A 69721-nucleotide genomic window follows, 5' to 3' on the forward strand; every position below is an offset into this window, starting at 1 on the left:
ATCATAATTGGAGCCTTTCCAGCCTTTTCTACATGAATTCTGTTTCAGAAAATGTGAGTCCTTTCATAAGTTCCTAACTTTAAAGACTCACAACCAAGTCCTACCTTCATGAAACCAGTAATATAAAATATAAAAGAGCTTAAACTCATCATTTATAGAAGCTGAAGCCATATCCATAAAACCCATCTTTGAGTCCTATTTTTTTAGCAGTTTTCTGTACCAGTCACGCAACGCTTTGTTAAAAATAATTTTGCTCAGAGGAAATCCAACAAGTGGTTCTTGAATAAACGGGAACTGTGTCTGTGCCTGTGCCTGTCTGTGGAGCTACGTGAATGCAACCAGGGCAGGGTGTGTCCTGTCCCTGCCCCCAACATGTGCAAAGAACGCATTTTACACAGAGCGCTGACAAAAGGTAAGGTGACACTCCATAACAATCATTTACCTCAGAGCGCTCCCACAACCAGTCGTTAAATGGGAAGCAGCATTCTTGGCCTGTTTGTGTGTGTACGTGTACCTGGGGGGGATGGTGGCAGGTAAATGGGTGGGGTCAGTGTTTGAACCACGGCAGTTTACCTACTCCTTATCTACAGAGAAAAGACTGCAGTAGATTTTCCCTTTATACATTTGTTGACCATATTGTCTTTTAGACGCTGGCAATGTCGACTGAAAAAAAGTGTAACAATACTGGCCTCTAAGAGGACTGCACGCCATTAATTTTTTTTATAAAATACAAAACACTAACTGGGTTAAACCAAATGAATAAAGATGACGTGAAACTAGCTATTTATGTTTCAGAGGTGAAACTAGTCTGCCACTAAAACCACTCGGTAGAAAATGCAATTATATGTAGGTCGTCCTCACTGATCTGTTAATCATTCCTCAACACTCTCCACTCTAAGCTCATTTACCGAACAGGAGTGAACATTAAAAGTTCAAGCTTAAAACGCTGGCCTTTACACTGTGTGAAGTTGCACCGAGTTTCTGCACAACAACATTCCAGGAATTACTGCCCGAGACTCATCAATGACACTGCGTCTCATCCAGATGCAGGACGAAAATGAGAATAGTGACGAGTCACAGGAACGTTATCAGTTACGTAATAGCACAAAAGAAGTTTCACAGATACTAAATCCTGTTGTTTTACCATTTATTTAAGAAACTTAGTAACAATGTCAACTGTTCTCCCTTCATTTTTTTTTGTTTTGAATAAGTAAAAGCGTGATAAAAGGGCTTTAAAATGACAAAAATAAAACTTGCTGGATGCATGAATTGTGTGTGTATATAAAAAAAAAGCAAATTTATCTCATAAAAATCAATATATTTACAAGCTCTCTGAACAGGTTAATGTGTCTATAGTATAAATGTCATTCATATTAAATTACATTTCTATTGATATTCAAAGATAATCAGTCAAAACCACAGGAAGAAGCACATTAGTCCATTCAAAGCTCTGCATGTCAGTATGAAGCAGGTGTGGACCCGTAACACAGGCACTCATATACATATCACATTTTAATGCCAAGCGGCTCAAATTATAAATAAAAGTTCATCTTTGGTTACCAGAGTCCATCTGGTATGTGTTTTTTTTAGTTTTTTTGTTTACAGTGTTTACACTGTAAAAGCACAACCAGGCCTGGAATCAGAGTCTCTCCTCTCCTTTTCTCACTAACAGGTGCTGCTCTGCGTGGTCCCAACATCTGACACGTATGCTTTGCTCTTCTTGGAATATTTCATGGAACTGAAGGAAACTCTCATTTGCTCCACAGCCCTGCTGCTCCTACACAGCAGAGTGTTCTTCACATGGTTTCTGAAATCCTCAGACACAAAGTAGTAGATGAATGGGTCCAGGCAGCTGTTGAGACTTGCCAAGCACAAAGTAGAGATGTAGACGTTGTAACCATGATTTCCTATACTGTTCTTTTGTAAACCGTAATGCACCAGCAGCATGATGTTACTGGGAATAAAGCACACAAGGAAGGTCACCAGGACGATTCCGATCAACACCACAACTTTGTGTCGGTTCTTTGATGCTGTACTTTCCTCCATGCTTGTCCCCAGAGCCTTCAGCAACATAGCATAGGCTACAATGATCACTATGCAAGGGATTAGGAACACAACTGTTCCCATCATGATAAAGTAGATGAATGGCAACCTGATAGACTCGAATGGAATTTCTAGGTCCTTTATGACAGTCACATCATGACATGTGGTTACATTGGGGTCTTTTAGCTTGGTCGTGTGGTCATACAGGTACAGAGGAGTGGTGGTGACCCAGATAAAAGCCCAGATAGCTACAGAGACACCAATGGCAATTTTATTATTCTTCCTCTGCTGAGAGAGCGGGTGAGCCACAACCCAGTACCTCTGCACGCTCAGGCAGGTGATGAACAGAATAGAGCAATACATGTTCCCGTAGAAGAAGCTCACTAGGACTTTGCAGAGAGGCTCTCCATAGATCCAGTTGTTGCCGTTTATGTGGTAGTGTATTTTTAATGGAATCCAAATGACAAAGAGCAGGTCAGCCAGAGCCAGGTTGGCCATGTATATTGATGAAGGGTGCTTCTTTTTGGTCCTGAAGAGAAAGACCCAGATTGCCATGCCATTGGCCGGAAGTCCAACTGCAAATATGATGATGTAGACGATCGGGAAGAAGACTGTGGTGAGGCTACTCTTAAGCGTAGCTGATACTTCCTCATCCACAACAACTTGGTTTGAATTTTCAGGGTCCTTTTGTCCGATGAACGTCCGGCCTCTCTCTAAAACACATATACAAACGGAAATAAATATTACAGTTTAAATTACTGATTAAACAGCAGACAGAACACCAATGACAGCTTATCATTTAAGTTGTTATTACAGACCCCCCGCCCCAAACTAAATTTGGGTTTAGTTCTGTTGGCTGAGCCAAACAAGTTATTTGAGGCATCACAATGGCCTCAGACAGGAGTCGTTTCATTAGGTACAGGAGTCGTTTCATTAGGTACAGAACCTTTTGGTCTAAAGCATACATGATAATGATAAGGATCTGTTAAATCCGTAAAAACGATCCTGTGTCAAGTATCTTCTTAAGTTTTGAAAAGTAAGCCTTTATTTCCCGAAAGTTTTCTCTTTTGTGAAGTTACTACAATCCCAGTTTAAAAAGAGCTCGGTTAAAATATTTGCTCTTTAGACACCCGTCTTTAGACCGTGACAACAACAACAAAACAAAACATGAGCCGAGCTCGGTATAACAGCACCCTGACATTTCGAGACAGCGCAGGGATTTTGAACTTACGTGATGAGACGGAGCCGCAGCAGAAAATAACCAACAGCCACAGTAACCGTGTTGAACCCATGTTTCTATCACTGAGACTCTCTCGGTGCAAATTCTCCTTTTCTCGACCTCTTAACAGCCAGCTGAGTCTTAAATGTCCGACGACTTCTCCAACATTGAAGGACACACCCCGAGAGTACCTGTTCCTACGCTTGCGTCATGTCCAAACCCGCCCGCCCGGTCCGCCCTCAGGTGCATTTCCTGTTACGGGTTTCTGTGGAGCTCCGTTGATTCAGTGAGAACAAAACACGCAGTAAATAAACATGCCATATAAGTTACAGGCACCTTTACCACACATTATAAAGAATTATTTTATTATCATTTTTAAAATTCCGTTGTCAGTGGTAAATGAAGGGTGGCTGAATTTTATTGATACTGAAGTAGAAACTTATTTCAAATCTGACATTAGTTTTTTGAGTGTTTATCGTTTAGAAAAAAAGAGAAAACATGGCCAGCAAACAGGCCTAAAGTCAAACACGTTAAGTTGACAAATGTTCTGGTTTTTTTTTTTTTTAAATGACATCAGAAACAGCAGTATGCGACATTACGTGATGGCAGAGCTTCAGTTCATCCTTTGTCATTTTTTTTTTTTTTTTTTAATAAATAGGACAGGGGGAATGAATGAGAGAAAGAGGGGGAGAGAAAGAAAGAAAACCAAAGGGGAGAAGAGACGGTGAGAAGGGGGGGGAAGAGAGAGAGAGAGAAAAAAAAAGAACTCCTGGGTCACCTGTATGGAGAAAAAAAACAAACAAACAAAAAAAACAAACAGAGGAGACAGCAAACAACAAAGAGCAACATAATAATAGAGAAAACAAAGCACCATCACAATAAACTAGCTAGTCATAGATATCAATATTTACTAAATAATAAACGATATTGTGCAGCACGCAAGATAGACAGCGCACAGTGTGCTTTGAGGCAGCAGCCAAGAAAGCTTTAGTCCGCGTCTGTGAATACCCATGTGTGCATACCTGTGTGGATCAGCATGCTTGCATTCCAAAGGTTTCTCCATGTAATGATCTGCTAGGGAGTGTGGGGGGGCCACAGCCCCGTCCTCCAGGGTGTGAAGTGGGTATGGAGGAGATCAAAACTCCAGACATCCAGAGGCCCCCAGAACACAAGAGACCATGGAAGACCAACAGAGGGGCAGCCGCGCCACTGTTCCAGTAAGAGCTGAGGAGAGTCCCAGATGAGGGCTCGCCCAGCAGCCGCGGAGCAGAAGTCAGGGGGAGTTGCAGTGACGCGCCCGTGAGCTCCGCCGGCCCCCAGCTGTGCCTGAGTGACCGAGCCCCAGGCCGAGAGGCTGGGGGCACCCCACCTCCAAAGGGGCCCGAGCGAGCCCCAGGCCCCGACAAGCGGCCGCCAAGGAGTGAGCCGGTGTGTACCCGGACGCCCACCCCCAGAATGTTCTGTTGATTGATGCTTTAACTAGTCATTTGGTTTTATTTTCAGAGTTACAGAAACTACAGACCACCGCACAGCAGACAGGAAATATCAACACTGTAAATATATAAATGAACTGTAGGGAAAAGGTGGGTCTTAAGTATGTTTTTGTGTGGCTGAAATTATGATTTTGTGAATACACACTGTTTGTTTTTTGATATCATGCCATCTCTCTTCCTCTTGGTATCTAGCCATGTAAATAATTAGTTAAATTATATGAAAATAAGCGCAAAAGGGGCAAAACATGTAACTGTGTAAGTGATATGATCTGTCTCTCCTGTGTAGGTGTGCCGAGGTGTGCTGTGGTACATTCTGTACAATCCGAGCTTGTAGAAAGAAAGAAAAAAAAATTGTATGAACTCATAGTTCCCTTTGTGAGGGAACTTCAGGAAACCCAACTCTGCTCAAAGGCAAAAATTATAACTGTATATTTAATGCAGGAATTCTCACTGTACTGTAGTAAGTGATCATTATTTGGCAGGTCATGAAAACAAGAAGACCCAAAATGAAGCTCTTTAGTCCTCCAATGAGATATTCAAAGTACATGATTTGTGTATATCTCTCTCGCTCTCATATATATATATATATATATATATATATATATATATATATATATATATATATATATATATATATATATATATATACACACACATACATACATACTGTATATATCTCTATCTGTGTGTATGTTAACCCACCAAAAAGAACAGCGGCGGAAATTTCTGGAACACACAGCTGACTGCGTTTTGAAAATAAGGAACATCTAGCTTGACATTTCTAAGTGTTTACCTGATGATACAGTCAGAGGAAATGTTGATGACCAAACAAAGTGAGTAACAGAAACACTTTTAATGCCACATGCAATGGCATTTATGCAACTGCATACTTGTTTCACAAACTGTCAGAAGCATAATGGAAAACTGATAAAAGCAATATCATTTAATATTATATTACATTTTCCAGTTTTATAAAACATTGTTTTTACTTATTAAATTAATGGCACTGAAATCAGAGAACTTCAATTAATTTAAAGAATTGTGCACAAATGTAACCAGTTCGGTTAGCAATAGTGAGCTGATGGATGACACCTAACAAGTATGCAGTGAGAAAGCACAATTAATTGAGGTGATACTTTTATTGAGAACCTTTTAAATATAGTAAAAAGATTTACCAAAAAACAAACAAAAACTGACTTCATCTTCTTTGATATACGCTAAATGTTATGTAAGCAAGGCAGCAAAGCACTCTAGCACAAGCTGTCAGAGTTGCTCTCAATAAAAATTATGGCACAATTTTGGACACGTTTGTAATGTCTAAAGCAATTGATCACATCCTGGATAAATTAAATTAAAGCAGCTTTAAGAAATGTTACACATTAAACAAGAAAAAAACAAAAAAAACAAATGAAAGCAAAGATTTTACAAAACTTTAAAAATCAGTAACATTAAAAGTCAAACTGACTTGTTCACCTGTAACAAACCAGGAAGTAAAATGATAAAAACAAGTCTTAAAAAAAAATAAATCAAGAATTCACTAACAATCCGTGCTCTGTGTGTTCCCTGACCCTGACGTATACGAGTTGCTTTTTTTGGAGAACTTCAAAGCGCTGAAGGAGACCCTCATCCTCTGCGCTGTCCGCTCACTTCGACACAGGAATGTGTTCTTCACGTGCTCCCTGAAGTCTTCGGAGATGAAATAGTAAACAAAAGGGTCAAAACAGCTGTTGAGACTGGCCAAGCACAGGGTCGTGATGTAAAACCCATACAAGTTGTTGTCCGCCCCTTTAAGCAGGAGGATGTAATGCACCATCAGCATAATGTTACTCGGGGTGAAGCACAATAAAAACATAACAAGGACAGTGACGATCAAGACCACAGCCTTTTTGCGTCTCTTGGCAATGGCAGGATCCTTCATGCTGTTCCTGAGAGCCTTCAGCATGAGAACATAAGATACGATGCACACAATAGTGGGAACGACAAATCCCAGCATTCCCATTGTCAGAAAGTAGCCTGCTGCAATCTTCTTCTGAGAGGGCTTGGTGACATCATGGCAGGTCAGGATTTCGAGTCTTGCTATCTTAACTTCTTGATTATACAGATAGAGAGGGATGCTGATGAGCCAGACCACCACCCAGATAGTGACGGAGACAGAAACAGCTACACGGTTTCTCTTCTGTTGCTGAGACAGCGGGTGAGCCACGGCCCAATAACGCTGAACACTTATACATGCAATAAAGGCAACTGAGCAGTACATGTTGCCGTAGAAAAATGCTACCAGCACTTTGCATAATCCTTCTCCGTAGATCCAGTTGTTGCCATTGAAGTGGTAAGCGATTTTTAAGGGGAGCCAGATGACAAAGAGCAGGTCAGCCAGAGCCAGGTTGGCCATGTAGATCGAAGATGGGTGCTTTTTCTTGGTCCTGAAGAGGAAGACCCAGATTGCCAAGGCATTGGTGGGGAGACCCACCAAAAACACAATTATGTAAATGATTGGGAGAAAGACGGTTGTAAGGCGACCGCTCAGGACGTTTTCGTCATTTGGATTGATCCACAGGCTTCCATTATTCTCTGTACCTGTGAAGCCTCTGGTTTCTGTGAAGTCACAATATGAAAATATATGAAAAGCAGAAGAATAACAGGTTTACGGTGTGTATAGGAACAAATGTCACATCCAGTTCCTTAAGCTTAGGGCACTTTGACCCGTTTGCGTTAGTTTATGAGTCACCTGTATGCATTACAACATCCATTAAACTGTAGCTGTTTCTGACCAATCACACTGATGCAAACAAATGAATGTATCCAAGACTAAAACATCAAGCAATGACATAAGACTTCAGCACTTTAAAAAAAGATCAAATTAATAAATCAAAACATCCAATTATTTTCAAAATGAACAGTTTGCCAGTCACTACGGTATGGTAATAATGGCTAAATCAACAGGTTGAAATATTACCTGGGTGCATCGTCAGGCAAGTTTGTGTAAAACACAAAATCAGGAACAGGTGAATCGATCCTGTAGTCCACGACATGACTGCAAAACTTAGTTTAAAACACAATATTATAGCGAACGCGGTCTATCGGCAGCGACCTTAAACCATGTTTTAACCGCTAGTGCCGGCGAACTAGCTGACAGAGCCCACAGTCAGCTAATTTACATACCAGCGTGATGTCAGGTGACTTTACAAGAGACCTTGCGTAAGACTCAGGCCAGCCCTGTCTGGGCTTGACTTGCGCTTCTAGCCGAAGCTTTATGGCAGTGCTTTTCCAGCTTTGCTGATCAATGTTCAGGGGTATGGCGTGTTATTATTTATTTAAAAATAAATCCGCGGAGAATTTCACGATTTTTGTATGATACTAAAAGCACTGAAAGTTACATTGAAGATTTTACGGACCTAAACAATAGTCAGCGAAAGACAAACACTACCATAAAACCTAGAATGGAACCACAAGAAAATTTAACCGGCGGGTGCGGCTTATGCATCCTCTGCCGCCCCAGACTGTGATGTGAAACGCAGTCTCAGTACATGTTGTTGAAGGATGTCTGAATTCCTAAAATGCATCAGAAGGACAGCCAAGATGGATTTGGATTTAATTGCAACTTGACAATGCAGAGTGTTTGTGGAGAGTGTTACTTAACTGTAATGTAGCGCTACCTGCTGGAGAGAAAGGCACATGGACATTGCTATTTTCTAAGATATAATTACTCATAATGTTAGCTTTGCAAGAGATGGGCAACTTGCACAGGTTGGACCCCACCTCTTGTCCTATGGAATGTATATTGTTTATGTAAATGCATATTTTCTCTCCTGGTGTTTTCTTTCTTGTTTCTTAAAAGGATCTCTCATTGACCATGTGTAGCCATGACCCCAAGATTTAAAACTATTTCTGTTGACATGACCGGTTCACAAAGAAGTGGAAGGTATTCAGTTTATTCTAATCATGAATATAGAGAATTTAAAATCTTCCTGTTAGCTACATGCTCTTATGTCAGCAGCTTTGACAAATTATGACAAATTGCTGATGTTATATTATAACTTTAAAATAACAGTTCAGAATCAATGAAAGTGTGACAGTCAGTCAGGCTAGTAGTTTCTTGTTTGGCTTGTCCTTTTTTGGCTTTTGAGGCTTGTTTGGAAAGAACCCGCTCTGGTAACTGAGGTCTTGATTCTGGACTTTTCTGTTTGACTGGATTTCAGCATTTGTCTTTTGCTGAATCTTCATAAATAAGACGGTGAATGAGTGCTATTGTCATTATTACACTTCAACATATTGGATAGTTGTTTCCGGAACTGCGAGGATCCAAAGTAGTAGAGCAGGGGATCCAGGAGGCAGTTCAGACTTCCCAAACAGAGAAACACCAGATAGAGTGCGTAAGAGCCATCAGGTGCCTCCTGGCTCTTCTCTGTGTTAAGTTGCAGGTAGTGTGCGAGCAGCAGGCAGTTTGTAGGCACGAAACACAGTAAAAATATCAATAGCACAGTCAAAGTCATCACTACTGCTCTTCTTTTCCTGTGTGATGTTTCTGGAACATCATATTGGAGTCTGCTCAGCGAGCAGATGACTCCAGTGTAGGACACCAATGTGATGAGGAGAGGTATTAAGAAGAGGAAGCAGCAGAGAGTGACGAAGTATGTCTTTAACCAGATGATCTTATTTGTGGAGTGGACATCATGGCAGGTGGTGATGTTCAACTTAGTTAGGTTAAAAGTCTGATCAGAGGAAACAAGAGGCACAGAGCCAGCAAAGGATAACAACCACATGGTTATGCAGGCTATGACTGTGGTCCGTGAGCTTCTCCAAGCCAGAGAGTCAATGGGATAAACTACAGCAAGTAGACGGTCCACACTGATGCAAGCTATGAGAAGAACAGAGCAATACATGTTCCAGTAAAAGGCAGCAGTGACCACGCTGCACATGGTCGAGCCAAATTTCCAGTTGTTGCCTTCAAAGTGGTAGGAGATCTTGAAGGGGAGCATCAGTGCAAAGAGCAGATCGGCTAAGGCCAGGTTCAGCATATAAATTGCAGCTGGCGTCTTGGGACGGATCCAACAATTGAAGACCATTATGGCAAAGATGTTAATTGGCACACTGCTAAAGCAGATCAGTGTGTAGAAGCAAGGTAAAAGGATGGTGGACACAGGGCCAGTAAGAAACTCCAGTGCCTCTTCTGAAGTAACTCTTTCTTTTGATGATGGTAGGACAGCAAAACCTGCTTCAGTTGGTGTCTTTGTTTTATTTTTTTGAGTGCCTAAAAGGAGAAAAAAACACTGTCACTGTGATCTAAGATATAGATATGGAAGCAGAAGGAACATTAAATCTCATAATAAAGGAGGAACTCCAAAAACTAAATGGGTAAAACACAGAAACATGAATAAAGCAAACACAGACGACATGGCACAGAAGGAAGAAAGACTGAAGGAGGGATTAAACTAAAGAAACTGAGAGCTATAGAAAATACGCCAAGAATACACAAAACAAATATGCTGAAAATATTAAACAAATCAGAATAGAACATTTAAATCAACAAAACTTTAAATGACCCAGTGCCTTGACAACATTTTACTGAAAAGTTAGTATCTTGGCTGTTATTCTGAAGCGCCACTCTAGCTTGTAACATGAGCCATTACTTTTTTACACTTTTTAGCCTTAGACATTCATGATAGTTATAAGACGTGATCTACAGGCAACTGAAACTCCGGAGGTTGAATGAATGAATTCTTAAAAAATAAACCTGTCGCTAGAATAGACTACTTTCATGTTAATATTTTAAAACATTAGGCACATCCTGAGATTCCTCTCTTTTGTGCACCGACCCCAAATAGGCTGTTGTGGCTGTGTATGATTATTCCACCCTGAAGTACTGGATTGTTAAAAGAAGATTGTTAAAAGAATAGATTGTTTAACTGCCAATGTGTGTTTTTACTTCGACAAATGACATTAAAGAAGAGCAGCATATGCTGTTCACCATCAGCATGAGTACAACCCACATACTCAACTCTGTTGCTCAACCTAAAAATGCATTTTCCTTACAAATTTGGCATTATTTATGTCAGGGGGTTGTGTCATTAACCTTTGGCTCTCGTCCCTCTGTGTCCACTTGCTCTCTCGCCCCGTGTGTTTCCACACCCCTCCTCACCTCTCTGTTTATTTATTGTGTGAGTTTCCCTTTGTTCATCGTCACGTCGTCTGGTCTTCTCATGTCACGATCCAAGTTCCCATGTTCAGGTTTTGTTATGCCCTAGTTTCGTGTTCTATGTCCTTAGCATTTAGTATTTGAGTTCTCCCTGTTTAGTTCTTGTTAGTTTTGTCTTACTGTTTTCCTGCCTTTTGTTTTGTATGTTTCACCAGCCTTATTAAGTGACTCACTTTTTGTTAAGAATTTTTGCTTCCATGCATCTGCAGTTGTGGACCTCGACAGTTTAGGGGGACAGAAAGAGGTTTTCCAACAGAAATAATATTTATTGGCAAGGAGCATAGTTATCATCAAGAAATAATGAACCAACCACACATTTCTTTAGTTTTTCTGCTAAGGTATTATTTTGTGATTGAAATGTGTTGCAGGTAGATTGTCTCTAGATAATTGCATAAATATCTTAAATAAATAAATAAATAAATAAATAAATAAATAAAAAATACTGACTCTGTGTAGGATACTGAGTTTAAAATATTAATAATGACAGGTAACAAAATCTTATTAATATATTAATATTCCCTCTGTATATGAGTAGAGGGCAGAGACTGAACAGTTCAAGACAAAACAGTGTTTTCAAGCTTACCTGAGGTATTTGAGGCAGAAATGCAGCAGAAATTAATGAGAAGGAACAACAAGAAATGTGGTGAAGCCATGTCTGTAGCTCTCTTGTTAGGAAATTATTTGACTTCCTTAAAGGTTTCCGTCTCCTTAAAATGCCAGCTTAAATGAATACACCCTTAAATGACATGTTTGTGCCTGCTGTTTGCGTCATATCTGCCTGTGTGATCTGGTTCAGGTTTCTTCGGAGCTCCATTTACTCAGTGGGAAAAAATTATCGGTAGCCAGATACATTAAGAACACATACTGAAGAACATTTTCCACACTCATGTATGTATCTTATCATGCTGTCAGTGGCAAAAAATAGTGCTTTTATTTTATTCAAACTAACGTGAAACTCTTATTTTCAGTCTCAGTAAATTTGGCATTACTTTCTTCACTTTATTTATCATTTGTTCATGTTTATTTTTTAATAAATGTTTATTTGTGATCTCACTTCTTAAATTAAATAAATTAAGCATTGTCTTTGCCATATTTTAGGTTATGAAAGCAAGGACAGATGATCTAATCCCATTTTTACAAAATGTGAAATGTGAAAAATGTGATCAATATGCGTTTGCGCTGCCAACGGCCTCACAATTTACTACTTCTACGCACTGTGGGCCTGCACAGGTAAGTTTCCTGGCAGGTGACTTTAGGCAATACCATTCAGGGAAATGAAGTGACTGTTGTGTAAAGAAATTAAATCTCGTATGGTTTCCAAATCCTCCTGTGCTGACTTGTCCTTTCCATTTGTCCCTCTTCTTTGTTGCTCTCTCTCTCTCTCTCCTGCAGGGGACTGCAGCGTTTGCTGTAAACTCAAACAGCTTTTATCCAACTGCAATAACACGTCTGAATACTGCTACAATAAAATCTCCATCACGCCACTCGTATTAATCTATTCGCTGACTGAAGTATGTATGTGGGAATGTATGTGAATGTTTGCTGATACTATTCTTATTAGCACTTTAAGTATTTTATATATTTTATTTTTTGATTTTATTGAATTTTATTGTTTTATTTATATTTTGATATTGTTAGGGATGATGCACTGATCGGGAACCATTTTTAATTTCGTTGTACCTGTGACAATGACAATAAAGACATTCTAATTCTGAGTTTCTGCCCTTTAATTTTGCACATCTGGAGGAGCAAAGTTCACCTGTTTGCAATCATGTCATCTCCTTGCTCCTATTTAAAGTTGAGGTAGCTTTGCTGTTGATGGCTGATTGCTGCACTGATCCTGATAGTGAAACTGGTTCCTTTTGTCTGAATCTTTCTTTCTGAGAAGCCATGTAGATCTGAGGGACAATCTGAACAGTGATGATCCAGACGAAAATTCTCTCAGTACCTTTATTTCTCATATTAATGATAATATCATAAAACTGTTTATTTAAGGTAAACCTGTATTTCCTCAACAGTAAAAAAATCCAGACTATCAACACAGTCATGCACAGTCGAGGAGCGTGTGAGGATACATTTCACTGCATGTTGTACTGGTATAACTATGCATGTGACAAATAAAGAATCTTGAATTTTAGGGAGGAGATTTCCAAATAAAACCCTTCCGATTCACCTTCCTTTTACTACCTCCAATGCCAAAATAAAAGACAAGAAAAAGAAAAAAGGACGATGAGCCACGGATGACAGCAGAGAAATATGACGTTATTCTTAAAAATGAATTAAATACAGCTTTAATATTAATGCAAGGTTGCCACCAGCAGAGGGCAATATACAAAAACTTATCAGGAAAGACGTGTCACTGCTTCTCAGTCCTTCCTTGTTTAAAACACAGTAACAAATTTGATGTACCCTGAAACTTCATCTTGTATGTAATTTCTCTCTGACATGTTTTACCCTAAAGAATTTATAATTATAAAACCATGAATGAATATAAAATCAAGTTTCTATATAATTATAAAAACCCGTTCACAGGTGAAACTTGGATGTTGGACAAATGATGTCTTAATAATGCATAAATACACATGTCCCTATAGTACAGCTACAGCACATGGTTTGGCCTTATTGTGCTTAAATCTACAAACCCTTCCCTTAAACTTTTCCTTCTTGTTTTCCTTAAAACCAACAGTGTGTGAAATGCCTGTTGACAACCTTGAGAAAACAGACCCTAAACCTACCTGCTGTACCTGTTGATTTAGTAATATCTTCCTGGATGGCCTGGTTCCAGGTTTTCTTGGAACAGTGAAAACCAATATTGTAAATAAACAAACAGACGATTAATTCAACATGCATTCTGAAGGAAAACTGACACATGCAGCATAATAGACTTGTGAGAAAAAAAAACATAAAAAGCTTCTGTTACTGCACGAACTGGTCTAGATAACTAGGAAGAAATATTCCCATCATAAAAGATAAAAGTAGAATTTACTGAAAACATAAGTAATGCTTATAACCTGGGCAAGACTGCTCCTGAACCACTATGAGTTTTTGGGTTGGTGTTAGAGCCCCTTTGTGTTTCTTTTTTTATTTCTGTGTTTGTTTTATAAACACTAAAAATGGTTGCCCTGGAACAGAATGGTGACTTGCCCGGGGTTTACCTTGCCACTTGGCAGCTGGGATAGGCTGCAAGAAGGAGACGGTATTCACTTTTAGGACTTCCTGAGCTTTTACAGGTCCAATTGACTGCACAAAGTCGCACAGTGGTGAGGCTAGCCTTCAGTGTATCTGATGCTGCATGTGACAAAATGGGTGAGAGTACCACTTGTCCATATTCTTAGTTAACATTCTTGTTTTGATTTAACCATATTTCATGTGTAGTCTGCAATAAACAAACCCTGGATAGTAGATGTTTGCCTATCTTTTGCACTTTTGCAGATTATATAACATCACATCTTGGTTTAAATCAATTTTTGACAAGTTTGTTAAGTTAACATGTTATTTAGTTCAACTGTTAATTCGTCTTGTTTAAACTCACCTTACCTACCTGTGTTCCAGGAACAAAAGGAGGAAGGCTTTACTTCCTGTATTTATACTGTAGCTTACTGGTTAATCTGAGGTCACAGGAAGAGACCAGGAGGAGAAGGGGGAGAATCCTTGTAATTTAATAAAGTTGATTTTAGAGTGTTAGTAGGGAAATTGATTTGTTGTAATATGTATTGACTATACCTTAGAGTTTTATTGCTAGGAAGAGTAGCAGTACAGGTTGGAGTATAGAAGAGTTTGACTTACCTACCTTAATCGATTAGTACAGGGGTGAATGAACTATTTAAACAGATGAACGCAGGTGTTCAGGGAGGAAGGATCAGGTCAGTGTAGCTGTGTGCAGTTTGACCTTAATTTCCGTCGATTTAAGTTCAGTTATGTTTATTTGAACTGAGTTAATTATGGAGTTGAGTTTTTTTATTTATTTGTGTAAATATTGGTCACAAAATGGTGAATAAATCACTTGCTCACTGGACAGTATCTGTCTCCTGCACTTCTTTGGCTGCTTAAGTCAAGTCCTACCACACTGCACTATCATATAAATATTTGAAAAATTCTTTTTTTTTTACATTTTGAGAGCTCGAAATTATGTTTGGGTTTTTTTTCTAGTGCTTTCAACACTATCGCAGACATAAATTTGAAAGACAAGCTGGAGTGCATCTCACCACATGGATCCTGGACTATCTTACCAACCGCCCTCAGTATGTAAGGATCCAGACCGTGGATTACCCTTCTACAAGTCGTGAGCTGTCACGATTTATCTTCTACTCCAGGAGCTGCTTTGCGGCTAAATTGTTAAGTCATTGTTGGATATGCCCTGTTGGCCCTCATACCTATCCTACCTGCCCAGTGGCCTATCACTCTGCTCGGTCTTGGATTACACCGCCTGGCCGCGGTGTTCAACACAGCAATCTAAACACCCTGCGACGGGCTACCGCTAATGACCTAGCTCCTCGGATGGCTTTATTTAATGTTAGGTCTCTTTCAAATAAGGCCTTTCTCTTAAATGACTTTTTCCTTACCACGGGACTGGATGTTCTATTTCTGACGGAGACATGGACTTCTCCGGGTGAGTTTATCCCCTTTTCTGAGCTTCTCCCTCCTGACTGTGCCTTCTTTAGCTCACCAAGGCTCACTGGTAGAGGTGGTGGCCTAGCCTCGGTTTTTAAAAACAAACATGAAGCACGGCTGCTACCCTCCCCAACCTATTCTAGCTTTGAAGCCCAGTTATTGGAATTGACTGGCCCTCGGACTACTCTGTGTGTTGTGGTTTATCGTCCGCCTAAATACCACAAGATGTTTATTTCTGAATTTGCTGACTTCTTGGGATCCATTCTTTTTAAATATGGTTCTGTTATTATTTCTGGTGATTTTAACATTCATGTCTGTTGTATGGATGACAAATTGGCCAACGATTTTCTAGCACTAACTGCTTCTTTTAATCTTACCCAATGGGTGAATGAGCCTACCCATGTTAAGGGCCACACCCTTGATTTGGTTTTTTCATACGATGTGGATATATGTATTAAGGAAATTAGAAACACTGGACTTTCCGACCATTCTCCGGTTATTTTCGATCTTGACCTTGGCAACACCGGATCACGCTTTGAGGCTCCTCTTTGTCCTACGCGTACTGTGAATGCCGATACTCTGTTGAAATTTTCTAATTCTTTTGTGAACTTTTCATTTACTACGTCAGACTGTCTTACCCCACATACACTTGAGAATTTCGCCAATACTCTATTAACTACATGTTCCTCTATCCTTGACATTGTAGCACCGATCAGAATGAAACGCCCCAGAACCTACTCACAATGTTGGTTAAATGATTCTGTTCGTGCCTTACGACGTATGTGTCGACGGGATGAGAGGAGGTGGAGGAAGGATAATCTCCACTTTATGCGTTAGCCGCTCGAAGTTTCAATCAGCTGCCAGAATGGCTAAAGCTGCTTTCCTATCTAAAATTATCACCACCAATGGAAACAACCCTCGAATTTTATTCAAAATTTTCAACTCTGTGGTAAACCCCTGCCCCTCTATGCCTCTGCCATGCTCCCCGGGCCTTTGTGAAAAATTTTCAAGTTATTTTTTGGATAAAGTCGCATCTCTTAAATCTACCCTCCCTTTGGTGACCGACCGTATGCCCACCCCCGATTGTTCCACTACTTTTTGTCAATTTGAACCCGTTTCTCTCTCTACTCTGAAGCATCTAATTGAGAAACTCAATAATACTAATCTTGTACATGATGTTCTTCCATCCCGTATAGTCAAGGATTGTTTTAGTACAATTGGACCTTGTCTTTTGTCCATATTGAACTCCTCCTTGCTGTCCGGCTATGTACCATCAGCTCTTAAACATGCCATAATCCAACCTGTTCTAAAAAAAAGTAATCTCGATCAAAATGATTATGCCAATTATAGGCCGATTTCCAAACTTCCCTTTGTGGCTAAAATTCTTGAGAAGGTAGTTCTGCTTCAACTTCAGACCTACCTGGATGAGAATAACATTAATGATAAATATCAATCGGCCTTTAAACAACACCATAGCACTGAATCAGCACTGCTTCGAGTTTTTAACGACCTTTTACTAATGGCTGACAATGGACGCCCCTCTGTCCTAGTGCTATTGGATCTTTCATCGGCATTTGACATGGTTGACCATAACATACTATTGGCGAGACTAGAGCACACTGTAGGCATCAAGGGCACTGCCTTGGATTGGTTTAAATCTTACCTCTCCGATCGGCTCTCTTCGGTTCACTTGGCTACCTCCTCCTCCTCCGCTGTACCTGTTTGCTGTGGTGTTCCCCAGGGATCTGTGCTAGGCCCTACCCTGTTCTCACTGTATATGCTTCCTTTAAGTGTCATTTTGGAGAAATACCACATTGCCTTTCACTATTATGCCGATGACATCCAGATCTATTTTGAGCTGAATGATGATCTAGCTATGTCCATGAGTAACTTTCGAGAGTGCATGTGTGAGGTCAAGCAATGGCTTCTGGCAAATTTTCTTATCCTTAACGATAAGAAAACTGAAATTATGATCTTTGGCAGTGACGCTCTTCGTGCCAAACTTCATGATGCTTTTGGTTTTCTCACTAGTTCTTTCCCTGACACTGTTAGGAATCTGGGTGTGCTACTTGACAGCTCATTTAAACTTGACAAACAAGTATCTGCTGTCGTCAGATCTAGTTTCTACCAACTTCGCCTTATTTCCAGGGCCAAACATTACATCCTGCACAATGACTTGGAAAAGCTTATCCATGCCTTTGTTACGTCACGACTAGATTACTGTAATTCACTTTATTATGGTCTCCACTCTACCCTTTTACATAGATTACAGACAGTCCAGAATGCCGCTGCACACATTCTAACTAAAACTAGGAAGTTTGCTCACATCACTCCCGTCCTTGCTGATCTGCACTGGTTGCCTGTGAAATTTCGTATTCAATTTAAAATTCTGTTGTTTACTTTTAAAATTACTAATAACACAGGGCCAAGTTATCTTAAGGAACTCTTAAATTCATATCTTCCTACGAGGGCCTTAAGATCTTCCTCACAGTCATTGTTGGTTCAGCCCAGATCTCGCTTGAAGTCTAGAGGTGATCGAGCGTTCGCTCTAGCTGCACCTGAGCTGTGGAACAGTCTCCCGATTGGCATCCAGGCGTCTGATTCTATTCAATCTTTTAAATCACGGCTTAAAACATATCTGTTTGAACTTGCTTTTTCTACCAGTTAAATTCTCGCCTTGCTTCTAGTGTGTTGTTCTAATGTTCTAATGTGTCTGGTTGTTTTGCGTTGTCCTGTGCTGTCAATGTTTTCCATCACTGTGTTTGATGGTTCAGCTTTACAGCTTTACTCTGCTATAGCTCTGTGCTATAGTTTATTCTTATTAGTGTTTTTTTTTACCTGTGAACATAATCTCACACTTATATGACTCTGACGTTATAGTCTTAATTATTTTATTATTTTATTGTTGCGTTGCCTATGTCCTCTATCACTGTGTATGATGGTACAGTTCTCTTTGCTACAGCTGTGTGCTATTGACTGTTCCTATTAGTGGTTTTTACCTGTGAACATAATCCCACACCTATATGATTCTGATGTTTTAGTGTAAATCATTTTATTGTTTTATTGTTTCATGTAAAGCACTTTGGCATGCCCCTGGCTTTTAATGTGCTCTATAAATAAAGATTGTTGTTGTTGTTGTGTGTCTAGTAGAGTAGTTGTGCCTGCAGCAGACACTCCACAGGGAGTGTCTGCTGCAGGCACTACACCACTGAACCTAGGTGTTCACATGACTTGACTGGACACACCCTCTTGACCCAGTGGAGGTAGCCAGTTATAGGGGAATGGTGGTCAAACTGTCATCCCTGCTGGAGAACACCTCCCACCCCCAGACAGATCACCCGGACAGCACTGAGCAGTTCCTTCAGTGACAGGTTGCTGCACTGAGCAGTGAATGTACAGATGTGAAAACACACCACATATGCACAGACTGTGGTCTGTACATATCTTAGTGTGCAGTACACAATACCTGCAGCTAATAACAGCCAACCACTGCATTGTGACACGATCTGTTTTCCTGCTACTAGTAAACCGTATCATTTTATCATATACACAAAAACACATTTAATGTTTATGTACATATATTTAAATTATATTTCTTCTACCCTGTATAGTGTATATTTTCTTCTATTTTTGCAATATATTATTGTTGTTAGGTAAGTTGCATCTATTTATTCCTGTCTACTTTGCTGTTGTAACAACTTCCCCATGTCTTGGGTTAATGAAGGCTATCTTCTATCTCATCTTGTCCCTGATAAATTAGTATCACTGGGTTTGATACTGTTGACTGAGCCAGTTATTTTGAGGCATAACACTGGGGTGTCTTTTCATTTTTATCTGACACGTTTTAGCCTGAAACATTGATCATAATGCTAAAAATCATCCACGGGGAACTGAAACAACAACACTGGGTAAAAAATAACTGTTAAAATATATATCCACAATTCTAAAAGAAAATATAAAAATTATGACCCACTGTAAAATGTAAATAGTATTAGAATTAAATCATTTGCAAATCTCATAAACCCATAGTTTATTCACATTGAACAGATATCAAATGTTTAAAATGAGAAAACGTATCTTTGTAAGAAAAAAAAAGTCATGTTGAGTTTGACAATAATTCAATTTAATTTTATTTATATATCAGTTTTATATTTTCTTTTTTGGCTTCCTTAAAGCCAACTGAAATGTCTGCTAACAGTTCCAGCCTTGAAGAACACACCCTAAACCTACCTGTTTGTACCTGCTGTTTCAGGCTTCCTGCCTGGCCTGGTCCCAGGTTACTTTGGAACACTGTTAATCTAGTGAAAACAACTCTACTCTAAATAAACAAACATACAACCTAAATTCAACATGCACTCTAAAGAGCATTCCAGGAAGTCTTTAGCGAGCATGATTGTTCTAAACTGAAAATCCTGTGTGTGAAGAGAAATAGGTTATGATGCACACAACAGTGGGGATTACAAATCCCAGAGATCCCACAATCAGGAAGCAGACTGGTACAGTTTTTTTTATTAGCGGGCTTGGTGAAGTCATGTGCACAGGCGAGTTTAGATCCATATAGTATCATCCTTAAAAAGAAGTATAGAGATATACAGAGAAAGCAGATGTCAGAGCAATTCCTAATATTTTACTTCCTGATTACAAGGGGTCACGACAGCAGGTAACCCCACATGTGGCGACTAAATTTAAAATTTAAATTTAAAAAACAAAACAAACTTCTGATTAGAAACGGTTTATTATGAATAGTACAGATCCCACATATTTATCTGATCAACCTAAATGGTGGCACTTTAATATTACTGCATTAATATTACTGCAGTTGATGATGATAACCCTTTATTTCAGACATATAAAAGTTCAACCAAAGACATGCAAACATGAAACACATAAAGGTTGAGGGAAACTTAAATACAGGGGAAGAAGACACAAGGGGAATCTAATAAAGAAATGAACTTGGCTAACTTAATGAACTTAAACATAAACATCAAAATAAACTAAAACTTAAACGCTGGGTCAACAGACCCAGGAATGTGACATTCTGTTGATTTACCTTATCCATCATTACCTCCACTTCCCCTCAGCACTGGCATACGCTTGACACAAAGAAAAAAAAAGAAAGGAAAATCGATGTATAAATGTAGATATAATGATAAATATAATTCAGATCAAAATCAGCAAATGGAACTATGAGGGAAGATGTTTGAGGCTTATTTTTTATATGCAGTGGAAAAATCTTGTTTATTTTTACGATATGTCCTAGATTTGGATCAGTTTTTAACATATACCAGTTCAAAGGTTTTTTACTTAATCTGCACTAACTGGTCTAGATAATTAAAAATAAATATTCACATCTTAAAAGATACAAGTAGAATTTATTGAACACATAAAAACACATCTCACCCGGGTAAGCCTGACTGCTCCTGAACCATCATGAGTTCTCCTATTGAGGATTGGTGTCAGTGTCCCTTTTGGCATCTGTGACTGATCATGTGTGTCTATGAAACAAAGATTTAAAGCTGTTTCTGTTGAGATAGCCGTGGAAGGTATTCAGTTCATTCTGATCATGAAGAATGATATGCCCAGAACTCTAAACGCTCCTGCTAGCTACGTGCTCATGTTCACAGCTTCTGAAATTTCATGACAAATCACTGATGTTATTTTATAACTTTAACAGCTAAGAGTCATTTAAAATATCAGCTCAGAGGAGTAGTATTTTCTTATTTTGGCTTCTGAGGCTTGATTGAAAAGAACCCCCTCTGGTGGAGATGTTTTTTCCAGACCTCCTGAATCTCCATGAAGAAGTTGCTGACTGAGTGATATCTCTGCGCTGTGTAATGCTCTTACACTTGACCATGTTGGATAGTCGTTTCTGGCACTGGGAGGATCCAAAGTAGTAGAGCAGGGGATCCAGGAGGCAGTTCAGACTTCCCAAACACAGAAACACCAGATAGAGTGCGTAAGAGCCATCAGGTGCCTCCTGGCTCTTCTCGGTGTTAAACTGCAGGTAGTGTGCAAGCAGCAGACAGTTTGTGGGCATGAAACACAGTAAAAATATCACCAGCACAGTCAATGTCATCACCATTGCTCTTCTTCTCCTCTGTGATGTTCCTGGAACATCATGTTGGACTCTGCTCAATGACCAGATTATCTGAGCGTAGGACACCACTGTGATGAGCAGAGGCAGGAAGAAGAGGACACAGCAGATGGTGAGGAAGTATGTCTTTAACCAGGCGATCTTATCTGTAGAGTGGACATCATGGCAGGTGGTGATGTTCAACTCACTGACGTAAAATGTCTGGTGGATGGTAAAAAGGGGAATCGAGCCAGCGAAGGATAGCATCCACATGATTATGCAGGCTATGACTGCAGCCTGTGGGCTCCTCCAAGTAAGAGATGCTATAGGGTAAGCTACAGCAAGTAGACGGTCCACACTGATGCAAGCTATGAGAAGAACAGAACAATACATGTTCCAGTAAAAGGCAGCAGTGACCACGCTGCACATCGACGGGCCAAATTTCCAGTTGTTGCCTTCAAAGTGGTAGGAGATCTTGAAGGGGAGCATCAGTGCAAAGAGCAGATCAGCTAAGGCCAGGTTCACCATATAGATTGCAGCTGGCTTCTTGGGACGGATCCCCCGAGCAAAGACAATCACGGCACAGAAGTTAATTGGCACACTGATGGAGCAGACCAGCGTGTAGAAGAAAGGTAAAAGGATGATGGACACAGTGCCAGTTAGAAACTTCAGTGCCTCTTCTGAAAGTCCAAAAGATGTTTTATTTGATGAATTATGTGGTGAATTATTATTATCATAGATAAAAACTGCTCCAGATGCTCCATGCGCTCCTGTTTTAAAAACAAAATAGACTTGTCAGTGAATTCTAAAAAACAGAAATCAAAGGTTATTTGCTGGATATAAAACTATGATGGTAACATTTTCTTAGAGTTTACAAATCAGAAACAGACGCAGTTTTAAATCTGTTTGTCCGCTGAATTTACTTTTTAAACAAAAGAATTAAAACACATCCAAAGTCTTCTCTTGTCTAGTTTTGCCCTAAAACTTGCACAAAGCTCAGCGACTGGGATGGTTTGCCAATTAAAGGTCTCTCATCTCAGTTGCAAGCAACTGCAACCAACAAATAAAGCTTATCCATCCATCCATCCATCCATCCATCCAAAATAACATTGATGAGGCTAGTCTTCGGATGCTGCTGTTTGGTCACAACAACTCAGTCTGACCTTTACGTGTGCACAAATTTGACAGACCCAAGAACATTATCTTAAATATATTTTAAAAGGAAATGCATATCACAGTTTCAATTTCTGAACATGGTGAATATAATCTGATGTAAAATTTGTGTATACCTTTCAACACTAATGTTCCTCTTCAGATGTGCAAGCTGCCAGTGCCATAGCCATCAGTGCAAGACTATACATGCAGGCTTTTGAACTAAGGGCTGATAACATGCCTGATGTTTGCTTTCCTTTTTAGTCTGTACCAAGGTCATTATAGTTAACTAAAGATAAACTAAAACTAAACATGGATGTGAAAAAAAAAGCATTTTAAATAATTAAGATGAAATAAAAACTACAAATTTGAACAATTATGTGAAGTTGGAAACTAAAATAAAACTAAAACTAAGGTAAAATATGGATGAAACATCTTTGCTTTCTGACATATGCCCTCCATCCAATAATTATAATTTAAAAAACTATAACAAACACCGAAAGCCATTCAAAATGAACTAAAACTTAACATAAAAAATTGAAACTAAAACAAAAATAATCCCCCTCTCGACACTAACTGACACTAAACAAAACGGGAAATCTTTAAAAAAATCATTAGAAAATATAAAAATATAACTCTTGTCTGGAGAATGCAGTATTTTGTTCTTTTTAAAAAAGATTTTGAAAGCTTGAATCGTCTCACCACAAAACAGTTTTGTCCATTTTAAAATCTAACATTGTTCTTGAAATAGTACACTTTTTTATGTCAGGATTTCTATTGAAAATTATTGCATTCACCAAAACATTTTTTGAATTAGTCTTGTATTTGTTCTAACACAGATAACAATAAGTAATTTATTTGGATTTTATGAGTAGAGACCAACCAATTCAAGACATCACAGTATTTTCAAACTTACCTGAAGTGTTCGCGGCAGAAATACAGCAGAAACAAAACAGAAGTAACAACAACTGTGTTAAAGCCATGTTTGCTTCTCTCTTTCTTTCCTTTTTGGCATCCTTTAATTCAACAGTGTCTTAAATGTCTGTTTTAGAGAACAAGAAGAACAAGAACATGCCCTTAATGTACTTGTTTGTATTTGCTGGCTTTCTGCCTGGCATGATTCCAGGTTTCCTTGGAACTCTTACACAGGGAAAGGAAAATTCCTGGATGTTGGATAAATTGCTTCTCAGTTCTACATGGGGTGGCAAAATATCCTTAGGCAATATACTAACCCCAAGTTGCCTTCCGATGCATTCATTGGAGAAAAACACGTTTTTTTGAGTCAATTTTTACAACATTTACAACAATATTTGTAACTTTTTATATTAAAATCTAAATGTTACGTCTAAATAGAGCTGGGCGATAGAACGATAACGATATGTATTGCGAAATAACTTTTTCTCGATAGAAAAATTTAACTATTGCGATAGGCCTCACCGCTCTTGTTCTCTTAAAAAAAAAAGAATAAAAAGAACAGCCAATCCAAATTAAGTAGTGCAGAGCCGAACCAATCACAACCGCAGCGGCACGTCACGTGACTTGTTACATACAGCACAAGTGCCAAGCCGCACATGTGTATTTGTTTTGGGAAGCAGCCAGCCGCCGTGCCGCCCGGGTAATGGAGGAAATGAGTGTGCCGATTAGAGAAAAATCAACCGAGAGTGTGACCGAAGGTTACCGAAGAGAAAACAGATGATGGCTCCAATGCCGGAGAGATTGTTGAACGGAAGAGCCATAGAAGTTCCGTAGTGTGAAGGTATTTCTGCTATTTCAAGTCAAACAGAGTAGCGCGCACTGTAAATTGTGCCGAAAGCAAGTCTGGAAATACAATAAAGCGGTGCATGCTCAATCTCTGACTGGAAGCGCTAATTCGTCATTCGGCTTTTGTCAGACTAAAGTAACTGTTAAAACTGTTTGAAAAGCTCAGCTATACAACAAGGAGAGATTGAGAATTTCCTTTGAGTTCTCAGTTTATTTGATATTGACAAAAGTTAGTCAATTTTGTCTGTTCTTCTGTAAAACAAGCTAAGATTTATTTTTAGAATTAATATTTTGTTTCTAAGTGGAATTGACAATTTAGTAGTCTGTTTTGTTTGTTCTATTTTGAAACGCTTTAGCGGCTGCCTTTTGTGTAGTTTGCAATATTTGCCATTATTTATCTGAAAAAGTCTCATGTTCCTTAAGTACATCTACCCTGTTGAACTTATTATGGGAAATAAATATTTAAATAAAAACAAGCTGCTGATTATTTCACATTTTACTTGTGAGCAACGGCACATTTAAATCTTACAAATATAGTTATTTGGCTTATATCGTGATATATATCGTTATCGCCTGAAATGAAAAAAAAAAACATATCGTGATATGAAAAAATCTTATATCGCCCAGCTCTACGTCTAAATGTTTAGCTAATATGCACATTTATCCTGCTGGTCAGAGGAAATACCAAAATAAAAGCTTTGTGAAAACCGTGCCTGTAGTGGCGAGGATGTGTGACTGTGGTCCCCTAACGGTTACTTCTAACCGCCATATGTTGCTTCAGTTATTTCCTACGAGCATTTCTGGTAACTTAACTGAAAACATTAGAAGAGCCATTTTGGTGGTCTTTCAGCAGTAGTGCAATTTTAGTGGATGCAGTCTCCACAATCACCAAAGCACTTGGTGAGTTTATTGCAGGGGTGGGCAAACTTTTTGATTCGTGGGCCACATTGAGTTCTAACATTTGACAAAGGGGCCGGAACAGGAGTAGATAGATGGCATGCTTTGAAAACATCACCTCATTGGGGGAAAAATACACATCTTGGGATATGGAGAAAACATGTGCTTTAATTTCCAATGAAAATGAAGAAAAGCATTACAATAAAATCTCTGACTTCGAAATGAGCCTTTAAACACTGAAAATCAAATAAATGAACATTTTATTTTAAAGCACTGAAAGTTCTGTTATCCTTCAGGATATCACATCACTCTCCTCCTAACTCTTTTTTTTTTTTTTTTTTTTTTTCAAAAACGGTAGGAGATGCAGATGTACTTGTCCTGTTCCTTTTATTCAATTTGTTTCCCCGGTGCCAAAAGTCAACAACGACCAGTGCAAGGACGAAACAGTTGCAGCAAGTCAGTCTGTGAAGCGTTATATTTGATCTGCGCGCACTGTTCATTTTAACAACGTGCGCATCACGGAGAGACACACATTTTAATGGGAACAGTGTTGTTGGTCTCCTTTTTTAACCAGCGCATCAAAGTCTGGAGTTAGTTTTGTTGTGGCGATTCTCAGGATTGATCTGAGGTGTAGGTCTGTTAACTTGGATCTGTGGCTGGCTTTGTTGATGTTCATGACGCTGAATGTCTGTTCACACACGAAGGTAGAGCCGAACAAAGCCAACATCATCTGCGCTTTTCGCCTTAGATTTGGAAACGCGGCATCATTGAGTGAAGCATAGAAGTCATTTAGTTTCAGAGAGCTGAATTTCCCTTTTAAGGCAGGGTCGGACTGAAGGTCGATGAGTTCGAGCTGAAGCTCCTCTGGAGCTGTTTCGGGGTCTTGTGACAGAGGAAAGGCCACCAATTGAAGTGACTTGTCAATTTTATCGAAATCCAAAAACCGACGGCAGAATTCTCTGTGCAGTGCATCCAGTGACTCACTGTATTTCTTTACTTTTGCTCCGGCCTCTTTCAGCGTGGCTAGTGTAGGAAAATGAGTGAATGACTTGTTCAAAATCTGCCTGGAGAATAAAGCCAGCTTTAATTTGAAGGCTTTCACGTTTGTGTGCATGTCATGCACAAACTGGTCCTTCCCCTGCAGTTTCACATTGAGCTCATTCAAGTGTGAAAATACATCCGTAGCAAACGCGAAGTCACACATCCAGCTCTTGTTGCTCAGCTCAGGAAATTCATCAGTCTTCCCCTGCCGCTCCAAAAACACGCCAATCTCCTCTTTGAGCTCCCACACTCGTTGAAACACTTTGCCCAAACTCAACCAGCGGACACGGGAGTGATAAAGCAGGTCCTGGTGATCCAGGAACGCAATGAAGGAAGTCCCCGTGCGCGTATGAAGTTGACAAGTTTCACCACAGGATTCACAACATGATTCAGCTGTAACACCGATTTACATAGAGATTCCTGGTGGAGGATGCAGTCGAGGAAAATCACATCCTGGTCAGGGTTTTCATCTTTCACTTTATTCTGGATTCTCCTCAGCAGGCCAACGTTTTTTCCCGTTAAATTTGGAGATCCATCTGTGGTGACGTTAACAAGCTTACTCCAGGGAAGCTTCATGTTTTCGATGGCAGCAGACACTCGTTCAAACAAGTCCTCACCCCGTGTTTGTCCTTTCAGAGACTCCATTGTCAAAAACTCCTCCGTTATTTCAAAGGTTTTGTTGATTCCTCGGATAAAAATGAGGAGCTGAGCAGTGTCTTTGACATCATTGCTTTCATCCATTAAAATAAAATATGTCTTAAATTAAAATAAGTAAACTGTCATGCCAAAAAAAAAGTTAAACACATTTGGACAGTGAAGGAATGTCAGGATTCTTGCTCAGAAAAAGGAGCTGATCAACATGCTCTGAAGTCAGAGCATGTTCCAGTCCACGAAAAAATTATTTGTAACAAAATATCGATTTCTGCTGTCCCTGTATCAATACATTATTAGCAAACAAAATATCACGATACTACACAGTATCGATTTTTTCCCCCACCCCTATGAAATAGTCAATAATTTAAAAAAGTAGAATATAACCGACAGGGGCATGTGATAGGATGTGGTACTGCAAAAGAACAAGAGCAAAGTAAAGAAAGAAAAACCTATTGTGTTTAGTTTTGATAAATTAAAATTAAAATGTATCATTACACTCAGAGGATCAATATGAAATCATAAAATATGCAACTTCTGTATGAAGCACATGACTGATAACTGTTCTGTCCTGAGCTTTTTGTTTCCTATAGCACCCGCTTGACCATAACACCACGCCTAAGGAGGGTAATTGCAAATATTCGAGGGAGGAATATCACCAAAAGTGGGAAAGGTAAGCCCTGATGGGGGTGATAACACCATGAATTTCACTTATGGTCAAATTCTTAAAATTCGACACCAAACATAAAATTTCTCCAAAATTTAGAGACAGAGTGGAGCTCATCTAGATTTGGAGGGTTTGAATCTATAATATTTTGAAATAACACTCAATATAATGTTGACCATGTTGATTATGTTTATACTAGTGTGCAAAGGTTGGCTAATCTGACCAGGGAATGCAATAAACAGGAGTGTCGGAAAAGTTGGTGTTAAAGCCACCTCTGACAGTCCAGACTAGGATGGCGTTGGACATCCTCGGATGGGAACAGGGTTGGTGTGACCAAGGTGTGGTTTGGCTGGTTGTATGTATATTTCAAAATAATACAGCTACCAGTTACCAGGGCATGGAAGAATGACAGACATTATTAAATGAGAAGGAATTTTCTGGGATTGAAGATCCTCTGGGTAAGTGTTTGACCAAAGCATGCATAAAATAAAAGCTATCATTTTGTTATTGATTGGTAGTAGATTGATAATTGGCCACATTCAAAGCTGTATTGACTTGTTGTGGATGCAGTCTACGTCATGTTTAAGAACTCTAATTAACAGATTGAAAACAGCGACATTAAGGGAAGAATATGCAGTGCCGCACAATCAGATGCCAGTGACGGTTGGGCTCAGTGATGAATCAGGTGAGCTGGATTCATGGCTGAATCAAGACATAAATTCCCCTGCTGTGGGCAATAAGGGAAAAACAGTGGGTAAAAAGGGAGTTACAAATGTGAAGTTCATATTAACACACAGGTTTTGTTTCTAGGCAGTTCTGCGGACGCAGGCTCTGGGCGGAGCCAGATCTAATATGATAATTAAATTGATTTCATTCCCTAACACAGGATGACAAGACTGGAGCAACGATACTTGAGAGAAGAATTTCTGATTTTTATATTATGATAGGATGTCACTAACCTTTTCTTTTAATTTTCTCCGATGAATTGACACATGGGAGTGTGTCAAAAAGGGGGGAAGTTGAGTTTTAACATCAAACAATGGTTTTATGAACATTTTTATGACTTTAGTTGTGTTTTTACTAATTTAAGTATGGTAAAACTTCAGCTTATAATGATCCAAAAGTTCCCAGACATTTTTAGAGAACCAATGAGAAGCATATAGCATTATTTTCATGTTTAAGCATTAATGATTGAAATAAACTGAATAGCATTTAGAAGATAAAATGCCTGTGTTCATGAGAAGCTGAGTATCATACTGGAGAGGAAACTGTGGGACGGCAGGCTGAATGAAACACATGATTTTTGTGAAAAAGGTGGCAAATGTTAGAATTAAAAATGGTTAATTTGTTTTTGATTTCTTTTACTAAACTAAGTGGTTATCATTAATTTCAAGGTTCAAGGTTCAAGGTTCTTTATTTGTCACATGCATAGTTATACAAGTATAACACACAGTGAAATGTAGCCTGACACGCTCCTTGACATGTGCAAAAATTGGGGGGGGGGTGTAGAGGAAGAACATTTTATATATATATATATATATATATATATATATATAATGTTCTTCCTCTCATATATATATATATATATATATATATATATATATATATATATATATATATATATATACACTCAACAAAAATATAAACGCAACACCTTTGTTACTGCTCCCATTCCCCATGGGATGGACGTAGAGACCTAAAATTCATTCCAGATACACAATATAACCATCCCTCCCAAACAGTGGTCACAAATCAGTCCAAATGTGTGGTAGTGGGCACATCTGCTATATTGAGATAATCCATCCCACCTCACAGGTGTGCCACATCAGGATGCTGATCTGACATCATGAGTAGTGCACAGGTGTACCTCAGACTGCCCACAACAAAAGGCCACCCTGGAATGTGCAGTTTTTTGCGCTATTGGGGGTCTGGGGACCCAGAACCGGTCAGTATCTGGTGTGACCACCATTTGCCTCATGCAGTGCAACACATCGTCGCATGGAGTCTATCAGATTGTCAATTGTGGCCTGTGGAATGTTGGTCCACTCCACTTCAATGGCTGTGCGAGGTTGTTGGATATTCGTGGGAACTGGTACACGCTGTCGTATACGCCGGTCAAGCACATCCCGAACATGCTCAATGGGTGACGTGTCTGGTGAGTATGCTGGCCATGCAAGAACTGGGACATTCTCAGCTGCCATCTGCCCTGAACAATGTGAACCATGATTCATCCGTGAAGCGCACACCTCTCCAACGTGCCAGACGCCATCGAATGTGAGCATTTGCCCACACAAGTCTGTTACGGCGACGAGCTGGAGTCAGGTCAAGACCCCGATGAGGACGACGGGCATGCAGTTGAGCGTCCCTGAGACGGTTTCTGACAGTTTGTGCAGAAATTGTTTGGTTGTGCAAACCAATTGTTCCAGCAGCTGTCTGGGTGGCTGGTCTCAGACGATCTTGGAGGTGAACCTGCTGGATGTGGAGGTCCTGGGCTGGTGTGGTTACACGAGGTCTGCGGTTGTGAGGCCGGTTGGATGTGCTGCCATATTCTCTGAAACGCCTGTGGAGACGGCTTATGGTTGAGAAATGAACATTCAATGCACGGGCGACAGATCTGGTTGACATTCCTGCTGTCAGCATGCCAGTTGCACGCTCCCTCATTGCTTGTGGCATCTGTGGCATTTTGCTGTGAGACAAAACTGCACATTCCAGGGTGGCCTTTTGTTGTGGGCAGTCTGAGGTACACCTGTGCACTACTCATGATGTCAGATCAGCATCCTGATGTGGCACACCTGTGAGGTGGGATGGATTATCTCAATATAGCAAATGTGCCCACTACCACACATTTGGACTGATTTGTGACCACTGTTTGGGAGGGATGGTTATATTGTGTATCTGGAATGAATTTTAGGTCTCTACGTCCATCCCATGGGGAATGGGAGCAGTAACAAAGGTGTTGCGTTTATATTTTTGTTGAGTGTATATATATATATATATATATATACATACATATAGTATATACACTGGGTGAATGTGCAGTAGTAGCAGCAAGCAGGTGAATTCTGTACATTAATATGAATAGACATCTGACTATTTTACAAGATAGACAATATAAACATATTTAAAATTAAAGGAATTGAAATGTACATTGTGCCTTGGTTTAGAGTGTCTGGAAGAGAGTCCTGTCTCAGTCAATTATAGATGATGTGAGAGGGCGGGTGTGTGTGTTTAGGGCACGGATGGCTTGGGGATAGAAGCTCCTCTTGAGTCTCTCTGTCCTTGCCCGGAAGATGCGGAACCTTCTACCAGATTGCAGAAGTTGGAACAGTTTGTTGCCTGGATGGGACGGGTCCTTCAGTATCTGCGCTGCTCTAGTCCGGCATCTCCTGGTGTAGGTGTCCTGAAGCAGGGGGAGAGCAATCCTGCAGCAGCGTTCTGCTGTACGGATCACTCTCTGGAGAGCTTTTTGGTCCTTCACACAGCTGTTCCTGAACCACGATGTCATGTTCTGTGTGAGGATGCTCTCCACAGCGCCTGTATAGAAAATCCTGAGGATCTTTGGAGAGACCCTGAACTTCCTCAGTTGTCGTAGGTGATACAGGCGCTGCCTAGCCTTTTTGGTCTGGACCTGAATGTGGGCAGCCCATGTCAGGTCTGAGGAGATGTGGACACCAAGATACTTGAAGGACTGCACCCTCTCCACTGGAGCTCCATTGATGATAATGGGCTTGTAGTCTCTGTGCTGACCCCTTCTGAAGTCCACCACCAGCTCCTTGGTCTTGCTGACGTTCAGCTGGAGGTGGTTGTCCTGGCACCACGATGCCAGATTCTTCACTTCATCCATGTAGGCCGCCTCATCGTTGTTGGAGATGGCACCCAACACCACTGTGTCGTCAGCAAACTTCACAATGGTGTTGGAGCCATGGGTGGCCACACAGTCTGAAGTGTAGAGGGAGTAGAGCAGTGGCGAGAGGACACATCCCTGAGGTGCTCCTGTGTTGATGGTGATGCTGTTGGAGAAGCACCTGCCCACCCTCACCACCTGAGTTCTGCCAGTGAGGAAGTCCAACACCCATGCACACAGACGGCTGTTAAGTCCCAGATCCCTCAGCTTTGTGAACAGTCTGCAGGGCACTATTGTGTTAAACGCTGAACTGTAATCAACAAACAGCATTCGCACATAGTTACCCTGTTTCTTGTCCACGTGGCTGAGAGTGGTGTGTAGGACGTGGGCGATGGCATCCTCTGTGGATCTGTTGGATCTGTAGGCGAACTGCAGCGGATCTGTGGTGTCTGGGATGGAGGAGGAGATGATGTTCTTCAGCAGCCTCTCAAACACCTTCATTACTACCGAGGTCAGTGCAACTGGCCGGTAATCGTTCAGGGATGAGGGTTTGCTGTTCTTGGGCACAGGGATGATGGTGGATCTTTTGAAGCATGTGGGGACCACAGACTTCGCCAGGGACTCGTTGTAGATGTAAGTGAACACACCTGCTAGCTGGTCAGCACAGCAGCGCAGCAGACGGCCGGTGATGCCGTCTGGCCCCGCCGCTTTCCTTCTGTTCACTCTCCTCAGTGCCGCTCGGACGTCATGCTCCGCGATGCTGGTCACCGGTCTCTCGCTGATGACGTCACTGTCCTCGGTAGTCAGGCGGTAGATAGCATTAGCCGCCTAGCTAACCTCGAAACGGGCGTAGAACCGATTCAGCTCGTTGGTGAATGCAGAGTCAGCGTTGATCAGCGCAGTGTCCCTGGCTTTGTAGTCCGTAATGGTGCGTAGTCCGTGCCACATACTCCGTGTGTCGCCCTGGTGGAAGCGGGACTCCACACGTTCCCGGTACCGGCGTTTGGCATCTCTCACCGCGCGCCGCACGCCGTATGAGGCCGCTTTGTAGGCGCTCATATCGCCAGTGGCGAGACCCGCGTTGTAGGAGGCGGTCCTGGCGTTTACTGCAGTGCGGATCGATCTGTCCATCCACGGTTTCTGGTTTGGGAATGTGGTGACTCTCGCAGTGGGGATAATCTCCTCCGCTAGCATATTGACGAAGCATACTGCTACTTCCGTAAACTCGTTGATGTCGACTGCGCATGCTCTGAACATGTCCCAGTCTACGTCGTTGAGTGCGTCCTGTAGCGTAGCTTCTGATTGGGCAGTCCACCGTTTTACTTCCCTCTTGGTCACGTCTTCCCTCCGTATGCTTTGTTTATACTGGGGAATGAGGAAGATGGCGTTGTGGTCAGACTTCCCAAAAGCTGGGTGTGAGCATTTGACAGAGTTAACTGGAAATTTCTATTTGCAACTTTACACAAATTTGGTTTTGGATCCTCTTTCATAAACTGGTTAAAAATATTATATAACTCCCCAACAGCTTGTGTCAGAACAAATGACCAGACATCCTCCAGCTTCTGTCTCTTGAGGGGCACCAGGCAGGGATGCCCACTCTCCCCTTCACTGTTTGCAATTTTTATTGAACCACTAGCAGCAGCAATTAGACAGAATTCAGTAATTAAGGGCATAAAATGCAAGAACGTGGAACATAAAATCAGCCTTTATGCGGATGATGTGTTACTCTTTCTCCAGAATTCACAAACCAATATCTCTGGGGTGATTGAATTGATAAACTCTTTTGCAAGAATATCAGATTACTCAATTAACTGGTCAAAATCTACAGTCCTACCGATTAATTGCTCCTTCCATAATTCCTCTTCTACACCACTGCAATCGGGAAATATAAAATATTTAGGTATTAATGTTTCTCCCAAGCTTGCAGATCTAACTAAATTAAACCATATCCCACTTTTAAAGAAGGTAGAAGATGATCTGGCTAGGTGGAAATGTCTACCCATATCACTCATGGGAAGGGTTGCCGTTATAAAAATGATGGTCTTACCAAAAATAAATTATTTATTCTCCGCCACAAGATTGGTTCAGATCTCTAGATTCATGTATGTCCAAATTCCTTTGGAAAAATAAACCCCCACGTATAAGCTTAAAAACACTACAAAAGACCAAGGATAGAGGAGGATTAGAACTACCTAACTTTCAGCACTACTTCTTAGCCAACAGGCTTCAGTTTATCTCAGGATGGCTAAAACATACCCTCTTAGATGAACCTTGGGTAGATGTAGAACAAGCACTTTGCAATAATCTAGAGATCTCAGACCTACCATTTATCAGCTCAAACATCCAACGACATGAATGGTTTAAAAGCATCAACATCAGCTCTTCTCTGACAGCATGATGGGAGTTTCTAAAATTGACGGCGTCTTCATTAATCCCATGCAAACGTACACCTATCTGGAACAACCCTGACATATTACAAAACAATAATATGATAAACTTTTCAGTTTGGAGTGGTAAAGGAATCAAATATTTAGAACATATACTAGAAGGAACAGAATTTATTTCATTTGACGGACTAGTTACACAATATGGGATCAACAAGAAAAGATTTTTAGAATATCAACAAATTAAATCCATAGTAAAAAATAAATTTAAACCGGGTCAAGTTGAACTGCAAACACCACCAAGTGTGGTTCAATTTCTTACTCTTAAAACCCCCAAATTACTATCCAAAATATACAGAATGCTTTCTAAAACAGATGAATCAATATCACTTCCTATTGCAAAATGGGAAGCGGATTTATCAGTTAATGTAGACCTAAACTTCTGGTCTCAGATTTGCTTAAAAACCTTTCATCTAATTAGAAATCCCAGTCTTCAATTAATTCAATACAAAATATTACATAGAGTGCACTATACAGGTCATCGGATGTTCAAGATGGGCTTTACGTCTACCAACAACTGCTCACACTGCCAAACCAATTCACCGGACAATTATATCCACGCTCTTTGGTTCTGTCCACCAGTTCAGAAGTTTTGGCGCGAGATATGTGAAGACTTATCAAAGTGTCTGAAATGTAACATTCCAACTTTCCCCTTAGTGTGTTTGTTGGGCAGCTTAGATAATGTCACTTCAGAAAAGAATATCGCCCATATGGTTTTCACTGCTCTATGCATAGCCTAGAAAACAGTCTTCATGAACTGGAAAAATAAAAATAATCTTAATTCTAACCAATATAGAAATTATCTATTAGATTACATTAGTCTTGATACAGCCTCTGCCACCACATCAGATCAATTGCTCTGGGCTCCTTTGATCAGCTCCATCACCTAGTGGGGGTGGGGGGTCTTAGTTTGGTCCCGCCTTCACTGTTGTGATTGGTGTGGGGGTAGGGACAGGCTTAGGGCGTCAGGGGGTTCCCCGGAGGCATCCTCCTTGGGGGGCTCAACCCGGGGTAGCGGTCATGTCCGGTTAGGGGCTCTGTTGGCTCTCAGGTGACTGTTTCCTCGTGGCTGCGTGCAGCGGGGCTAGGGGAGGGTCTGTGCTGACGGACGTGGGTTACTGACCTGGTAGCCTGGCTGCCCGGGATGGGCGTGAGGTTCTGGGGGCGCTCCGTCTCTGGGCTGGGGCCCTGGCCGGGCCTCGGGGGCTTGAGTCCTGGTTGGTGTGTTGCCGGGGTTGTGGGCGGGTGGGTGCATGGGGGCCCATCCCTGGCGCAGGGTGCCGCCGATGCGTCGAGCCACCTGGGGGGCTCTTCAACTGGTGGGGGAGATTGTCACATCTTGCAGGAGCTTTCCTCTCTTCAGGAACTCCCTCTGCAGGAAGGGGAGATACAGGAGAGGTGGAGGAAGATCTCAGCCTGGGTGTCTATTGTCTTATGTAGTCTGGAAGATGAGTGGATGGTGGGGTGGGTGCAGTTTTCTCTGTGGTGGGGTTGGGTGGACTGTCCCGGGCTTTGTGGGGCCGGGAGGCGCTGCTGCACTGGGCCCCGGTCTGGATGGGCCTGGGCCCCCTTTCCCTGACGGATTGCGGAGTATGGGGTGCCTACTGGGGTCAGTGAGGGAGCTGGCCCCAGGGAGGGGTCACTTGCCCCTCCCTTCCTTCCCTCCCCATCTCCAGCTGCCTCCCTCTTCCCGCTCCACCACAACCACCCACACATGCAGGGCCTTGGAGTAGGGGTATGTCACCAGGGTGCAGAGGAGGCTACCCCCCGCCTCTGTCCCCTTCTGGCTGCCCCTGCCTCAATTTTATCCCACAACTTAGACATTCACATTACTCACACTCTCATTACACATACATATGCCATGATGCCATGATTCTAGCCTACGTCAAAGCGTCATGTGCGCCTTTTACATCCAACACAAAAACTGCAGTCGTGGTGCTTTCGATTGTACTCAGAACTCGGAAATTCTGCCTTCTGAATAGGAAGATGTAGGTAACACCAGACTGCAGATGAGCTGCATACATGGCTGGACTGGGACAGAAAATTGGCCCGGACATTTTGACTAGAGACTGGCCGCCATTATAGCAAAAATCATAAAGCCTTTGAATGAAAATAAACACTGTTGTGACAGTGATGTTCACTGTTTTGATGGTATATATGCATCAATCTATCAATTGTTTGTTGTAAGATTCAGATAATTATTTTTTAAAAGCTAGACATTTTAAATGAGAATAAGAAAGTATTTCTTTGTGCCCCCCTTTCCCTGTTAATGCCCTACCTGCCCCCTGGCAACACTTTGCTAGATCCGCACCTGCACAGTTACCAGCTGTCAGCTACATGAAAAAAGGATCCTGGGGTTATTTGTCTCTCAGAAACAGTTCATAACTTCCCTTCAACTCATTCATGTCACCTAAAAGGTAAACCTGTTTCTCCATCACCTGCTCAGCTCTGATGATCCAGTAAGGACATCTCCTGGTTTCATCTTCATGTTTCCCTCTCACCAGATATCCAAACCATATCATGACCAGCAGCTTTTTTGCAGCTGTGGCTCCAGCAAACATCAGCTGATACTAGAAATTAATGTTAAATAAATTCTAACAATAGCTGATCAAGCTTAAACGTGCTGCTGTTGTTTAACGCGACATCAGCTGGTTTCCTCTTTCTGGCGCAAAGTGGGCGATAAACAAACAAGAGAGCCGATCAGCTGATCATTGATCAGTTTCAGGATTGAAGTAGAAACGGGAGAGGGAGGGGAGAGGATGAAAGGAGAAGAGGCAGCTGTGCAGCAAAGACACAGAATAACTCCAGCTTTGTGTCTTTTTCATTGTAGCTGAATTACGGGACAAACTGTTCCTTTTCACCTCAATAAGAAACGTGTAATATTTTCTCTGAATACCAGACGGGACGGTTGGCAACTCTAATAACTTATGAACAAAATAAAGTGCAACATCAGTAACATCATAGCACCACCCAGCTGTATAGAAACTCCGTCATGCTATCTAGCATGCAGTACGAAAAATCAGCATAACGAAAATAAACTCCGCCTAAACTTGGTTTATATCTGACCCAGAGAGACTGCAGGTCATAACTTCTTACCTGAAGTTCGTTCACACTTGGACCGGCGGCCGCCTCGGGTCTCTTTTCCTTCTGCGTCCCTTTTCCTTCATCCACCTGCTGGCCTCCACCACTTGCTAATGTTACTGAATCTGTGGAAGCCACCACACGAAGTAACGAGTAACGACCCTATCTAAATCCCAGTAACAACTAACGCGTTCCTGATTTTGGCATAATAACTAGTTACCGTGCTCGTTACCACAATAATAACGTAGTTACTGTAACGCGTTACTTAATAACAATGAGCGGGTGGAGGGAGGTTTGGAGTCTTCTCTCTCTGGGGGGGGGGGGGGGGGGGCTAGGAGGAGGAGTTGGCCGTCCAACTGCGGTCTGGAGTGTGGGGCCTCCCTGCTGCTGCGGAGTCGGGGCGGTCCGCCTCTCCCCACCGCAGGGAAAAGGGTAACACCACCTGGGTCTGGGTGCAGTTCCCCCCTCCAGGGGCAAGGGTACCTAGACCCGGTTCGTAGAGTACGCTTGGGGAGTGTGATTGTGTGTACAGTGTCTGTCTATGTCTGTCTCCACGTTGGTTGAGTGTGGAGTAAGTGCATATGAGAGCATGAGGGTGGGAATGGATGTTTGTATCTGTGTGTGCCTGTATGTCTGTGTCTATATGTCAGGTTGGGTATCAGACGCCACCTCTCTGGGGACATCTCAGGCCCTCCAAGGTTTGGAGGCCTATCTCCCCCCACCACCACTTCTCCTGCCAGTGGCAGACTCCCTCAGACATCGGTGCGTTGGTGGTTCTTTGTGTCTGGGGATGGGCATCCAGGTACACACCGGCTCACTCCTTGGCGGCCGCTTATCGGGGCCTGGAGCCTGGGGCTCGCTCGGGCCACTTCGGAGGTGGGGTGCCCCCGGCCTCTCGGCCTGGGGCTCGGTCACTCAGGCACAGCTGGCTGCTGGCAGAACTCACGGACGCGTCACTGCAACCCCCCCTGGCTTCTGCTCCGCGGCTGCTGAGTGAGCCCTCATCTGGGACTCTCCTCAGCTCTTTCTGGGACAGTGGCGCGGCTGCCCCTCTGTTGGTCTTCCTTGGTCTCTTGTGTTCTGGGGGCCTCTGGATGTCTGGAGTTTTGATCTCCTCCATACCTGCTTCATGCCCTGGAGGTCGGGGCTGTGGCCCCCCCACACCCTCTAGCAGATCATTACATGAAGGAACCTTTAAAAAAAAAAAAACAAGCGCGTCCATGCTCACAGGTGTACACACGGGTGATCACACCCACAAACTACACCCTTTTTGGCTCCTACCTCAAAGCACACTGTGTTCTGTTGATCTTATGTGCTGCACAATAATGTTTATATTTAGTATTTACTGTCATATTCCCATATATCATTGTGATGTTGTTTATTCTATTACTCTTGTTCTCTTCTGCTTCTTTTCTTTTTTCTTTCTCAACAGGTGATCCAGGTGATTGATATATGCATTTTTTTTTCTGCCCATTCTGTTGGTTTTTGTCTTTTGCCCTTCTCCCCCGTCCCTCTTCTCAGCTGTTTCTCTTTCCCTCTTTCTTTCTCCCCTTCTTTCCTCCAGTCCAGTCTGTCCCGTATTCAGCAAGTGAAAATAAAATAAACAATAAAAGGTGAATCAAATGGACCATTATGGCAAGGCTGGGATGGTCAATTTGGTAAAGTAAAGGTCATCTCATATATGATCCACCCGTTGAAGGGGGACAGAGGGCCTTAGGGGTAAGAAGAAATGAACCCTGCAACACTGGATTGCAAGGTGTAAGTGATCTCTTTAAAAAGAGATCAAAGGGGGAATTGTGAGATTATTATATTATCTTATGCCACGTTAGACCCCTAATTAAAGATTGTGAAATCATTATGTAGTTTTAATTTGCATTATTCTCCTGACTTAGAAGAGGTGATAACTATTACACTTATTAAACTGATTTGTATTACATTAGACTGCTGATTTATTGTGAATGAATGATATTGTTCTATGATGCATGATACTGCTGAGGTATAAGAAATACTGTTTTCAGAGAGTCATCACCTTATTTGTCTGATTAGAAAAGAACAGAACATACCGCACAGGAAGCCAAGGTCATAACTTAGGCTCACTGAGAGAGAGAAAGAACGTGAATGTTTAGGTTTCATGACTAGGTGGAGGGGGGGCTGAAGCTATAAGAATGTGAGGCACGCTCAGGGATTAGGCGGACACCCTCCCGCGCTCATCTCCCCTCCGGATGGTTTATGCTCATAAAGTGTTGAATTGTATGGAATAAAAGATTGTTGATTGAGCATTTATACACAGAGTCTTGTCCTTCCTTCAGCCCAAAGATCAAAAGAATTGGTAGTTGGTCCAGCAATGCATCTGGACCAACTACATAGACCTACCACCTCCACTGGAATATCATAGTGCTTGGTAGGCTTAATTACTCATGTAAATTAGCTGGCAGAATTTTATATTTCCGTGGTATAATATTGCAGTTGATTCATTTTAAACTTGCATTTTATAATTGTCAAAGTAGTAATTCTGATTCAGTATACATTTTTAACTTCTTACAGCTCTAGCATGAGCAGTGTCACATCAGCACCAACAACATTAATCCCACTCACGTGCCTGCCTAAAATACAAATCTCTAGCTAATCTGTCACAGTTTAATTACCTTGAATTGCCCATCTTTTGTTACAGAACTATGCTTATTGGCATAATATTTGCTGTGTTCTAGGATGGTTACCAAGCAAACCAGGCATCAAATTTCCAACGTTTCAAAATGTTAATTCCCTAAAAACATCTTTTACTGAAGCAACATCTTGTCATGGTCAGGGTGAGTGCAGTGTTTTTCCATAGAGCTGGGGCTCCACCTCAGGCCAGAGTCTCCATTAAGCCATCTCACCTGTCTGCAATCAAGCTACCCATATTTAAGACCAGCATACTCAGAAGTTCTCCACCAGATCTACAGCTAATCAGTGTTAGGCTGCCAAGCTAACTTGTGATTTCCTCAGTATTCTCGCTTATTGTGTTTTCTCTTTTCTTGTAACCTGGCTGGTCATCACGTTGCTTTTTTGAACAATACTCAGCTTGATTTTGGACGCCGGTCTTCCTCCAATCACACAGTCTGGTTACGTTCACTTCCCCGCTGCACTCCACCTGCCTGCCTCCCTGCCACAGCTTCTGGAACAGTACATCTTGGGTTCACTCAGGACTGAAACTTCACCCAAACCTTTGGACTGCGCCCCTTCCACACCGTACTCCACTTGCAACGTGTAAGCCATTAGAAACATTTCCCATCATACTTACCGTTAATCACTGGAACCTAGCAGACTCCCTGTTTACTCTCATTCTAGTGACTCTGCACTTCTCTGCCCGTGCCACAGCCCCTTCTTCCCCCATTGGATCACTTTCATGGACTTTTGAATTTAACATTAGTTCACAAATTACGCTTCTCGTTTCTGGTTTAGTCTCATAGTTCACAGTTCATCGTCGATACCTTAAAACTATTGTCATAGTTCACAGTTTATAGTTGTCACCTTAAAGTCTTGTCTCACTTTGTAAATAAAGCACTGTTTTCACATCTACTTGAGCCTCAGGCTACGTCCACACGTACCCGGGTATTTTTGAAAACGCAGATTTTTCTATGCATTTGCATCTTTCGTCCACACGTAAACGGTGTTTTCGGTCACTGAAAACAGAGATTTTTAAAAACTCCGGCCAGGGTGGATATTTTTGAAAACTCAGTTTTTGCATTTATGTGTGGACGACGAAAACGGAGAAAACGCAGCGTCAAAGGTGTGCGCCTTTTTTGACGTCACACTGTGCGCCACGTTATTGTTTCAGTGAAATGAATTTCTACAATACTGTTACTGTTAATTGTAGTCTCTGCAGTGTTTAAATGCTTACATATACACACACAGTTACTGTCCTTCCACACATACGACTCGGTTCTGCTTCTATGCCCCATCCTTGTTTACTATTTCCCACCGAGGCTTCTATTGGCCAACATTTCTACACGGTTAGGAATATATCGCCACCTGTTGCTTTGGCATGTTCCTAGCAGCGTTTTCCTTCATTTCTGCGTTTACGTGTGGACGGGATTATTTTTTTAAAATAATCCGAAAATCTCCATTTTCAAAAATACCCGTGTACGTGTGTACTTTTAAAAAGTCTGTGTCTGCTCTTTAAGTCCTTGCACCTAGTCTGACCTCTCAGTTGTGACATGTCTATCCTTTCCAAATTTCTAAGAGTTACTGCAAGACTATAATATCTGTGTCAAAATTCAATATAATGACTGACAATACTTTGGATCAGATAGTGTTCAAGATAAAAACTGAAAATCCAAATGATAGAGAAGTGATGCTGAGGCGAAGTCTGTGTTCTAAAAACATAGTGGTTCAAAGACAGCATGTAAGAGAGTCACTGTGGAGGGTGTTCTATCTACAGAAAAACTGCAATAGTGAGTTTGCTGTTCACGGTGCATGGTATGTTTCTTCAGTGCTCCAACAATAATCGAGCTGAAACCATTTACTGCAATTCTTGGACGATTTGGCAGACCCCTGCACATCAGGACTGATCATAGAGGAGAGAACCCTCAGATATGGAAGAACGTGTGAGCAAGCAGGGGTGAAGGCTCGGTCTTAATAGGAAGTTCTGTGCACAACTCGGATCGAGCATTTTAACCGACACTTAAACAGCAACTGCAGCCATATTTATGCACCTGTATTTTATGAATTTGAATAGCTTGGTACCCTACAGGGCAGGGATAGCTCAGTAGGTAGAGTGGTTGCCCCATGATCGGAAGGTCGGGGGTTCGATTCCCCTTAACAGCTACCCTGAGGTACCCCTGAGCAAGGTACCGTCCCTACACACTGCTCCCCGGGCGCCCAATGGCTGCCCACTGCTTCACTGAGTGAATGGGTTAAATGCAGAGAGCAATTTCCCCACGGGGCTCAATAAAGTACAATAATGTACACTCTTCTCAGATTTTCCTTCACTTTTACCAGGAAGAAACCAGGCTCAGGGAGCGGCAGCCATCTGCTGTGACTGGTTTAGTTAATTTACCTCTAACATAAAGCGTTTGTAACTGGTGTTTGTATTGCCATATTATGATGAGAGGAGCCTAATTAACATACTTGTGCAGGCATGGTACCAAACAAGCTATCCTGATTTTTGAGCTTGGGAAAAATCGGGTGATTTGTGAATGAAAAACACATCAGGGCCTTTGAAGAGCCAACCACCACTCACTTTTTTCTGGCTCTGTGATAATTAAAATGTTCATTTGTTTTCAAATACAAATATTTGTATGATCATGTATGTTGAAGTTACAATTATTAATAGTATTGCTGCAATTGAGCCAAGTGACTTGATGACTGACAAAAAAAAGTCATGTATTCTTCTTTTTCTTCCAGGCAGCAGTTTATGTGAAGAGAGTCAGTTGAGGCTTCTTTGCCTTCTTTGGAAAAAGCTTCCCTGCGTCAAACAGAAAGATTCATGTCAGCGAACACCGGGGCCCTGTGCCTGCGTCTGTGAATGGGCAAGAAGACCTCTATTATGAGCATACATTGCAGTTAATGAAATTGCTGGCTTATCACATTCACATGTTTTGTGCGTGGAAAATACGTTTTATTAGTAAATTATAGTCAGGAATATAAAATACATTTTTCACATTCATTTGGATAACGTCAGTCTAATTTGAAAATTTTTATGTTCATCATTACTCACCATTAATCATTGCCATTATTCATTTATTCGACATAAGGCATGATTTTTGCTTTAAATTCATGTATAACAATAGTTTTTCATGTTTTCATGGTAGTAATGTGGAAGTAAAATCCTCACATCAAAAATGAAAAAGAAGTGGCAGTTCCGATGGGATAAAGAGCCAAAATAAAGATGCCTGTATACTAGAGAAAACATGGAGTCAGAACGAGTCAAAAGGGAACATCTGTTTATTTTCTTGCAAGAGAATAACTCACAGGTTTCAATACAACCATGCATTTAATAGGAAAACACCAAGCAAGCCATTTAGATATGACACACTTTAACTGATATTTTCCTTTTTTATCTACATCAAGGCTTTTATTACATATTTGCTGTGATTGTTATGCCCCATACTGCCAGTAGCTGTTGAGCTTGAATAACTATGCTGTAACTCGTCAAAGCTTTTGAGGTTTTCATGCAAATGTAAGAAGGATAAATGTTAGTTATTTATTTTTTAAGACTTTTTGGGTGTCTAGAAATGTCATATATCATTTGATGGTATCCCAACGTCTAGGTTTCAGTATAAGGGTGTGGTTTGATGGTTGTACAAACAAAAACAGCTAAGGAATTGCAAGAGAAGATAACTCTATTTGCTGCTCTTTCTCACAGAAAACACTAAATATCCATTATAAATACTCATTACTTGCAGCCCAGCACAGACGTAAGATTAAGAGCTTACACAAATAGGCAACCTCACTTATGATACTATACTTTTACATATTGACATATCTGTTAGCATTATTTTGATGCTCATATTAATACATTGTGTTATTCCAAATAAATCAATTCATCAAATAAAGAAGCTTGAATTAAATATACAATAATTAATGTAAAGTTTGCACCAGCAGGGGGAAGCATAAAACAAACTATTTGGGCAGATATTTCACTCCATCTCAGTACTTCAAGCTCAATAACAGTTTAATCAATAAACATGCATTCAGAAAGAAAATCATTAAAGAATAGAAAAAATAATTTTACAATGAACTTTAACTTTAAATAAACTTTAAAATTATACATAAGAGTTAATTAAAATGTCAGCACAGTGTGAGAGTTAGTCAGACTAGTAGTTTCTTGTTTCGGTTGTTGAAGATGGAAAGAGTCCACTGATGTGTTTAATTCAGAGTGTTTGGTATTTTGCAGGTTTCTGGGTTTCAGCATTGTTCTTGCGCTTAATCTCCAGGAATCAGTTGTTGAATGAGTGATATCTCTGCTCTTTGACACCTTGTTACACTTCAGCATATTGGATAGTTGTTTCTGGCACTGCGAGGATCCAAAGTAGTAAAGCAGGGGATCCAGGAGGCAGTTCAGACTTCCCAAACACAGAAACACCAGATAGAGTGTGTAAGAGCCATCGGGTGCCTCCTGGCTCTTCTTGGGTTCTTCTTTTAATTGCAGGTAGTGTGCAAGCAGCAGACAGTTTGTAGGCATGAAACACAGTAGAAATATCACCAGCACAGTCAATGTCATCACCATTGCTCTTCTTCTCCTCTGTGATGTTCCTGGAACATCATGTTGGACTCTGCTCAATGACCAGATTATCTGAGCGTAGGACACCACTGTGATGAGCAGAGGCAGGAAGAAAAAAATGCAGCAGATGGTGAGGAAGTATGTCTTTAACCAGGTGATCTTATCTGTGGAGTGGACATCATGGCAGGTGGTGATGTTCAACTCACTGATGTGAAAAGTCTGGTCAGAAGAAACAAGAGGCACAGAGCCAGCGAAAGATAACACCCACATGGTTATGCAGGCTATGACTGTGGTCCGTGAGCTCCTCCAAGACAGAGCATTGATTGGATAAACTACAGCAAGCAGACGGTCCACACTGATGCAAGCTATGAGAAGAACAGAACAATACATGTTCCAGTAAAAGGCAGCAGTGACCACGCGGCACATGGACAGGCCAAATTTCCAGTCATTGCCTTCAAAGTGGTAGGAGATCTTGAAGGGGAGCATCAGTGCAAAGAGAAGATCGGCTAAGGCCAGGTTCAGCATATAGATTGCAGCTGGCTTCTTAGGACGGATCCCCCGAGCAAAAGCCAGCAGAGCACAGATGTTAATTGGCACACTGATGGAGCAGACCAGCGTGTAGAAGGAAGGTAAAAGGATGGTGGACACAGGGCCAGTTAGAAACTTCAGTGCCTCTTCTGAAAGTCCATCTTTTAAAAATGTTTCATTGGATTTATTAACTATGGTCTCATATGTCTGATATGTTAAACCTGCTCCAGATGCTCCGTCCGGTCCTCTAGTATTGTTTGAAGTGCCTAAAACGAAGAGAGAGATTTAAAGAAAAAAATGTGTCACTTTAACATATGTCAACTATGTAGCTTTAATATGGAAATTAAAGCTACATCATTGAGATTATTGGATAAAAGCTCTGTTAACAGAAGGTAAGAATGTTATTATGAAACTAGTGATTTAAGAAGTGAAATGAAATACAGATAATTTACTGGCTGATTTCAGGTGTAAATATCTGAATATTTATTATTATTTTATTTTTGTATTATTATTTATTTTTCCAGGTAAAAATCGAATTTCCAAGAGAGACCTGGCATCATGACAGGAAAAGTTTAAACATTGCAAATTTAACAACTGGTCACAAATGAACGACTTTCATTCTACAACTTATAAACAGGTTGTTAAGTGCGCTCTAAGTTTAACATATGATGAGTTAAAGCTTTCTTATAATTATTGCTTGCAGGAAAGATACACATGGTTAGTGTGTAAATACTTCTTTTTGCCTCTTTTTATATTATTCAATAGTCTTGATTTAGAAAATTGTTTATAAAAACTATGATAGTTGATCTTTATAATTTTTTTCACAGGTTACATGACAAATAGATTAGTTGAAGCTCTGAATCAGTAAAAAATAAACATGCCAAATATTCTGTTTTGAACTTGTTGAACAAGATTTTAATGTTGCATATTTAACAATTAATGAAAATAGAGAGAATTGGGAGAACAAAATGAGAGACTGGCAGATAAAAACAAATTGTTTGTGTTATTTTTTCAATGGTTAACACATGCAGTAAAAAGTAAGTCCATCACAACTAGAAACAGAAAACTCACTTACCAGGAATGTTTGTTTGTTTTTTCTTTATTATTATTGTTATTTTCTTGTTATTTTCTTCTTAAATATAACTGCACACTTTCTATAGGCTCATGTAAAGCTGAGGAACACGAGCCAATGAATTTAATTATGAGTAAATGTGGCTACACTGTTTATCTGTATATGACAATAAAACTTCAACCGTGAAACTATTATTTCTGCTTGATAACTGTCAAAATTAAATTTGTTTTAGAAAAAACTATAATATTATGTAGATTGACAAAATTATAAAATAGTCTGATTTCATCTCTAACATATCCATCAATTGTTTACTAAAAGTGCCTGTGTTAATTTAACATTAAATAACTCAAAGCTTTCTTACCATTGTTGCCTGCAGGAAAGGCACATGCACACAACAGAACCCACAGAAAATGTTTCCGAGGCACTAAAACCGTGGCCATTAGGATAATGGTATTAAATTCAATTAATCTTCGTTCACGTTCCTACTGCTGGATGTTCAAGTAAATGAGCTCTGCCCAAAGTCCAACCAGTCTATTCCAAACGCGCTCCTCCACCAGTCAGAGCAAACTGCACTTAGAGACACTGTCTGCCTTTTCTCATTTCACAATCTCTACATCCTTGATATTCTCAGTGAGACTTCCCTCTTCACGTCCCTCCCTTTTAACAGCAAGAAACCTCTAGCTGAACCAGGCTCAGGGAGGGGCGGCCATTTGCCATGACCCGTAATTTACTCATAAATTATCATTTACTGATAAATTATAATGCACTCATGAATCACAATTTACTCATAAGAGTGAGGCCTTCATTGGAAAGACACACACACACAAACTGCAAAAACACAAAATTAATATCATATCACAGTAAGAGGTTGGGGAAATGGAAATGTTTATTTAAATATTTATTATGCTTACAGTATGAAGTCATACCATCTTCTTGATAGGCCAATTTAAATGCACTTAGCCTTGCTATAGTTAGGACAACTGTAATGTCTCTCTAATATGGGACAAATGAGAGAGGTCAATGAGCAAGGGGTCGTTGTACCAAACAATTCTTTAATTACAGTGCTTTTTCCAATTCTTCATTTAGTATTTCATTGTGACGCAAACAAATTTTGTCTTTTGGTAGTGGTAATGGCTTCCTTTAAATGCTTAATTTAGCAGTTTTGTGATTATTTTACAGTCATCTTGAGTTTCCACTTGGTGAATGTATATATTTTTTTAATTGTCTTTGTGACCAAGAACAGAGTAAAGGTTTCTCTAGCAGGCAACTGTGAGTTAATTATATACATGTAAAATGAATGTCAACCACTTCCTCAATCTGCCAGTGGTATATACCACGAAGGGGCTTGTCCTTCCATGATGGTTCCTCCTCTTCCTCCTTTTTCTTGGGTTTCTGCAGTCCGAGGTAACAGAAATTCTGACCTCTGGCTCATAATTCACCTAATCCTGTCAGTCCCAAGAATTACTTCCTGGAACCATGTCGCACAATCATGTCCCTGCCACTCAAGTTCATGTAACCTGTGCTAATCAGTGTTGGGACTAACGTGTTATTAAGTAACGCGTTACAGTAACTACGTTATTATTGTGGTAACGAGCACGGTAACTAGTTATTATTCCAATATCAGGAACGCGTTAGTTGCTACTGGGATTTAGATAGGGTCGTTACTCGTTACTTCGTGTGGTGGCTATCGCGGAGCTTCCACAGATTCAATAACATTAGTAAGTGGTGGAGGCCAGCAGGTGGAGGAGGGAAAGGGGTCGCAGAAGGAAAAGAGACCCGAGGCGGCCGCCGGTCCAAGTGTAAAATTCAATTCAGGTAAGAAGTTATGACCTGCAGTCTCTCTGGGTCAGATATGAACCAAGTTTAGGTGGAGTTTATTTCCGTTATTCTGACTTTTTCCGTACTGCGTACTAGCTAGCATGACGGAGTTTCTATACAGCTGGGTGGGTGCTATGATGTTAACGATGTTAAACTTTATTTTGTTCATAAGTTATTAGAGTTGCCAACCGTCCCGTCTGGTATTCAGAGAAAATATTACACGTTTCTTATTGAGGTGAAAAGGAACAGTTTGTCCCGTAATTCAGCTACAATGAAAAAGACACAAAGCTGGAGTTATTCTGTGTCTTTGCTGCACAGCTGCCTCTTCTTCTTTCATTCTCCCCCCTCCCTCTCCTGTTTCTACTTCAATCATGAAACTGATCAATGATCAGCTGATCGGCTCTCTTGTTTGTTTATCGCCCACTTTGCGCCAGAAAGAGGAAACCGGCCGATGTCGCGTTAAACAACAGCAGCACGTTTAAGCTTGATCAGCTGTTGTTAGAATGTATTTAATATTAATTTCTACTATCAGCTGATGTTTGCTGGAGCCACAGCTGCAAAAAAGCTGCTGGTCATGATATGGTTTGGTTATCTGGTGAGAGGGAAACATGAAGATGAAACCAGGAGATGTCCTTACTGGATCATCAGAGCTGAACAGGTGATGGAGAAACAGGTTTATCTTTAGGTGACATGAATGAGTTGAAGGGAAGTTATGAACTGTTTCTGAGAGACAAATAACACCAGGATCCTTTTTTAGGTAGCTGACAGCTGGTAACTGTGCAGGTGCGGATATAGCAAAGTGTTTCCAGGGGGGCCAGGTAGGGCATTAATAGGGAGAGGGGGGCACAAAGAAATACTTTTCTTTCTTATTCTCATTTAAAATGTCTAGCTTTTAAAAAATAATTATCTGAATCTTACAACAAACGATTGATAGATTGATGCATATATACCATCAAGACAGTGAACATCACTGTCACAACAGCGTTTGTTGTGAGACTTTATGATTTTTCCTATAATGGTGGGCCGGTCTCTAGTCAAAATGCCCGTGCCAATTTTTTGTCCCAGTCCAGCCCTGTATGCAGCTCATCTGCAGTCTGGTGTTACCTACATTTTCCTATTCAGAAGGCAGAATTTCAGAGTTCTGAGTACAATCGAAAGCACCGCGACTTTCGTTTAGTTTTAGTTTTAGTTTAGTTTCTACATCTATAAATAGTATTGCCACACTGTTGTATATAGCCCCCTCACTCACTCCCATCTCATTAGTGTCTGTGTTCTCTCGTAAATTAATTAACGTCACACTTCGAGTACTTGTGTGTTGTATCTGCCCTTTTAGTCCACTCTGCCTGACAACCGGCATTGACAACAAGACTGGAATGAAACTCAAAGTTGGTTCTGTTCAACTTTTGTTTTCTGAAAACGCTACATCCAGATGAACCAAAGCAACTTTCGGAGATTTACTTACCTGGATGATTGAGCATGCATCAAGACGAAACTCAAAGTGTTGATCTACGTGATGGAGAACTGGTTAAGCACTAATGGAAAATAGGGATGGGTACTGGTATCCGGTGCCATTATGGTTCTGACATAAACGGTAGTAACCAGACCGAAAAGCAGCGCACATTTTGGTGCTTTATTTCGGTGCTTTTTTTTTTTCTGAGATGTCATACACTTTGTATTCTAGCCAATCATTTTACCTTTGCGAGCATAGTAGGCGGGCCCAGGTACGTACGTTCTTTTAGAGCAGAGCTACAGATTAAAAATGCCCAAAGCGAAGGGGTCAAAGTCTGGCTGTACTTCACAGCAAAAGATGCAAACTCAGCAGCCTGCAACAAGTGCTTTAAGGTGATACTGTGCAAAGGAGGTAACACCTCGAATCCAATGAAACACCTGGCGACGTATAGCATTTTGTTAAAAGCCGAGAAATGCACCATATTTGATAACTTGCTGCGAGACCTCACACCGAGCACATCTACTGCGCGTGGGTTGCCTGTTATCTGACCCGGAGCAACATCCCCCCAAAACCCGTAGAGGAGAGTCCTGGCCCCCAGCCCTGCCAGTGTAGCAGAAATGATGATGGATGATGATGGCAGCAGCAGCCGTTCTTCTCTGCGTGAGTAGCTTAATGTTGTTCGTGTGTAATTTACGTTGAGTAGGCTAACCACGTTATTACATTAATGCATATAAGGTGAACTAGCAAACACCGTCGTAGTTACATGCGGCTGTCTTCTTGTTTGATGGCAGATACTCCCTTCACCCTGGCCAAAAAGGCTAAAATGACCAAAGAAAAAGTGGAAAACAACTAAACATGAGAGGTTTTTGGACAAAGTTTGTTTTTTCCATTGTTTAAGCACTGCTTCCAGCCAAGAGTGATGTCATAAATCCCCTATAGCTGCAGAAAAGGCTAACATTGTTATCTTTTTACAAAAAAACAGCTGAACATGAGAGGTTTTTGGACCAATTTTGTGTTCTCCATTCTTTAAGCACTGGTTCGAGCACCGTTTGAGCACCGGCACCGTTTCAAAAGTACCGGTTTGGTACTGGTATCAGATAAAACCTAAACGATACCCATCCCTAATGGAAAACAGGAAACTAGAACCCTAGAAAAGAAGTCTCCTGAGCATCTGAACCATTAGCAAGGCAATTAAGGCAATTTGCCGAGAATTACTTTGTGTCCATGTTTGTTGACATATATGGGTAAGTCTTATATTACAGACTAAAATTTCCTGAAAACTATAAACAAACAATGGTGTAGTGGTGAAATAATGGCTAAATGGCTTTGCTAACCACATTCAATCACACCCAGGCCAGTTTGGTACTGGCCTGGGTGTTGTCCTGCTCGTGAGATAATTTCATATATCAATTCTTAATGGCCTGTTAGTATGTGGGAGACATATCTTCAGCTCTGCTGAGAATCCAGTCATTGGGTGGGACTTTATTTTTATGGGCACACCATACGTCAATCACATTGTGTGAAAGAAGGAAGGGGGGAGACCTTTCAGAGTGTAGTGGTATAGGGCAGGTACCGAGAGAGGTGGGGAACACTCTTGATTTAAATACAAGTGTTTCAGGAAAAAGTGAACAATGAACCTGCTGGATGTGGAGGTCCTGGGCTGGTGTGGTTACACGAGGTCTGCGGTTGTGAGGCCGGTTGGATGTGCTGCCATATTCTCTGAAACGCCTGTGGAGACGACTTATGGTTGAGAAATGAACATTCAATGCACGGGCGACAGATCTGGTTGACATTCCTGCTGTCAGCATGCCAATTGCATGCTCCCTCATTGCTTGTGGCATCTGTGGCATTTTGCTGTGAGACAAAACTGCACATTCCAGGGTGGCCTTTTGTTGTGGGCAGTCTGAGGTACATCTGTGCACTACTCGTGATGTCAGATCAGCATCCTGATGTGGCACACCTGTGAGGTGGGATGGATTATCTCAATATAGCAGATGTGCCCACTACCACACATTTGGACTGATTTGTGACCACTGTTTGGGAGGGATGGTTATATTGTGTATCTGGAATGAATTTTAGGTCTCTACGTTCATCCCATGGGGAATGGGAGCAGTAACAAAGGTGTTGCGTTTATATTTTTGTTGAGTGTATATCTCACTTCCTCTTTCCCCTAAAGTAAAAGAGGTTAACTTTAAAATTATAAATGAGGTTTATCCAACCAATGAATTCTTAAGACGGAAATTTAACTTAGATGTGAACGCCTGCACATTTAGTGAAAATGATATTGAAAGTCTGGATCACTTGTTTTTCTACTGTGAATCAGTGCACTCCTTCTGGATTGACATGTGGAGCTGGCTACAGTCCAGGAGAATTCAGTTATTTGACGGTGACAGTAATACAATTTGGAATACTTGCTGAGAATGCAGATTTTGACTTGATGATTAGGACGGTTTTGTTACTGGGAAAAAAATTTATTCACAAATGCAGATACTTTAAAGCTAAACCATGTATAAACAGATGGCTGAATGACTTTAAACTCTGGGCTAAATCGCTGAAACTTGTGAATAACAAGAAAGCTCAGAAACTTGTTAAATTATTTAACAAGTTTGATCTATGTTAAAAAGAAACCTCCCTATTTAATGATCATGATTGCCCCTTTCTTTGTTCATATTCCTTTTTTTGCCTTTGGTTTCAAACCCTTCAATGACTGTTCTTTCTTTTTTTTTGTTGACTCTTTTTGGCTTTGTGTTTATTGTTTTGTTTTTGCATTTTTCTTTTCTCGTTGTAACGCTCAATCGAGGATATAACATATTCAGATTAATGATGGTGCCTTGTATGTTATACTGTTGTTTATAAATAAAATTCACAAAAAAAAAGAAGAAAAAAAAGAGAGAGCTGTCGCTACCCAATCCGTACCGGAAACGGTACTACAGGAAATGCATTTTATATACCAGTTTCAGTTACTTTTGTTAACATGTTAACAGACTAAGTTCAAATTGTATTAAAAATAATACCATCAATATGTTATGTTACTGGACTACACTTACTGGACTTATGGCAGTAATTTGAGAACCATAAGAGACTCTTACAAATGTTTGAAAGAAAAGATTTTGTAATATAGATGGAGACTCATGTAGAAATATGAAGCAATATGAGTTTATAAAATTTGATTTCTGTCATGGTGTGCTGTGATAGGCAGGTTGTAGGACCCAAACTCAGGACTCTTACGTAGAATGAAACTTAAATCGGCAGCTTTTATTGCTGGAAAAACATTTTCATTAGAGATAAACGTCACAAAAAACAAACCAAAAACTCAAAACTCATATAACTGGACTCAAGAAACTAAAAACTAAGAAAAAAGAACTAGGAAAACAAGTCAGGAACTATGAATAAGAATTAACTAAAGAACACGAAGGGAAAAACAAAACACCCAGCCCACTGAAAACTACTGAAACCCCCAAAACATGAACAACAATCATCAAGGAATACATTTACATATTTACAGTTACTGGAACACCAATACTAGATCGCAGACCCAGTACGGTGACAATTTCAGTTTCAGTGTCAGTCAGTGTCTTTTGGTCTGCAACAACAGCAGAACAGACTTTTAAGTCTTTTGAAGAAGCCCTTTTTCTTCTTCCTCTTATTGATCTGAAGGTCTTTGGACTTCATACTGGATTCAGGTTCAGGAAAGTTCCTCACAGGGAACATCAGGCTCTGGCACACTTTCTGAAAGAGGTCCTTCGATCTTAAGGTCTTGAGAACTCAGACTTGATGCCCTTTCAGCAAGAAGTTCCTTACAGAGAACGTCAGGCGCTGGAACACTTTCTGGAAAAGACCCTTCGGCTGGTGGAACATTTGCCATTGAAAGACAGTCAGAGGAGGGTTCTTCATTTGTGTTCTTCACAACAGGAAGAGTTGAAGGAGGCTCAAACATTTCAGATATCTGGATCATTGCTACATCAGCAATGGTCTTCAGCAACACTGGCGCAAAGTTTGCAATTGTGATAGACAGAATTTCTTGAGGAAATTTCTGTCTGATCTCCATCAGGATGCTGTCGACCATATTGTCTCGGATGGAGTGGGTGAAGATGACCTGTGTTTCCATCGCTGTGAGACACGATCCAAAGTGGCCTTGGTGACACTCGTGGAGAGGATGCTTAGATTCTGGGAGGCCATGTTTAGGAGTGGACAAGGAGGAAGCTCCCAGAAGCCATGGAGAACGCGGGGAACTTCCTCGATCACTACCTCCTGCGCAGTGAGCAGTTTGGTGTTATGCTGTTCCAGCTGCTTCTTTTTCAGTGTAGTCCTTCACCATGCTGAGGAGTTTAGTTGTTCTGTAGAAAAACATTATAAGAATTATCTTTTAAACATATTCAAAGCATCACTTAAATATTGAAACACTGTAGCTGGACTGTTAACCCTATAATGCCCTTTGTATCATACTTGATACATGAGTTTCTGAGACCTCTGTCTCATCAACATGATCAATACTTGCCATAATTTCAAAATGTTATGGACAAAACTCTTTTTTTTGTCTAAAGTTAACATTGTTGTTAACAAAAAGTTGCTAAAAACATCCGATGCATCAAATGCGATACAAAAAATATAATAAATACATAATAAAAGTATATCATACACAACATGACATAGCAAGAAACAAATTTGTGTATCTTGTTTAAAGGGTTAATAAACATCTCAGTTCCCCTCTCTGGAGGGGAGAGGGAGGGGAAACAGGAGGACAAAGGAGGGGGGGGACAAGCTGTAGTGTCATGGTCCCTGTGCCTCGCTGGCCGACCGTCTATTAGGCAATATGTTTGTGGTTTTTTCCTCTCTCGCTCTCTCTCTCTCGCCGCGGCGACGCTCATTGTGGGCTCCCGCTGCTGGCCCACGCACCTGCTCTCATCACCACACCGGCTGCTGATCCCAGCTGATTACTGCACTACTTAAGATGGCGAGTCTGCGCTAGTCTTCGGTGGATCGTTGAGCTATCAGCGTCAGTCAAACGTGTGTATCTGCCGACCTGAATCTTGAAAGCCCTTTGTTATTATCCTAACTAACCTGACCTTTTGTGTTTAGATCGTTTTTGGAACCGGATTCTGAGAGGAGTGACTGAGGAGGAGGAGGAGGAGCTTTTTGTACAGAAAGTGTGGCGCACCTTTTCCTCTAACCCTGTTTCCCACGGACCCTGGCGACCCGGACCCCTTTCCCCCCTGCACGTTGTATATAGCCACTTGGTGATTGTGTTCACCGTAAAGAAACGCACTGTTCTTCGCTGAAAGGAATACCCTGGCCTGCGCCTGAGTCTCTTTCGGAAACCTTATCATGTAGTGCCTTTTCACTGTGCAATACTTTTTGCTAATATTCAATGGTCTAATAGACTTCAATAATTGAAATGTGCAATTCCCTTGTATTCTTATTCCTATTTATTTTATTTATCCCTTTGGTATAATCTTTATTTATATATGTCTCTGTATTTATATATGTGTACATATAGTATTCTGCTCACATTCTGTAACTTCTGTCGGTGCTGTGCTATTTGGAAACCGAATTTCCCAGAGGAACCCACCCGAGGGATTAATAAAGTTTTATCTAATCTAATCGCAATCTAAAAATAAAAGGAGACATTTATTCACCACCACTCTTAGGTCCTCAGAAATTACCTGATATTTTCTGTCAGCTTTGGTTTGCATGAATCTGGGTCTTACCTGAGTCCTGTAGCCCAGAAGATGCCAGCAGATCTTTACAACTGTTTCATAAATCGAATCGGTGTGTTGAACAGCACCTGTCAAAGAAATAGCAATCTAGTCATTGTTACTTAAAATGATTTTTAAGTTTGTCAACTTTTAAAACTACATCAAATTCTTCAAATTATTGAAATGCAGTAAAAACAAAAACTGTTACATACCCTGATAGGTATGTAACAGGGTGGGCCATTTATATGGATACACCGTAAGGTTGGTGATATTAAAGTCCTGTTTGTGGCACATTATGGTAAATGGCCTGCATTTGTATAGCGCTTTTCTAGTCCCTAAGGACCCCAAAGCGCTTTACACTACATTCAGTCATTCACCCATTCACACACACATTCACACACTGGCGATGGCAAGCTACATTGTAGCCACAGCTGCCCTGGGGCGCACTGACAGAGGCGAGGCTGCCGGACACTGGCGCTACCGGGCCCTCTGACCACCACCAGTAGGCAAACACGGGGTTAGTATCTTGCCCAAGGATATTTGGCATGCAGCCAGGAGGCAGCCTGGGATCGAACCACCAACCTTCTGATTAGTGGCTGGCCTGCTCTGCCACCTGAGCTACAGTCAGTGCTCAGAGCTACATTAGTATATGTGAGGGGGCAAACTCCTCAATATGGGTGGTGACCATGGTGGCCATTTAGAAGTCGGCCATTTTGGATACAACTTTTTTTTTCTTCAATAGGAAGAGGGCCATGTGACACATCAAACTTATTGGTAATGTCACAAGAAAAACAATGGTGTGCTTGGTTTCAACGTAACTTTATTCTTTCATGACTTATTTACAAGTTTCTCTTTGTTCACAGCCATTGACATGTCGAAGAGGTTAACACGTGAGGAGCGGATCGAAATTGTGTTGATATCTTGGATCTCTCCAAGACTGTTGGAACAACAAAAGTGATGGTTTGGTGTGGTATATGGGATACAACGATAGTGGGTCCATTCTTCATATCTGAAATTGCTACATGATTATGTGTTTCCCTCTTTATGCACTGAAGCTGGCACGTTCCCTGAGTTTTTCCAGCAAGATGGTGCACCACCACATTATGGGTGCCAGGTCCGAGCATTCCTAGATGAACAGTTTCCTGGAAAGTGGATTGGTCATCGTGGGCCAGTTGAATGGCCCCCAAGGTCTCCCGATCTGACCCCCTTAGACTTTTATCTTTGGTGTCATCTGAAGGCAATTGTCTATGGTGTGAAGATACGAGATGTGTAGCACCTGAAACTACGGATACTGGATCCCTGTGCTGGCATTTCTCCTGTGGTGTTGCTTTCAGCATGTGAAGAGTGGGAGAAGAGGGTTGCATTGACAATCCAACACAATGGGCAGCATTGAACACATTTTATAAGTGGTCAGAAACTTGTAAATAACTCATGAAAGAATAAAGTTACGTTGAAACCAAGCACACCATTGTTTTTCTTGTGACATGATAATAATACAATAATACCCAAAATAATTAAGTCATTAATTACTAGGGTGCCTACTGACATGTTTTCTTAGTTAGTCATATTTAGAGAGGCCACATTCGTCATGCTTCACAGGAGTTCAGGATCAAAGTGATGCTACATTAGAGTCTGTCTCTGGACTGGTTGTTTGCTGCTCTACGAGTTCAGCAGGAGGAGGTGAACCCACAGCTGGGAGCGGTTCCCTAGTGGGCGGGAGGATCATACTTCAGGTTCAATATTATACTTATGTTCATCCTGGTCTAAACCTGGTCAGAAGAACTGACTTCACTTTTGAAAATTTAATACTAGTCTGATGTTATAAAAGTTAACCCCAAACTGTCTACAATGGTTGTTTTCTGTCCACCAAAGCAAATTTGATTGAAGAGGTCTGTGCAATATGTGAATAATAATAAATATTAATTCTCCTTCCTTTTCCATAAAAGGGATGTCTCACATGCTCACTGCAGTTAAAGTAGTGTTACTAGAAATATTAAGACACAAATGGCAGTAATACTTTTTAAAAGGCCTAATGACTAAAATCAGGTAACTTAGGTACACCTGCTCAAATATCTAATCAGCCAGTCACATGACTGGAAATTGGTGCAGTAGTCATGCAGACCTAATCATGATGACCCTCTGAAGGTCAAACCTACTACCTTTAGGTGACTGAATGACATAAGACAACAACGTTCTGGTATTTGTAATTTTTCTGTGACCTTTGTCTCTGTGTTTGATCATCAGTCTGCAAAGGCAATGTGTCTTTTGGTACTGTGAAAATTTTACACATGTACTCTGCATACTGCAACAGAGCACTGATCTTTCCTGCTATTTTACATTTATTGTTCTTAGAGTGCAATATAAGATTTCCCATTTATAATATTTTCCATACTTAACCTTTTTGGATACTTTTATGTTGTTTGGCAGGATAATGCCATCACATTGAATTGTAGGTTTTAAAAATACACAGTGACTGATTTTCATGTCAACAAATAAATAAATATTCTGATGAAGAGCCACTAAAGGAAGTTTTTGGAGTAACTCTCAGCAGTAATTTGCACATGAAATAATTGGTAGACATGTTATTAACCCTATGAGAAAAATCTTTAGTTCTATTCAGGTAGAACAGGCCACACTCTTAATGAACATGGGCTATTAAGAGTGTGGCCTGTGTGTATCTATGACAAACAGCCTGGAACTGCTCAATTTCAGTCCACCAATCAGAGAGGCTAGTTCTGTCTGTTCCTCAGGCTGTGCACTTTTTCCTGTCAATACAGCTGCACCCCTTGCACACACAGACACAGACAGAGGCTTTCTGCAATGTATTTCCGACATGGAGCGTTAACATAACGTCTTAACAAAAATATTGTGACTTAACAGAAACATAATAACTTGTCACAAATACTAAATTTGGTGAGGAAACAGGAAACACGTGGGGAACATGGCTGGGGCTAGCAACACAACTAGACAGAACATGCAAAACTGAACATAACACATCAAACAAGAAACCTTCAACCTCTGTTGGTGTAGCGTTCACGTAGCTGCTCTGCTCTGTGTTGGTACAGGGCATTCAAGATTATAACAATGGGTGGATTATATTCTTAAACTTATTTACAGCATTTTCAGAAAGACATCTACTGTGATGAAGTCTATAATCAATTGTTGTAAATTTAAATGTTATCAGGAAATGATCAGAGAAGAAAGGGTTTTCAGGAAAAACTGTTAAATGTTCAGTTTCTATGCCATATAGTGTGACTGAAGTGGTGGGTGGGTTCTTTCACATTTTGAGAGAAGACAATTGAGCCTAACAACAGATAAAATGCTTTGTTGAGGCTGTCATTTTTACTATCTACATGCATGTTAAAATCACCCACAATAATTATTTTATCTGAGCTGAGCACTAAATCAGATAAAAAGTCTGAGAAATTAGAAACTCTGCGAAAGGCCCAGTTGGACGATAGGTGATCACAAATAAGACTGTTTTTTAAGTTTTGCAGCTAGGATGGACAAGGCTAAGCATCAAGCTTTCAAATGAATGAAAAGTCTGTCTTGGTCTTTGGTTGATTAATATGCAGGTGTAGAAAATTGCTGCCACACTGCCGCCTCCACCTGTGCTTCGAGCAAGGGTGTAGATTTGACATGTCCCCACCAATATCCAGCGATTATTGAATTATCCCCACCAATAATTTGATCTGTTCGAGTAAAGAAAAACAAAACCGATAGGCAGAAAAAAACGTAGCGGTGCAGAAAGAGTTAAATTACGTTCTCTAGTGGAGTCCTACCTCATGTGACAAATATGGCCAATGTGATTGGCTGTGCCTTTCAGGGAGCTCTGTTTAATTTTAGCAGTGGCAAGCCTGCGCTACGAAGACCCGCAAGGAGGAGAGGAGGATGGCAGCAAAAAAGAAGAACCTGGATATAAGCAGTGTTGGGTAAGTTACTTTAAATTAGTAACGTAGTTACATTACCACCTGGAGGCGTCTTAAAAATGCATCCACCTTTGTGCTTAACGACAATAAATGTCCATTCCCCAAAAAGTGCTATAAAAACTTTATATATTCATATTTCTTTTCACTTTAAATTGGTCAGTCTTTTAAAACTATTTCTCCCTGAAATATTTATATAAAGTTTTAATTATATTTTCGTTGTTTTAACCCTTTAAATACCAGTTTCATTACATGAGCACCCTGTTTTTTTAGCCCCAAAAAACAAAAAAACTAAATATTTTCAAAAAAAACCATTTGAAGTAATATTTGATTGTTATTATAATTAGGCCTTCAGATGGACAAAAGATTGGCACCAAAATGAATTTTGACCTGCCATTATTTTTTTGCAGGAGCACATTAAAAAAATCCATGAAAAATGCAAATTCCCCAAAAGTGCAATAAAAATATTAAATATTAAATTTTTTTTTTCACTTTAAATTGGTCAGTCTTTTAAAACTACTTCTCCCTGAAATATTCATATAAAGTTTTAATTATATTTTCGTTGTTTTAACCCTTTAAATCCCAGTTGTATTACAAAAAAACTAAAAAAAAACCTAAAAAACTAAATATTTTCCAAAAAAAACATTTGAAGTAATATTTGATAGTTAATATAATTAGGCCTTTAGATGGTCCAAAGATCGGCACCAAAATTAATTTCGATCTACTTTAAAAAAAAATTTCCGGAACCGAAAATAGTCTCCAGGCGGTCAATGCTGGTCCTCTAGGCCGAAATTAGTGCCTCTTCCCGGGGTAAGTTGCGACGAAGAACCGGGGCATGTTGCGTGGGACTCCTTTCTCCAGCAGACACATCCATACCACGTGACAACAAATACGTCATTTCCTGTTGATTGAAAAAAAAAAATCCACCCTCTCACGTCGGTGAGAGGGTGGATTGGTCTCGCCCGATCAGCGGGCATAGCCGGTGATGCAAGCCGGAAATCAGACTTCCTTTCCCGCAGTTCAGTTCTGCAGCCCGCTGTTTTCGAGCAGAGGTCAAATGTGAAGCAAGGGCGCCACTCGGTGGACAAATAAAAAAATTACAACTCCAAGGTCTCTAGTTAAAAACAAAACCTAAGGTGGAAACCTGACGATCCCTTAAACCTTAATTTTTCTGGCGTGAAAAATAGCGTTTATAATGGGTTTCAATGGGACAATTTTTGTCCAAAGGCATAAAGGTGGATGCATTGCTGTAGCTTAGCCATTTTAGGCTAATTTAATGAATTTACACCACAATTAAAAAAAAAAAGTTAAAAAAAGATTCTTTGACAAATTTGGCTTTAATCCACTCAACACAGTGAAAATGGTTTAAAACTAAAAATTCAAAAGACAATAAATGTCCTTAAGACCCTCCAGGGGTTACTAGTTACTTTGAAAGTAACGAGTTACTAGGGAAAGTAACTTTGGTTTTACTCAGAATTTTCTTGTTAATGTGTTGCTTCCATAACTTTGCCAGTCTTCTAGCTTGCTTACTTGCCACAAGTGCACTGTGCCACCTAACAATAGAAAGGAAAAGATAATGTGCATATTTCCACGAGAGAAATCCCACGCCTGGACCGTCATTGACCACCGCCATGATTCTAGCCTACGTCACAGTGTCATGTGCGCCTTTTACATCCAACACAAAAACCACAGTCATGGTGCTTTCGATTGTACTCAGAACTCTGAAATTCTGCCTTCTGAATAGGAAGATGTAGGCAACACCAGGCTGCAGATGAGCTGCATACAGGGCTGGACTGGGACAAAAAATTGGCCCGGGCATTTTGACTAGAGACTGGCCCGTCATTATAGGAAAAACCATAAAGCCTCCCAACAAACGCTGTTGTGACAGTGATGTTCACTGTCTTGATGGTATATATGTATCAATCTATCAATCGTTTGTTGTAAGATTCAGATAATTATTTTTTAAAAGCTAGACATTTTAAATGAGAATAAGAAAGAAAAGTATTTCTTTGTGCCCCCCTTTCCCTGTTAATGCCCTACCTGGCCCCCTGGCAACACTTTGCTAGACCCGCCCCTGCACAGTTACCAGCTGTCAGCTACGTAAAAAAGGATCCTGGTGTTATTTGTCTCTCAGTAACAGTTCATAACTTCCTTTCAACTAATTTATGTCACCTAAAAGGTAAAGCTGTTTCTCCATCACCTGTTCAGCTCTGATGATCCAGTAAGGACATCTCCTGGTTTCATCTTCATGTTTCCCTCTCACCAGATAACCAAACGATATCATGACCAGCAGCTTTTTTGCAGCTGTGGCTCCAGCAAACATCAGCTGATAGTAGAAATTAATATTAAATACATTCTAACAACAGCTGATCAAGCTTAAACGTGCTGCTGTTGTTTAACGCAACATCAGCTGGTTTCCTCTTTCTGGCGCAAAGTGGGCGATAAACAAACAAGAGAGCCGATCAGCTGATCATTGATCAGTTTCAGGATTGAAGTAGAAACGGGAGAGGGAGGGGGGAGAATGAAAGAAGAAGAGGCAGCTGTGCAGCAAAGACACAGAATAACTCCAGCTTTGTGCCTTTTTCATTGTAGCTGAATTACGGGACAAACTGTTCCTTTTCACCTTAATAAGAAACGCGTAATATTTTCTCTGAATACCAGACAGGACGGTTGGCAACTCTAATAACTTATGAACAAAATGTCATATGTCATATCATATACATCATTATATACCAGCTAGCCCAACTTCAGTAACCCAACAAACGTCACTGCTGTTTAGTTTCCTGTCTTCATTTATGCTGGAAGTGATAACAGAGCTGTACGTTTTAATTTGTTTCCAAAACCCCGCAGTCAGGACATGCTATATTGTATTTAGATAGAAGCTAGCGAGCTAACTTCCTGCTAACTTCTAACTCCCTTAAATGTCATAAATTCCATTTTTATGGATGCCTGGATGTTAAACTCAATTGTTACACCTGGTAGAGCAGAACGCTGATCATTTTATTAAAGATGAAAGACTTTAGACAGTTTTTCAACTCTCAGTAATGCCATAGTGATTGTTTGATATATGGGCCTGCTAGTGACGTCAGACTGAACAACCTGATAAGGCGTTAGTCCCAACACTGGATATAAGAAAGTAATTTTCAAAGAAACCTGTAAGTCACTTAAAGTCAAGTTCATTCATAAAATGTGTCCCTCATTATAATGTTACACGCTATGCTACACTACGCTATACATGCCAAATCTCCAAATTTTTTCCAGGAGAATCCCGAATTTCGGTGCCCCTCCCGATAATCTCCCAGAGCCACCATTCTCCCGAATTTCTTCCGTTTCTTCTGGACAACAAAATTGAAAAACCATGTCTCAGATTGGCTCAGCTAATTCCAGTTTCCAACAATTGCTAACACTACTGCAGCTCCTTAGTTTTAGTATTACTCTTATTACTCTTTCTGTGTCGCAAAATAAACATTTAACATATTTTCAGGCGAGAATGTAGCTGTGTAAACTTTAAATATCTGAGCCGGGGAGAACAGCAAGCTCCCGGCACATCGTTTTAGGCTTTGGCCCACATCAGTCTAAAATTGTATGTAACCATGAATAACGTGTTGCCATGTCCACCAGGAGAGGACAGTATAGATGTCAAAAAAATATGCCAGCAGTTTATCTCAGTTAACGAGAGGAGAAAGCATGTGTTTGGCTCCTTCACATAGTGGCCATTGGTTGTTGTGTCCATGACTGTTGCTGTAACAGTAGTTCATGTTTAGAATAAGAAAATACCAGCTCACTGATTTGATCGGGGCAATAGTGTGCCTAAAATGTTGCATAATTTTGCTGAGAGATCTTTTACTTTGTGGTAATCTTAGATGAGTAGTTTTATGGACAAAAATCACCAGGTCATTCAGTTTTCCCTTAGTGCTAATGTATAAGAGATGTTGGTGTACTATAACTGAAGTAATGTTGTTAAGTCCTTAAAGTCATATTCTTTTACTGTCATGACTGTATTTGAAGCTATTTTTATTTTTGTTTGATACCTGATTTATATGGAATATGGCTGAAGTAAACTAAAGTCTAAAATACTTAGTCATTTGTTTAGTAGTATTTAACATGATATAATTCACATATAAGACTATGAATTGTAATTTTAAATGGTTTAAAAGCATGTAGAATAGCATATGTAGGCAAGTATATTTCTCCTTTTTTTTATCAAGAAGCAAAGACAAAAAGGAAAAAAAAAGAAACAGGGCAGGGTTTGGTGGTTGAATCATCCATCCTGATAGTTTGAATGACTCGGGGGAGTTGATTCATTTAAACTAACATAATCATCCTGCTGTAATCAGGTTTCTGTAAGGCAGAGTAAATTGATTTTTTGAGCAATTATTAAGTCATGGAGACCAAAACAGCCAATCAGATTTTTTTGCATCCAAGTCTGTGATTGGCTGGTTTTGTGGCACAACTATAACGGTGTATAGAAAGAGTTGAGCGGAATGTTGAATGTTGAGAGCGCAAGCAACACATTGCGAGCAAGCGCAAATGCAAACACTGAGCGACAGCGGCTGCTATTGTGTGTGTATGGATAATAGCAAACACTGAAATACAGTTTTTGCACGCAGCAAAAAGTTCACTCAAATTTAGCTTTTCTTCGCTCAAAATAAATTTCTCCTCAAAATGCAACACTTGCACCTGCAAATTTTTTTTACGTGTGCGCAAATTTATTTTACGTGCGCTCAGAACAGTGGCACAAAAATAACGCCATATAATTGGGCTTTCATCAGGTTAGCAAAGATGCACAGAAAAGAAGATCAGACACCAACTAGGAAGAATCAGAAATACAAACGCAACAATATAGTCATCCCCTGTGGGGCTGGATTATCAGAAAAAACCCAGGAGAGTCTCCAAGGACAACATGCCACTGTACTTCAGACCCAACCACACACTCAGACAAAAACTGTTTTATCCCAAAGACAAAACTCCTGAACACAAACTTAAGAACATATCCTGTATCCTGTTGCAAGGAATACTCAGACATCTACATTCGAGAGACAAAACAGCCACTTGATAAATGCATGGTACAACGTGGAAGAGCCACCTCCACGGGACAAGACTCGACTGTCCATCTGCATCTAAAGGACAAAGGTCAATGTTCACATTTTGGACAGAGAAGACAGATGGTTTGAAAGCGGAGTGAAAGAAGCCATCTATGTTCACTGTGAACAACCGTCTTTGAACAGAGGTGGTGGCTTACGAGACCAACTGTCTGGCAAAAAATAATCCAGTTTTGAGATCCCTTCCCAGACATCCTGGCTCAACCTCAATAAATCACATGATATATTTGGGCAAGGTTTCACAATGGGTCCACCCAAAGCCTTGGCTGATTGTGACCCACACCCGTTTTCACACCTTGGCTCGTGCGGACACTCCCATAGGGCTTCAAATCTGGGACTCTCCACTGATTGCATTTAGAATTGAATAAGCTTCTCGGATGAGAGGTGAAACGTCTTCAAGAAAACTTAAAGAAGTCCAGATACTTTTCTTTCCAAGTGGTTTTGAATTCTTCCCTTGCAACAATATTTATAGTAATAATAATAAACACCTTTTATTAGTAACTTGATTTTGTGCTCACTTATGTTATCTTTTTTAATATTTACATTTATTTGATGATATGAAATATTTAAAAGTGATAAACATAGAAAAAAATAAACAAGAACAAGAAGGGGGCAAATACTTTTTCACACCATTGTATGTGACTCTTCCTTTACTGTTGTGTACTGTAACTTTTGAGCCTGGAAACCTTCCTCAATCCAATTCTTCTTCATCCTGATCCTGAGACAATCAAGCGAATTTATACGAGAGCAAAAGAAGAGACAGAAATGATTTCTTTCTGTTCAAATCTTAAACTTGCTCCCAAGCTATAGTAGAATGGCAAGCGTTATTTCAAAACACCTCTCTCTTCTCATTTCATGCCAATTTCATTTCCTGGTAAATGAAATTGTAGCCACTTTATTATTTTGGGTCCCACAGATCCCACTGCTGTGAAAACATGTAAAGATTATTAATCGTTTTGTATGCTTTGTGGACTGTGCGTGTACAATGCTTTCACTGACTTTCCACAAAATTAGTAAGTCATGTGCAAGTATATCATGGTGACAATACAAACTGGCATCTCTCTGTTTTCTTTTGTTTGTTTTTATAAGCAGTACTTCTAACTTGATTATTTTGATTCTCTTATTGCAAAAAGTGTTTTGTTGAAAATTTTAATTAGGTGCAGCCCAGCACAGAAGCATATACAAGCTCCTTAAAAGCAGCTTAAAAATAAAAGCATTTTGGGCCACATTCTCAGTTATTTTACAGTTTTGTAACACTACCTGCAAGAAACACAGAGGCAGGGATGCTGGTGCAAACTTAGCTTGAAAATATCACAAGGCTTCTCATGCATGTTAATATATTCCATAAATAAAACAAAAATTAGGTTTAAACAATGTATTATGAATGTTGTACATTCCATTTTTCTAACGAGAGTAAATACAACATTTAATGACTACATTTTGTAATACCGACATATCTTCTTTTTATATATGACACATTTAAATAAGCTTAAAATAAGCTCAATATGGCAAGAACATATTCAGGTTTTTCACATGGCATAATGTGCACAAGAGCTGTCCACCTAATTAGAAAGATACAACCACCAGTTGCTGGAAAAATGTGTATTCTCTACCACGGGTTGTGTCATGGTCCCTGTGATCAAGAGCTGATCCTGTATTAGGCAGCATGTGTTTTTGTTGTTTTGCTCTTTCTCTCTCTCCTGCTGGGGCAGTGCTCATTACGGGCTCCCACCCCTGGCCCATGCACCTGCCATCTCCACACCTGCCGCTCAGTAGTTTGAAAATGGGCTTGGATTTACAACATTATGAATGAAATGTGCTCTATTTGGAAGCAGCCACCCCCCTCCCCTTTCGACGGGTTGCGTGTGAAACTTTAAATCATCAAACTGTAAATTATAAATTTTAAATTGTTACTGATCCTTTTACCCCGAGTCCTAAAGTATATATTTATTTTCTTACTCTTCTTATATTTATTGTCTGTTTACTTGCACTGCTGTAACTGGAGCCACGTTGTCTCGTCTCTCTATATACTGTAGGGGAGACCGGGGATAGTTGTAACATTTTTGACATTTCTGTCTGTAAATTGGAGCTCTTTTAAGGTAGTGGATTCAAAATGTAATGCAAAGTATTTACATGTCTCTGCTATTAAATAGTGCAGCTATTTTCTCTGCAGCACAATTACCCATTGCATGGTATGGTCTCAAACACAAAGAGTGAAATGTTACAATTAACCCCATAGTCTGGGTTAGTTGTAACATATCCTGGGGTAAAATGTAACACAATGAAATAAGGGTACTAACAAAACATTAACATGTAATCTTTGTTTATTCAACACATGAATGCACTTAGAGCCATTTATGTAGTTATGTGTGTGTGTGACAGAATGCAGAAATCTAACTTTTGAACATATACCAACCCCCCAAAAAAGACAAATTATGGAATTTTCTGCAACTGAATATTTCATTAATTTTGGTTGGTCTTCCTTGCGTTTGGCCTCATTGGTCCAGTGGGCATTATAACCTACAACTCTTGCACCAATTTTGAACATAACAATGAAGCTGAAAAAATGTAGTTGTTCACCAGCATCGCAATTCCATTACTTTTTATCATGGCTTACCTTGGTGTGGTTTGCAAAGTGCTTCAGAAAGATGAGGAAATCTGTTTCTTGCACCCATCCTGATTTATTTCCACTACCAAAACTTCCTACTGGTCCATCTCTGACACAGTGTGAGAATGTGTATGTGTGGGAACACAAACAGTGGAGGAATTGTGTTGCCAATGGCATTAACCGCATATACAAATGCGACCAGTGAACCTCTCTCTGCTGATGTCGTTGCCCCAACTTGTTTAATATAAGTTAAAGTAATAGTGTGGTAAGTTGTAACATCTGCATTATTGTTACAACTAACCCAGACTGTTGCTGTTACAACTGACCCAGACTCCTATAGCCATGAACTAGCTAACATTACAGCCAACGGCTAAAACATTAGCACTAAAGACTTACACAGAATATATCCCCATAGACATACAAATAACATAATTTAAGTTTGATGAGTTTAACTGCAAAGCAGATAATGCTATTAGAAATTGAAATAAAGTAGAAAAACTTACTTTTTGGCATACAAATTACTTTTTTTCGTGTTAAATTGTTTGTGTTTGACAAAATGTGCTGATTTTTCACATGTGATAGCACAACTGAGTTGGGCATGCACAGGATTAATCACATCATTTGAAACTTAGCCCTGATTGGAGAAATTGGAAGTGTTACAACTGACCCACGTTACAACTATCCCCGGTCTCCCCTACTGTACTGTATGTAGCGGAGATGACAATAAAGTTTACTTTGACTTCAGCAGCGAGCAGGCGCACCGAGGGCTCTCGCGCTCACGTTTTGCATTTTGTTTTTGCATCCAAGAATTTCGAAAAAACATCAGTGCAAATTATAAGTCTGTATCATGATGTCTGGTCTTTTCGTGTTTGTTGGTTTGTTTTTTATTTTGTTTTATTTTGTGAGCTGGTAGATGCTGCTCCAGCCAGAGAATCCCCCGCAGCCCCGCCCTCTCCCAGCAAATGGGCGATAGAAAACCGATCGGTGCCTATGCCATTCCCACTATGCGCTGGCATGACGTCGGGGCAGCATGAATATGAGCAATTTTTTTTTTTGGCCGATACCGTGATGCCGCCCCCCACCACTATGCCGCCCCGGGCAACCACCCGTGTCGCCCGTATCAAAAACTGCTACTGCCCACCCAGGCAATGCAGTGATTAAGTTCGCAGATGGTGGGGCTCATCTCTGGTGGCGACGAGACAACATACTGAGCTGAGGTTCAGAGGCTGTCGGATTAGTGTGCAGACAACAACCTGGACCTCAATACAACCAAGACAAAAGAACTGGTAGTCGACTTCAGAAGGAGGAAATCTGAGGTGCAGCCTGTCAGGATCAATAGGGGAGAGTGTGGAAAGGGTGTCCAGTTTCAAGTTCCTGGGTGGGCACATAGACACACACCTCCAATGGAGCTCAAATACCTCAGCGGTTTTAAAGAAGGCCAACAGCTCCTCCACTTTCTGAGAATCCTCAGAAAAATGGAGCTGAAGAAGGAGCTGCTGATTGTCTTCTCCTCCATTGAAAGTGTGCTGACATACTGCATCTGTGTATGGTTCTCCAGCTGCACCATGGCACACAAAAAGGAACTTCAGTCATCAATATGGCCCAAAAAAATCATTGGACATCCTCTTCCCTCCCTGAAGGACCTGTACAGCACTCGCTGTCTCAAGAGGACACGCAGCATCCTACGGGACTGGACACACCTGGGACACCGGGGGTTTAAGCTGATGATGTCTGGCAGGAGATTCAGCTACTGATGTTGGGGACAAACAGACTTAAGCACAGCTTTTACAACAGGGCAATAGCCATAATCAGTGCGAACAACCGAAGTAGTAGAGCAGGGGATCCAGGAGGCAGTTCAGACTTCCCAAACACAGAAACACCAGATAGAGTGCGTAAGAGCCATCAGGTGCCTCCTGGCTCTTCTTGGGTCCTTCATTTAATTGCAGGTAGTGTGCAAGCAGCAGACCGTTTGTAGGCATAAAGCACAGCAAAATTATCACCAGCACAGTGAAAGTCATTGTCACTGCTCTTCTTCTCCTATGTGATGTTTCTGGAACATCATGTTGGTCTCTGCTCAATCACCTGATTACTTTGGTGTAAGATACCACTGTGATGAGCAGAGGCAGGAAGAAGAGGAGGCAGCAGAGAGTGATGAAGTTGGTATTTTGTCAGATAATATTTTCTGTGGCGTGGACATCATGGCAGGTGGTGATGTTCAACTCACTAATGTTATAAGTCTGGACAGAGGTAACGAGAGGCAATGAATCAGTGAAAAATAACACCCACATGGTTATACAGGTTTGAACTGCAGTCCGTGAGTTCCTCCAAGCCATAGAGGAGAAAAAGAAAAATGGGGATTGTTTTGTTCCGAGAATTCAGGATAAAAACAGCAGCAGCTGACAATCACAGTGTATGACCTGAAATTTTTGTTCTACATCGCCACTGGTGAGGGAACCAGCCTGTCCTCAGCAATGGCAGGCCTGCTGCATCTCACAACTGCAGAACTGAGTACCCAGGGAATATTTCCAAATATTTCCAGATCACAGTTAGTTTAGGTGGCATTAAAAAAATACCTTTTTCAGTTGACTTTAATCCAAACATCAAAAATTTTCTTTGGCTGATCATAGATAAATCAACAAATTGCCCATTTCATCACCAATGTACTCATCATCATTTTTTAACAGTGTAGTGGACAGTTTTCATATGATTGTTTGGCTTTTCTCTGTATCTATGAAGCGCCTTGAGGCGACTTTTGTTGTGATTTGGCGCTATATAAATAAAATTGAATTGAAAATTGAATTGAATTGAATTTTCTTACCGTTATTGCCTGTGTGGGAGACAGCACACGTACATAACAGAACCAATAAAAAAGTTGAAACTGAAAACTTTCTGCAGGTGAGAAAAAAAGTAGCTAAATTAAATAGCGGAACAAAGCCAACACTTTGCTGTTATTCTCTTCACGTTCCTTTATGTATATGATTCCATGCCTCTCCTGCTCCCATTCATCATCAAGAAATATATAAGTGGATATAAATATGTAATCTGTTTGAAACGCACCCCTCCACACCAATCAGAGTGGTTTGCACATAGAGATGTTACACTCTTTTCTCATTTCACAGTTGCACATCATTTCCTCTCCTCACG

The 69721-nt window shown here is 40.6% G+C and overlaps 5 protein-coding genes and 3 pseudogenes across 5 annotated transcripts; all 8 read right to left on the reverse strand.

The window, feature by feature from the left end:
* Positions 1-1130: 1130 nt before the first annotated feature.
* Positions 1131-3437, reverse strand: f2rl1.2 (coagulation factor II (thrombin) receptor-like 1, tandem duplicate 2). The gene is made up of 2 exons (XM_086301427.1): positions 3275-3437; positions 1131-2756 (listed from the first exon to the last, which is right to left on the reverse strand). The coding sequence occupies exons 1-2, from the start codon at positions 3333-3335 to the stop codon at positions 1666-1668; spliced, it is 1152 nt and encodes a 383-aa protein (XP_086157553.1). The 5' UTR covers positions 3336-3437; the 3' UTR covers positions 1131-1665.
* Positions 3438-5875: 2438 nt separating this feature from the next.
* f2rl1.1 (coagulation factor II (thrombin) receptor-like 1, tandem duplicate 1) lies at positions 5876-7890 on the reverse strand. The gene is made up of 2 exons (XM_086302595.1): positions 7712-7890; positions 5876-7350 (listed from the first exon to the last, which is right to left on the reverse strand). Exons 1-2 carry the CDS (start codon positions 7785-7787, stop codon positions 6293-6295), a joined length of 1134 nt encoding a protein of 377 aa, XP_086158721.1. The 5' UTR covers positions 7788-7890; the 3' UTR covers positions 5876-6292.
* A 557-nt stretch (positions 7891-8447) lies between these two features.
* Positions 8448-11647, reverse strand: LOC147326292 (proteinase-activated receptor 1-like). The gene is made up of 2 exons (XM_086302596.1): positions 11535-11647; positions 8448-10006 (listed from the first exon to the last, which is right to left on the reverse strand). Exons 1-2 carry the CDS (start codon positions 11602-11604, stop codon positions 8976-8978), a joined length of 1101 nt encoding a protein of 366 aa, XP_086158722.1. The 5' UTR covers positions 11605-11647; the 3' UTR covers positions 8448-8975.
* An 8543-nt stretch (positions 11648-20190) lies between these two features.
* LOC147326293 (proteinase-activated receptor 1-like) lies at positions 20191-23801 on the reverse strand. The gene is made up of 2 exons (XM_086302597.1): positions 23704-23801; positions 20191-22405 (listed from the first exon to the last, which is right to left on the reverse strand). Exons 1-2 carry the CDS (start codon positions 23768-23770, stop codon positions 21261-21263), a joined length of 1212 nt encoding a protein of 403 aa, XP_086158723.1. The 5' UTR covers positions 23771-23801; the 3' UTR covers positions 20191-21260.
* Positions 23802-25980: 2179 nt separating this feature from the next.
* Positions 25981-27470, reverse strand: LOC147326294 (general transcription factor II-I repeat domain-containing protein 2A-like; annotated as a pseudogene).
* A 15740-nt stretch (positions 27471-43210) lies between these two features.
* On the reverse strand, positions 43211-46589 carry LOC147326295 (proteinase-activated receptor 1-like). The gene is made up of 2 exons (XM_086302599.1): positions 46339-46589; positions 43211-45171 (listed from the first exon to the last, which is right to left on the reverse strand). The coding sequence occupies exons 1-2, from the start codon at positions 46415-46417 to the stop codon at positions 43937-43939; spliced, it is 1314 nt and encodes a 437-aa protein (XP_086158725.1). The 5' UTR covers positions 46418-46589; the 3' UTR covers positions 43211-43936.
* Positions 46590-52334: 5745 nt separating this feature from the next.
* On the reverse strand, positions 52335-53596 carry LOC147326296 (uncharacterized; annotated as a pseudogene).
* Positions 53597-68385: 14789 nt separating this feature from the next.
* Positions 68386-68919, reverse strand: LOC147326297 (proteinase-activated receptor 1-like; annotated as a pseudogene).
* Positions 68920-69721: the final 802 nt, after the last annotated feature.

The sequence above is a fragment of the Aulonocara sp. 'chitande type north' Nkhata Bay genome, linkage group LG7 (genome assembly GCF_057382095.1).
Source record: "Aulonocara sp. 'chitande type north' Nkhata Bay isolate Kocher_YH1m ecotype deep benthic linkage group LG7, A_spYH_male_GT1.1, whole genome shotgun sequence".
Lineage (NCBI taxonomy): Eukaryota > Metazoa > Chordata > Actinopteri > Cichliformes > Cichlidae > Aulonocara > Aulonocara sp. 'chitande type north' Nkhata Bay.

Excerpts from the sequence above, each read along its gene's own strand:
- f2rl1.2 (XM_086301427.1), bottom strand. The coding sequence starts at position 3,335 with ATGGGTTCAACACGGTTACTGTGGCTGTTGGTTATTTTCTGCTGCGGC. Across the intron at positions 2,757-3,274 it reads CTGCGGCTCCGTCTCATCAC|AGAGAGGCCGGACGTTCATC; the intron begins GTAAGTTCAAAA and ends TATGTGTTTTAG.
- f2rl1.1 (XM_086302595.1), bottom strand. The coding sequence starts at position 7,787 with ATGTCGTGGACTACAGGATCGATTCACCTGTTCCTGATTTTGTGTTTT. Across the intron at positions 7,351-7,711 it reads TTGCCTGACGATGCACCCAG|AAACCAGAGGCTTCACAGGT; the intron begins GTAATATTTCAA and ends GTGACTTCACAG.
- LOC147326292 (XM_086302596.1), bottom strand. The coding sequence starts at position 11,604 with ATGGCTTCACCACATTTCTTGTTGTTCCTTCTCATTAATTTCTGCTGC. Across the intron at positions 10,007-11,534 it reads TTCTGCCTCAAATACCTCAG|GCACTCAAAAAAATAAAACA; the intron begins GTAAGCTTGAAA and ends TTCTCCTTTTAG.
- LOC147326293 (XM_086302597.1), bottom strand. The coding sequence starts at position 23,770 with ATGGCTTTAACACAGTTGTTGTTACTTCTGTTTTGTTTCTGCTGTATT. Across the intron at positions 22,406-23,703 it reads TTCTGCCGCGAACACTTCAG|GAGCGCATGGAGCATCTGGA; the intron begins GTAAGTTTGAAA and ends TTTTTAAAACAG.
- LOC147326295 (XM_086302599.1), bottom strand. The coding sequence starts at position 46,417 with ATGGCCACGGTTTTAGTGCCTCGGAAACATTTTCTGTGGGTTCTGTTG. Across the intron at positions 45,172-46,338 it reads CTTTCCTGCAGGCAACAATG|GCACTTCAAACAATACTAGA; the intron begins GTAAGAAAGCTT and ends TCTTCGTTTTAG.